Genomic DNA, 71,480 nt, shown 5'->3' with positions numbered 1-71,480 from the left:
GACCATCTTTCTCCCTCAGAGACTTCCACAATGGCACATGAAGAAGCGGCCTGACCCACCGTTTTGCCATCTGATTCAGGTGACAGGAACGAGGAGGGCAGGACAGGGGGCGGCCTGCTCAGAAGCGCCTGCGCAAGCCCCAGCCCCAGCCCCTCCCTGGCTCACCGGGGCCCTGCCGATGCGATGCAGAGGAAGCCATAAAGAAAGGGCGGCTGGTAGTTCCTGCTGGTGGTAATGGATATATCTGGAGGGTGAAAGTGAGTCATTAACCGAGATCCATGACAAATTTCTGCATGTTATTATTTTATATTTGTATTTAAAAGTCGTCGTCCTGGGCTGTGACAGAGGGGTATGCTCAATATAGAATTTCTGCTTTGCCTGGAAAACTAGCTTTTGGCTGTGAAAGTGGCACATTGTCAATTGTCTGTATTTTGGCCTTCACACTGCATTTCCTTCCCTGCTGTGAGGCAGTAACCAGGCACATACCTTCTCTCCGCCTGCCCCAGGCTCCTCAGAAATGCTCCTGTCTCTCGACCAGAGCTGTGACCATTCTGTTGAGGGTGAGCCCTAGCGCTCAAGCCCCTCTGCTTTCCGGGCCAGCCAGAGGCCCCACTGGCAGAATGAGGCCCCCAAACTTCCTGGAAGGAGAACAAAAGGGAGTTCTGATTTGTTGAGGATCTTAGAATCTCTGTGGCCCAAATAAATGCTTGTTGTCATGGTGACAAGCTTCAGCTGGGACCCTGTGGGCATGAGGTAGACAGAGTCCATAGGCGTGGCCTCTAGCCTTTAAGCTGACACTTAAAGCAATTAAGCTAGCGCAAGGTAGCAATTAAGATGACAGTTTTTGGAGTTAGGTTTTGGTTCATATCCGTGCCGCATAACTTACTAGCTGTGTGTCTTCAGGCAATTGGTTTAACCCCACCGAGCCTCAGTTCCCTCATTGGTAAAATGGGAAAATATTAATAGTAATAGTAATAAACAACTTCAGAGGGTTGCAGTGAGGATTAAAGGAGAAAACACAGGCAAAATGCTTCTGTTAGTGACTACGACCTAGTATTTATTTGAAAAGCATCAGCTTTATTGGTGCTATGTTTGCGTTCTGCCTGAGTTTTAAAGTCTGGTGTAGGCAGTGTATCAAGGCAGGAAAAGCTCACTGCATGCTTTAAGTAGCATCTGGGAAGAATCTGTCACGTTTTGGAGATGCCAGCCAAAGAACATCGTATTTCCAGCCAAGCACCTTGTTTGTCCAGCTACAGGGTGTCGCATATTTATCTGAGACAAAGTCACCCCAGCCCCATTTTTCATATTTACTTCTCAAGAAGTACAGCCAGAAGAGGAAATTAAGTTGTGGCTTGGTTGCAGCCCAAGATGCAGACATTTTCCTTTTTGATAGGCGCATCTGCCCTTCCAGAGGCCCCGCGAAACATTCAGGAACTGAGAATCACTTACGGTCATTGGAGAAATTGATATCATTTGAAAGAGGGCTGGGAATAATGCAAATGTCACGTGGTATCTGCTATGCACAGAATAGAAGGAACAAACCAATTAACTGATGGAATGTGGGGCATCTAGGGGAACCGCAGGGGCTCTGAAAGGCCAAAGAAGAAAAGCAGCAAAGCAGGCCCCAGGTGGACAGGAGTCAGCTGCTGGTGCTAAGTCTGGGCAGAACTAAAGCCAGTCTAGTGGTTTTGACTGGCACTGGGGCAATCTCCCAAATTCTCACTATCCTTATTTTCTTTCTAGGATGGGCACATCTCTCTTTGAACTGATAAGTTCCTACATCAGAGCCCAAACATCAAGCCCCGGTTCTGCCCTTTCTGGAATCTCCAGTTTCCCCTCACTTGTGGCTTTGCTTTCCTGCCGCTTTCTGTGGCAAGTGTGTCTGGATCTGCCTCTTCTGCTGACTTGCCAGCTCAGGCTGAAGACACCGAGTCATGCCCAGATTTGGATCTCTGCAGCAGGAGTAGGTTTTTAGTGGGTGCCTAGTGCACCAAGGGAAGGATCTTGGGAAAGTGTACAATCATCGATTAGCAATGTCTGCTGTGGACAAGGGCACACACAGCATAGGCTGATCAGGGACTAGTGCCCAGTACGTGATTTAGAAATGTTGGTACAGCGAGTAGCCAAATGAGGAATGAATAGAACGGACAGAGCAGGTGTCTTCCTAAAGCTCCCAGGCAATTCGTTGTCGAGTGTGGACTAGAAAGCTGTCTTCTGATGGGCAGCTCTGAACTCTTCTGTGGACCATTTGCTTTTGCCTGTGGCTCAGAGCTTGGGGGCTGTGAGAAATCACCAACAGAAGTGGGAGAGAGAATCTGGTCAAGGCCAAAGCACTCTCTCCAGCTCCTGTTTGTTCTGGTCAGGAACAGATACATCTGGAGTCAGCCTAGGGAAGAGACCTCAGCTGAAAAGAGATAGACCACACTAGGGGATACCTGGCTTCTGTATCACTCAAACAGAATTTGATGCAAGTTTCAGCTGGGGATTGCTAATTGCTAATTGCATTTCTCCATCTAGAAATCATTTGTTAATCAATGAATGCGCTTTTTTTTTTTTTGTATATTGAATCACATCTGGAAATGATCTGTCCCCATAAATGGATGTTCAGGAAGAGGATTAAAAAATTCTGATTGTGCTCAAATGAGTATGGAAACGTCTAATAAGGAGCTGGGGTCTGGGATCACTGTGAGGCACATTCTTGAATCCTCATGGCCTGGATTTCACTCAAGGCAAAGGGACCAAAGGGAGGGTTAGGGAGGTGCTGGTTTAGTTGGTTTGCCAGTCTAGGGTGGGTGAGCATTCCCCTGCTGCCCTGCTCGCCCTTCACCCTTCTGGAGCCCAAGTTCCCATTGCATCACCAGCCTTGTATCCCGGGGTGGAGGGAAGGCCAGGAAGAGTGTGGGGTTGTCACAGTGTTGGCATCTCACAGACAGACCATGAGAATTCTGGGACATGGGGATTACCATCCATTTTCACTCTCAAAGAGGCAGTGGTGGTCAAAAGTCTTTTTGAGCCTAAAATCCCATTTGACTCTCTCACGCATTAGAATGAGCTGCCTCAGGGCTGGTTGGCCGGCCCTCTGCCTGGTAGAAGCCTGCCTTGAGTGCGCTGGACCACGTCAACCAGTGCCCCTTCCTAAGGAGCACAATGCCCGCGTGCAGCTTGGGTTGCTGCCCTGGGGACTCTGCTGCATGCAGTGACTCAGGAAGCCTGCCGTGCACCCCGCAGTTGGGAGGGAGGGCCCTGAGGGGACCCTCCAACCTCACATCTCCCTGTTATCTTCTGTGTGAGTCTGAGATCCTGACTGCTTGCTTGGTTCCCAGGGCCGAGGAGAAGGGTTCTGGCCTCACCTGTCAGCCAGCACAGTAGCCTCGGCAATTAGCCCCTAATTGGGCTCCAGCTGCCTCAGCATCTTCTTCCAGGGAGGCAGTTCTCCAGGCCCCTCAGGAATTTTCTGCCTCTTGGCCTCCCTCTGAAGAAACTGAGGAAACTGAAGACTAAAAGGAGTTTCCCAAGATTTCATGGGAAGTTGGGGGCAGAACTAGGACTGGAAATAGAACTCCTGCCCATTTCCCAGTTCCATTATTTTCTGATACCCTTCTATTTGCCAGACAGGCATTTTTCTTAAGCTCCCCAGACATCTGATGAATTTGGTGGTGCCGTGACTTTTTCATCCTCCCAAAAGTTATTGCCCAGACACTGAAAGGCATAATTGAATAAAAAGCTAGAAGCTGGCAGAACCTGCTATACAGACAGCCAAGGCCACAGAAAGAGCCAGAGCCTACAGCCTCAGAAGAGAAAGGAAGCGATGCTCACGGCTCTTAGGAAATTGTGGAGCCCGAGGCCCTCAGCCCAGGTTTGCCTTTCGTCCTGCAGATTTCCTACGGGTCCACCTTCTTACTGGCCCCATGATGCCTGTCTTCATGGCTAAGGCTTTCTTTGTGTGGCACGAACATAACATGCTGAGAGGCTTAAGAGACAGACAAAAACCAAACCAAACCAAACCGTAACAACGTGGCTCTTGTCACTCATTAGAGAATAAGGAGCCAGTGACCACCTTGTTCTGGGCATTGAGATCACAGTACGAAGTTCAGGCCTCGATCTAGCTGTCATTTCAATGGGCGCACATGTTTTGCAAACTCTTGATGTTATTGAGCGGGCTGAAGGTTTTTATATGGGTTTTCTGGGGTTGGAAGGTCATCTAGGGAATGGGAAATATTATTACCAAGGTGAGTCAAAGCAACATTTTGTTCTTGTCTTTTCTATCCTTGTTCTGCTCCGGAAGCTTGCAGTGAGGCTTCCTCCTGCTGGTCGTGCCTGAGGCGCTCTCGGGCAAGGTTGGGTGGCGAGGCCAGGGTAGAAGACCCCCACTCGGGGAGGATTTGGGGGGTCTGAGAGTAGTTCCAGGTCTGGTCCATTCTCGTCCTGCATCCAGTGAGGAATATGCACAGTCAGCTTAACACCCACGACCCGGGCAGCTCTCTGTAAATCCCGGTCCTGGGCTGAGCATTTACGGCACATTTTGAGCTTTAAGTTAATTTTGAAAGTTGGCTTGGAGCCAACAGTGGGACTTACCCTGAACCTCGAGGCTGTGTGTGAAATATCAGTCTCCTTGGGTGAGGGACAGCCCACAGTGTGCTGATGTGACCTCCTCCGTCCGGAGGGGCACAGGTACACGGGGAGGATGGAGGTGAGCAGTGGGGATGATTCAAGCCAACTCCTTGGAGGCAGGAGCTGTGCAGAAAACTGGCTCCCTCCCCTGACCCCTTCAGCTGGTGTTGACCTGGAGCCAGATGGCACAAGAGGTGATGGTGGTGAGGGAGGACACATGGGCATCCAGGAAGGGGTTTGAAACAGAGACCTTGCCTTCGTTGAGCTGATTCTGCGGAAGGCAAACACAAGCAGTGTGTTTAGGGGGTCATTGCTCTGTGTCTGGTCTTGTGCTGGTGGTAAAGATGCTATGGGTGTGCTCCTTGCATGCAGGGAGGGGTGCAGGGCTCTTCCAGGCTATAGGCTGGGGGGTGGTCCCAATGGAGAGTGGCTTGGTCCAGTGGCAGCAGCTCTGGTGAGCGACTCCTCAAGCACAGAAATTTGGCGGAAAGTCTCTCCAAACAGTCCTGTTGGTCTTGGCAGTCAGGCTGTGTGCGTTCTATTCATCAGTGTCACCTCTGAAATTCCCAGGGGCCCCTCTACATGGAGTGAAACAGAGACCGCACGTGTGCAGCTGGAAGTGCATTTCCGCAGCAGTCAGGGCCCCAGGCAGCTCTTGGATGCAGTTCTTGAGGCAGGAGGGGGCTTATTTCTGGGACATCTTACTCAAATGAGAGACACTCCCCGGAGAAACGCAAGCCTGGGGCCGGTGCTGGGAGGGAGCGCTTTCTGCAGCAGAGATGCCTGCCTGCTCAGACACTCTAGGCCTTTCCTTGGAAGCTCAGCTGCTCTCCTGGCCATGAGAGATTAGACGTCTCTGGGAGCTACCCTGATAAAAGTCCGAGCTGGGAGGTTCTGAGACCCAAACAACTCATAGAACAGAAAGGGAGTTTGTGGCCCCAAGAGAAAGAGTCAGAGGCCAACAAGTGACATGTTACTGCAGGATAGGGGACGGCTTTGCAGGCAGAGCTACCCAGGCAGAGTGGAGAGATTTGCGTTTGTTTGCTCTCTCCTAGGAAAGCGGCAGGCACACGGCAGGTGCTCAGTAACTGTTGAATGAAAGAGCACAGCCCATCTCCACTTCTGCGCCCTTCTCCCCACCCTTCGATGCTGGCTGGAGTAGGAGGCAGGGAGGTGAGGGGTCCCAGACTTGTGCTCAGGCAGGGGGTGTGGGCTGACCTGCACAGGAGCTCATTTGAGAGCAAAGTGCTGCGACGTACTCTGGGGATTTCTACAACAGCTCCAGGAGCTGTACCCCATGGGGAGTAACAGTCCAAGCGAGGAACTCTCCTGCCCCTGCCTCGTGGCCGGTGCCCAGCTGGGGCTCACCCAGAGCTGGCTGTGGACTTAGCGGGAGCTCGGCGGCTGTGGGCAATCAGGCAATCAAACCTGCCTGCCTGTGATTGGGCTGTTTCTCTCCTAGTTGAGCTGGTGTCTAACAAGCAGAGCACTGGTGTGTGCCGGGGACGCCAGGCTGGGTTGACGGAGACCTTGCTCTCAGCCCCCTTTCTCAAGGACCAGCCATCTGACCATGGCTGTGGAGCCCCTCTCTGCTTCCAAGTACCAGATGGCATAACCCTGGCTTTCAAGGGAGCAGCTGAACGTACCGTGGAACAGGAAAGGGAGAATTTCAGAAGCAGAGGTGGGCAGCGGACCTGGGATGGTACGTCTCTAGCAGCTACAGGGAGGCACCAAGAGGGAGGATGCACTGGGGGGTATGTAAGTGCGGGGTGCATCTGTTCATTTGTGTGTGTATGGGTACGTGTGTACGGGCACGTGGGTACGTGTGTACGGGTACGTGTGTACGGTCATGCAGATGTGTGTAGCCACGTGTGTGCGTGCCTGGTGTCTATATACAGGTGTTAAAAGATAAATTGAGGCATACTAAACACCTTAAGAGTTTATGGGAGCAAAGTCGATTTGAACTGGGCAGTGCAAGAGGAGATGGGGCAAGACTTTTGTGGAGAAGGGGCAGAAGCAAAGCGAGGACATTACTTGATTGGCTACAGCTGAAGGGGTTGCCTATTTGGGAGCACCTATTATTTGATTGGCTACAGCTGAAGGGGTTGCTTTATTTGGGAGCACCTATTATTTGATTGGCTACAGCTGAAGGGGTTGCTTTATTTGGGAGCGCCTGTTATTTGATTGGCTACAGCTGAAGGGGTTGCTTTATTTGGGAGGGCCTGTTATTTGATTGGCTACAGCTGAAGGGGTTGCTTTATTTGGGAGCGCCTGTTATTTGATTGGCTACAGCTGAAGGGGTTGCCTATTTGGGAGCGCCTGTTATTTGATTGGCTACAGCTGAAGGGGTTGCCTTATTTGGGAGGGCCTAGTTGGCTGCTTGTGACTGGTGGTTCTTAGGTTTCCATTTTGGTTTGCTTACATAGGCTACTGAGGCATTAGAACAACCTCAGTATGTTTAATTTTTAACAGGTATTTCTGTTTCTGCGATCCTGTGTCCCACGTGCACAAATGCATACGGCCCTGGTCGATGTAACGTGTGTGCTCACATGCCTGTGTGTGTGCTTAGGTTACTGTCACCAAGGGCCCACACTCAGACTAGCACAGGCACTGACCAATCAGAATGACGCTGTCAGTAACAGGGCAGCAGCTGGAGTAGGGGTAGGGTGGCCCAGCAGATCCCGTAGGAGGGGCTAGGGTGACGGGGGCGGGGCAGGAGGCAGGCATGTGCAGAGGTACTGACTGGTTCAGATATATTTCAGTATTTTAATAGCTGGCATGGCCTTCCTAGTGCATCAGTTCTGCTGTCACAAAAAATAAACTTGGGTGAGTAACTAGGAAAATATATTTCAGCTCTGTTAGGTTTTCAACAAAGGGAGCCCATAGGATCAGATTTACATGTTAGAAAGGGTGCTCTGTCAATCCTCCTGTAAAACTGGGATGACCGTACCCACCTTTACGTAAGGATGAGGTAAAGATGAAATGAGATAAACCCATGCAGTGTGCATGGGCGGGAAAGTTGTTAAAATTATTGGTGTTATCATTTGTATTATACAAATGGCACAGTATATGCTTCCAGGTATGGTTTTGGAGATCACACAGATCTGAATTTTAAGGCCAGTTTTCTGTGTATAAGTTGTAAAATTGAAGCTACTCAACCTCTGTGAGCCTCAGTTTCCCTGTCTGTAAAATAAAGACCACAGTGTGCTGCAATGGGTTTGTTGTAATACTGTGAACACTGTCTCACACATAGGAAGTAATCTATAGATGAGTCCATTAATATTATTTCTGATGATGATGATGGTAAAAGAAGAGACACAGTCTATCAGAACCTGAAGGCCTTTAGACATTACCTGGTTCTGCTGTGGTCTGGAGAAATGTGACATGGGACTGACCTCCTGAGGGGCCCACTGAGGCATGAGAAGGCCAATGGGCCTTCAGCTGGGATGGCTTTCTTCACTTTGCTGAGTCCTGGGACTTAGTGACCTTGTGACCTGTGTGACCGCAGCTGACCTTGGGACTTTGCAAGACGTTGGTGCCACACACGCCTTTCATGACTTTTGATCAGCTTGTCAATTGTTGCTCATCGCTGACAACTCCCATTCTTCGTATGTGTGTTGTGTCAGCAGCCTCCCTGAAACCTGGGCTCCTAGTAACTTTGGAGCAAGGGGAGGAGCGGGGAGGGCATCGTGGAGCCTCTTCTCTGCTGGACACAGCAGTAGCCTGGCTGGCTTACCCAGGTCAGGGCTGCCCTGGCCCCGTCACCTGAGAAACATCCTCTCCATGTTGTGAGGTCTGTGTAGATGCTGCCTTAAAGTTAGAGGCAGAAACTGAGTCAAGACAAGGCCTCCTAGCTCCCCAGGTACCAAGGTTACAGGAACTTATTGCTCCTTTTGGGGCTGGTGAAGGAGGTGGAGGCTGATGGCCCACAAGGTGTTCAGGTGGTTCTCAGAGAATAGTGGGTTTCAGAAGTCAGATCATGAGATGCTAAAGATAGCAGGTACTTCTATGGCCTTCATATTGTGTCAGTCACCACTCTAAGCAACTGACATGTGTTAATGCCTATAATTTTCCCAAGAACCTCTGAGGTAGGTACTATTATAATCCCCATTTTACATTTGAGGAAACGCAGATACAGAATAGCCCAGGGATCTCAGAAGCCCACAGCCCGGGCACACGAGGGAACTGGAATTAGATCCAGGTGACCAGGCCCTGGAGTCTGCTCTGCGTCCTCTGTTGGAGGATCGGCTCGAAGGACAAGGCCCCTTCCTTCCCCAGAGTGAGATCTGGGCCGCGTGTTGGGAAACTGAAAGCATGGGCATTTCTTCGGCACAGGAAGCCCTGGAGCTCCGCGCGGGCCTGGGCGGCTTGAGAAGCGGCTTATTCTGCATTCCACGGCGGCCACGCGCGGTTGCCTGGAGAGCCTCTGGGGAGCATCATTAATCACGGCGTGGCCCCTCGTGGGGACTGGCCCCACCCGCCCTGCCCCTCCTCGCTCACTTGCCGAATTCTCACTGAGAAAGGGAGAGTGGCCTTCCCTTGAAGGGTGGGCTCCTGGCCTCCCACGGGTGTGTAGTTGGAACCAACTCTGCCCTAAAGTTGATCTTTAAGGTTTTTCTGTGTCCCTGCCAGGGGCTTGGGTCCACGAGGCCCAGTCGTGGGCTATGGATGGGATGAGATGTATGAAACCCAGGCCTGGCCCAGGGCACGCACAGGCCACACGGCCAGGAGCCAAGAGGGCAGGCTCACGGGAGCACCAGGGGCCCTGAGGGTTGGGGCACTGGGTCAGAGAAGGCTTCCCAGAGGAGGGGGAATCTGGGAGCTTTGTGGCAAAGGGGTGAGCAGACAGGTGTGGCCTGCTACTGGGAAAAGGGTGGGAGTGACAGGGGCTGCTGGCAAAGCCCTTGGGGCCACGTTTGTTGAGCCCTTTTCCTCCCGGGTCAGGAGGGCTGAGACCCCTCGTGGTGCTGGGCCACAGGGCCCCATCATGCAGGCTCCGGTATTCACCCCTGTGTACTGGCCTCACCCCTCTGTGCGCCCCACGGGGCAGGGCCCAGAGCACATGGGCAGCACTTAGAGGAACAAAGGAACTAAGGACAAGTAACCGGGTGATTCCCCAGCAGAGCCTGCCTGCAGCAGAAGCCCGGGCCAAGCCTGGAGGACATAAGCATGGTCTTCCTTCACCTTAGCTGTGTGCCTCTCCGGCCTGCCTGAGCCCAGGATTCGTGTATGGGGCAGCTGCCCCTGAGGGTGCTGCGTTCTTCTCCAGGGTACCACCCTCAGCCCAGGCACCTGGCCGGGGGCCCTGGGGAGCCGTCAGCGCCCTTCCCCCTTACACCCTGTCACCAGGCAGGACTGGGGGAGATGCCGGGCAGTGTCAGCAGGGGGCCTCAGCCCTGATCAGTTCCCCTTACTCATTGGTTTTGGGGGGCGGGGAACACCCTTGGCCCTACCTTGGTTTAGACTGACCTCAAAGCAAACGCAGTGGCGTTTCTTGGGAGCCAGGCCACGGAAGTAAGAAGGCTTCTCCCTCATCGCCAAGGGAACACCACGGAAAATTCAGGGCCGGCCTCTTGCCGTCCTCTCCACATCTCTAGCAGAGGGGTCATCAGGAATTACATACCCTGAAGACCTTTAAGTTTGATTTTCTGTCTGTGGGCAGCTGGGAAAGCCTGTGGAGAGTGTGCCCACGGGCGACAGGCTCCTTCCTCCCCGCCCTGAGTAGGTCTCAGTCAAGCCCAATGACCCCGCCCCTGCCAGGCTGGTGGCATGGGGAGCGGTGGCTTGGTTCTCAGGGGTCGGTGGGCCTTGAAACGTAACCTCTCCCGGGGCCGTTTTATATTCTCACCTCCAGCTTTATGTTTCGTTCAGAACTGTTCCCATTATACTTTAGCACTTAATTCAACAGCCACAGAAAATACGCTCTTTTTACTTTTTTCATCTTTTTGACCTAAGATCATGTTGGTGCCAATTTCCTTTAAAATAATTCATTACCTGTAGGCCGCTGGTGTGAAATCCCAGCGGTAGCACCCACTGACCCTCTCTCTGTAATTCCTTGGCCTCCCCTCGCTCACCCTCTCCTCGGGGAGCCTTGGCCTCTGTGTTTAGACACTAATGTTTTTTCTCACACATTCATTGTGCGGCTTTCCTTAATTTGGTGTCCCGCCGGGCAGCAGCGGGAGGCCACTCAAACATTATGTCAGTGATCTCAAAACTGAACCCCAGGGCTTTCTTCTGCCAGCGGCCCGAGCAGATGTGTGGCACACTTTATTAACTCAAGTACCCACGAGTTGAAAATTTCATTAGTTTGAGGGGAGGGCTAAGTCCCATCCAGAGACCTGGTCTGGACAGATTCTTTGTGTCAACCTGACCCCTAGCAAAACGGATTATTGTTCTAAGTGAGACAAGTGACCTAATGTTCTGCCTGTTACGCACACATGGTCTGTAACCTTTTAAAATATGAGTGTGGGAAAACAGCGCATTCTGCCACATCCCTGACTGCAAATTCCTGACAGGTGGCAGCCGGGCTCTTAGCAACGCCACCAGGAGCCTGGAATTATCCAGGCCCCACGGTGCTTCCCTTAGGGCAGGTACAGGCCGGGTCCAGAGAAAGGAAGGGGGAACCTTGGCCTCCAGTGCTCCTGAGACAGACCAGGGTGCGGCCTTAGCCTGGGGCACAGGACGGACCCCTCCTAAGCTCCCTCACCCTGTGTCCTGCTTTCCAGAAGCACTGGGGGAGCTCTGCCAGGGAGCACGGGAGACTAGCAGGGGAGCGCCGGTTGGTTTGCTGTGTAAGAGAGTTTCCTAAGGCTCCGTGCTGGGTGCTGGGCGCAGCCACGTCCCTGCACAAACCCATCTGCTCACCTGCGTCTCCCGCCCCCATCTAAGTGACCTCATGTTCTACCTGTGAGGTGTCCATGGTCTGTATCCTTCCAAAACCCGAGTGTGGGGGGCACAGCACCTCCTGCCTCCTCTCTGACCACAGATTCCTGCCCAGTGGCAGCCGGGCCCTGGGGAAGAAAGGGCATGGTGAGTTCAGCATCTCCTGAGGTTCCCTAGCAAGGCCATGAACTGGGGCCCACGTGGACGTGGTGACCCCGCCGTGGCCTGGTGTGGTGGAGGCAACGGTCTGTCGGTCCGGAGGAGAGGATGGATGAACAACCAGTCGGGCAGTGGGTACGGTCTGCATTTCATGATGTGGCTGGAGTGGGGAGGCAGATCTGACCACGGGGCCCGCAGAGAAGGAATTGAGCAAGGCTTGTACAGGCAGAGGAGTGGGCGAGGTGGGGGCCTGGGAAGGAAGGCCACAAGGTGTTGGTCTTGGTTGGAGTTTCGGAGGTTCTGAGAGGTGGCTGTGATCATCTACGGTGTGCTTGCCCTGGACTGTGTTTCCGGCTCAGAGACAGGGCAGTTCCTGGGCAGAGAGAGATATCCATGTGGAGTCCTCGGCAACCTTTCTGGTGGCACTGAGTTCTCCAGTGGGGCCCGTCGAGGGCGTCCACCTGTTGACAATTTCAGCTTTGGTGGCTGCATGCCTGGAGACCTAGGCCACAGCCCCTAGGCCTGGGCTTGTCCCTCCCCAGAGGCTCTGTGACCTGGCCTCCCAGGGAGCTGGGGAGAGGGCGGCCATGGCCCCTACCTTCTGACAGACACAAAGCAGAGCTGGTTGTAAAAACTTAATTAAATGAAATATTTTAACAAGAAATTCCAAGAACAGAATGCCCTGCTCGTAAGCAAGCCCTCACAGAAATAAAAGATGACGGGAAGCGTGTGTTCTGTCCGACAAGAGAAAGTTTCTGCGGGAATCAAGATGGTGCAGAGAAGCAGCCTTGCTGGGCGGGCCGGTGAGCCAGGCCCGTTCCTGGGTCAGAGCCGGCAGGGGAGGGCTCAGCCCTCCGGGAGAGCCTGCACCATCCTTCACCCCATCAACACACGTTACTCAGCATCTCCTTGTGTGCCAGGCCGTGGGCAGGCTGAGTGTGCCATGCCTTCAGCGGGCACCGGTGTTTCCGTGCTCCTGTGAGAGGGATTTTTATAAGATGCAGAAATGGAGGCTCAGGGAAGTTACGTGACCTCCCAGACTTAGGTCAGAGGTGCGAGTGAGGATGAGCTGGGACCAGAACCCAGACCACTTGACTCCCAAGTCCAGTCTGCTTTCCACCTGACCTGCCCTTTCCACCACAAAGAAATTGCTGGCTGGCTGGAAGCACGGCCACTTCCAGGGCTGGGGTGTGTCGTCATTCCTTCTCTTGGGGGAGTACAACCAAGCTCTGTGCCCTCAGTGAGCTGAGGGGAGTAGGGAACCTCGTCCGTACTCTGAGAAGAGGGCCCCAGGCCGGTACTGCTGAGGTGTCACAGCGAGACCAGCCTGTGTCAGGCCCAGAGGACGCATCATACGATGGAGACAGTGGGGCTGCATTGTGGGCAGACAGGTAGTCAAGACTTAGGGAACTCAGGAGAGGGGGCCGGCGGAGCCCGCGCTCTAGGTGAGAGAGGAGGCTGGATCCGCTGACGGACTCCCCAGGGTAACCTTGCCCTCATGTATGTGCCGGTGATGATGACGTGGCAGGAAACACCTCCTGCCTCCGTGTCAGACTGGGACCTCTGTGAGGAAAATGCACCATATGTACAAACCAAGTGACCGGCCTGATTTCTCAATTGGATTTTTCCTAGAATAGAAGTATTTCTGTAACAGTAGAAACAAATCCTCCCTGATGTAACCTGGTATATTTACTGCACACTGTCTTCCAGTGCCTTCCAGTGGCCTCAGTAGGACGTGGCTGGGTACCACCCTGATTGAAGAAAACTCCATAAAACTCTGAAAACTGCGAAGAACATTCATTTTAGGGAGAATGTTTCATAGGATAAGAGGAAACTGCTTTACGAGAATCTTCCCATCAGATTCTCTTATATTGTACATTTCAAACATTCTTTGGCAACATCAGCTACTGAAATGTTATTTTAAAGACACTTATTTCCCTTTATTTTCCCTTCATTATTTAATTTATTTATGTGGCCGCGCCATGCGGCGTGTGGGATCGAACCTGTGCCTCCTGAAGTGGAAATGCAGAGTCTTAACCACTGGATCGCCAGGGAAGTCCCTCAGATATTCTTTGATTTGTCAAAGTGAACGCTCACATTTTCTTGGACCTAGTAAATGTGTAAAGTGAGTCAGGGATGTGATTGGCTTAGAAATCACCTTCCAATGTAAGTGACTATTTTGCAGCAGAAAAATCGCCTGCAAATTCTATCCTCTGCTCTCTCCTACCTGTTTCCTTCCCTTAGACACCAAAAGGGAATGCAGAGAATATTCTTTTTTTTTTTTTAAATTTTTAAAAAATTATTTATTTTTTATTTATTAATTTTGGCTGCGCTGGGTCTTCATTTCTGCACGCGGGCGTTCTCTAGTTGTGGTGAGTGGGAGCTACTCTTCATTGCAGTGCGTGGGCCTCTCACTGCAGTGACCTCTCTTGTTGCGGAGCACGGGCTCCAGGTGCGTGGGCTTCAGTAGTTGCGGCATGCAGGCTCAGTATTTGTGGCATGCAGGCTCAGTAGTTGTGGCTCACGGACTGTAGAGTGCAGGCTCAGTAGTTGTGGCGCACAGGCTTAGCGGCTCCGCGGCATGTGGGATCTTCCCGGACCCGGGCTCGAACCTGTGTCCCCTGCATTGGCAGGCGGATTGTTACCCACTGCACAACCTGGGAAGCCCCTGCAGAGAATATTCTATCAGGAACCTGCATCCACAGGACCTACCCCTCACAACAAAACCAACGCCTTGACTAAGTTTCCCCGTGCAAGGTTTTCATCTCACCCTCTCGGGAGAAGGCAGAAACACGTGGGGGCCTCTCGTTACCTATCTACCTTGTCCCAGGAAAACTGCGTGAAGAATTTTCGATAAACAGATTCTTTTAAAAACATGGTAGGATGAATCACTGCCCCATTTTATTTGTGAAAGGTAGGAAAAAAGTATTTTAAAGCCAGCTGCAGTTGGAGCCTGTTGGCCTAAGAGGAAGGCAAAATGTTTCCTGGTAAGAAGGCTGCTTGTTTTGTCTTAAAGGAAAATAGGTCGATGGGCGTTTGTTGGAAAACGGGAGGCCCCACTGCCTCCCCAGGAAGAGTCAAATCCTCCTGCCGTCCACAGTGACTGGAGTCTTCCTCTGTTGGGTGGGCAGGCGGGGTTTGGGGACCTGGGGAGAGTTGAAGGGGGAGGAGAAGAGAGCCCTAGAGAGATGGGAGCAGTTGGCTCACAGGACAGCCATGGGTTAGGGGACCTCGGGGAGGGGGTGTATGTGGGCTGGAGCTCAGTGGGTTGATTCCGATGTTAAAGAGGAGGGAGACCTTGGAGGCTGCATAATGTGGGCACATCCAGGCAGCCAGCACTTGGTTGCATAATGAGTTTTAGGTTTGTGCTCTGTGTATATGGATTTGCTCAAAGTGGGGCACGCCGTGGTCATACTGGACCCACAGGCTGTCAGTCCTGGGGGGACCATAGGAGGCAGGGTGACCTGTGCAGCGTCACAGAGCCAGCCAGGTCTGCAGCAGAGATGGAGCCAGGCCTCTTGACTGCCGTGGAGGGACTCCTCCAAGTAGAGGCTCTGCTTGCAGATGGAGACTGCCCCACTGGCCAGATGGAGGACTCCCGGGAGGCCAGATTTCCACTGGGGTTTCCCAGGACACGGTGGCCCTGTGGGGAGCATGGAGAAGCTAAGCGGCCGTGAGAGGAGGAGTGAGGAGTTGGGGTTGGTGTGTCCCACGTTTGGATTATCCCCGCCTCCGGTGTCACTGGGGAGTTGAGGCTTTACGTGCCTTCTGTCCTAGCCCCATGGCTTTGCCCCATACACAGACCTGAGGAGAGTTTGCATCTGTACCTGATACAGAATAAGACTCAGTCCTGCATGGCCTAGGAGACCTGTGAATGGGGAGGTGGGGTGCCAGGGCCGGGGAGGATAAAGCTGAGGTAAAAACACAGAATCTGGCCTGGGAGCAAGCACCCAGAGGGAAGGGAAGAAGGCAGTCCAGAGTATCAGGCTGCAGTCAGTGAAGGTGGCCTTCTGTTATCCATCACCCGGGGCATTAAGAGCCCTGACCAGAGGTCAAGGTAATAAAGCAGGCAGACGAAGTGATCTAAGACATCAGAGAAACGACGTACAATGGGAAATGCCACTAAAAATGGACCAAATGAACTGGCCTGATTAATTAAAATGCACACCCAGTCATCTTGGAGCAGAGGAAGTAGTGGTGGCTGTGTGGAGGCTGGGAAGGCAGCAGGTAGGTTGGAAGGGGGTTGGAGTTAGGAGGAGGCCAGTTTTTACTGGGGGGAGTGGGTGTGTGGAGGGGCAGTTCCAGGGCGGGTGTGGAGGAAAGAAGAGACACTTCAGCTTCCCACCACCCTGAGCAGCCCCTGGCAGCTCAGCCTCCTTGGAAGACATGGATGGTCTCTCCCCAAAGAGCCAACATCAGCCTTGTGGGTTTTCAGCCCCCTCCTTCTTCCATTCAAACCCTTTCGTGAGAGAAAAAGTCTACAAGTACGACTTCAGTGCAATGGTCACTCAGGCAGTCAACAAACAGCCCACAGCAGGGCTGAGTGGGTTGTCTCAGAGGAGTTCACAGAAGGGAATTGTTGTTTCACCAAACTCAGGGGATCCTCAAAAGAGGCTGGGACCTTCAAGCACCCAGCCACAAGGTGGAACGTAGAAGAAAACTGACAAAGTCTTAGTGGAAGCCCATTGCAATAGCCTGGTTGATTTCAGAATTTGGTCTGGGGCAGCATAGAACATGGGTCAATGCCAGCATGTGGCCTGGGTGTGCATCATAGGTGACCAGAGGTTTCAAGGACTAAGACCTATTATTTTCACATATATATATATATATATATATATACACACACATATATATATATATATTTTAAATCAAGTATAGTTAATTTACAATGTTGTATTGTTGTATTAGTTTCTGGTATACAGCAAAGTGATTCAGATATATATATATACACATACACACACATATATATCCTTTTTCATATTCTTTTCCATTGTGGTTTATTACAGGATATGGAATATAGTTCCCTGTTCTATATAATAGGACTTTGTTGTTTATCCATTCTATATATAATAGTTTGCATCTGCTAGTCCCAACCTCCTAATCCATCCTTCCCCTGTCCCCCTTCCCCCTTGACAACCACAGGTCTGTTCTTTACATCTGTGAGTCTGTTTCTGCTTCATGGACAAGTTCATTTGTGTCATATTTTAGACTCCACATAAAGGTGATATCATATGGTATTTGTCTTTCTCTGTCTGACTTACTTTGCTTAGTGTGATAATCTCTAGGTCCATCCATGTTGCTGCAAATGGCATTTCATTCCTTTTTATGGCTGAGTAATATTCCATTGTATATATATATACATATATATAGTACATATACAATATATATACACATTGTACATTGTGTGTGTGTATATATATATATATATATATACATACCACATTTTCTTTATCTGTTCATCTGTCAATGGACTTTTAAGTTGTTTCCATGTCTTAGCTATTGTATATAGTGCTGCTGTGAACACAGAAGTGCATGTATCTTTTTGAATTATATTCTGGATATATGCCCAGGAGTGGGATTGCTGGATCATATGGTAACTCTGTTTTTAGTTTTTTGAGGAACCTCCATACTGTTCTCCATAGTGGCTGCACCAATTTACATGGCAAACCAACAGTGTAGGAGGGTTCCCTTTTCTCCACACCCTCTCCAGCATTTGTTATTTGTAGACTTTTTAATGATGGCCATTCTGACCGGTGCGAGGTGTAGCTCGTTGTGGTTTTGCTTTGCTTTTCTCTAATAATTAGCGATGTTGAGCATCTTTTCATGTGCCTACTGGCCACCTTTATGTAAGAGCCATTTTTTGCTGAGGCTTGAAGGATTTTCCTAGGGAGAATTAAAAAGGATCAGTCATGGAGATAAGAAATAAAGTTTAGATAGTGAAGAGGACCAAGACTAATTCACTTTATCTGGAGTGCATGACTTTTGTGTTCCCATTTCGCAGATGTAGAAACTGAGGACTGAGAGGCAGAGTGACTCTCCCAGGACCCCACAACTAGTTTCCCTCTCTCCCTCCCTGCCCCCACTGTCCCCTGGGACCCTAGGGTTCCTGTGAGTCCTTCCCATCTGGGCCTCCCCCAGCCTCCCACTGCAGAGCCTTGTGCATTTCTGTGTCCTGAATGCTTAGGACAGTGCCTGGCCTAGGGAAGGGGCTTAATGAACAGCTGCTGAAGATATGAAATAATTTTCTTTTCAAAGAGGAGTTTGTCCATCCAAAAATCCCAGGCTGATGCCATAAAGAAAGGGAACCACAAATTAAATTAAGTACTTAATATTTGTCAGGCCCTTGCAGGTTTTCTTTTCTCTCTTTACATTTTTGAATAAAGTAAAAAATAATAATATATTTAAATTAATTAATAACATAATAAATGCCCCCAAACTCATCCAGCATGAGAGTGAAAGCATGACATAACTCACACCTACCTTTGTGTCCTCACCCATTGTGACAGTTAATTTTATGTGTCACCTTGACTGAGCCAAGGGATACCCAGTAGCTGGTAAACATTATTTCTGGGTGTGTCTGTAAGGTCACTTCCAGAAGAGATTAGCCCTTGAATTGGTAGACTGAGTAAAACAGATAGCAGTCACAATACTGGTGAGCACCAACCAATCTGTTGAGGCCTGGATAGAACAAAAGGCAGAGGAAGGGTGAATTTGCTCTTTCCTGAGCTGGGACGTCCATCTCCTCCTGCTCTCGGACATTACTGCTCCTGGTTCTTGGGCCTTTGGACTCTGACCAGGGCTCACACAATTGGCCCCCAGATTCTCAGGCCTTCAAACCCAGACACTGCTGGCTTGCCTGGTTCTCCAGGTTGCAGATGGTAGATCATGGGACTTCTTGGCCTCCATTTTCTAGACAATTCCTATAATAAATTTCCTGTTAAATCTGTTTCTGTGTGTGTGTGTGTGTGTGTGTGTGTATATATATACACACACACACATATATATATACATATATATGTATACACACACACACACACACTATTAATTCTGTTTCTCTGGAGAAGTCTGACCAATACACCCATCCTTCCCCTGTCTCTCTCCACCATACGGAACCTATTTTGAATCTTGAGTCTACCATTCCTTTCCTTTAAAACTATAATTCCAGAAAATAAATTGTTTGGTTTTAGTTGATTTTAACTTTATTAAAAGGGTATCATGCTGTGTTTAGTCTTCTGGGACTTACCTTCTTGCTCCATTTATGTTGGTAAAATTCCTCCACATGGTTGTGTGTAATTGTAATTATACTTCATTCGCTTTAACTTCTGTCAATACGATACATTCAATTAATCCACTTTCTGTGTGCCAGGTACTTCAGATACATTATTTCCTTTCACCTTCATTACAAGCCTATAATGTAAGAGGGAACCACCCTCTATTCCTGCTCAGAGTGCTTCAACCTGTTCTTTCATTATTCCCATTTGAAAGGTGAAACTAGAAAAATCAAGTAACTTTCCTGAGGTTATATAACTCATGAATGGTGAAGCCTGAATTTGGCTCCAGAGCTTAGCCTTCTTTTGAGAAGAGGGAAGTAGTGGCTGCCCCAGCTCAGCAAAATTACAGGCAGGACTCCGCCATCTTTCTACTGTTCTCTCCGTGAACTTCCCAGGCATCATGTAATTCCAGGAGTGTTCTAATGACCTCAGCTCCGATCCCTCTAGCCCAGCCCAGGTACAAGGCTCCTGGAGCTGTCCTGGACCTCACTGCTCTATAGGGGCCTAGGTGCCGGTCTGAGTGGGACCTGCTTGATGGAAGGGAAGAGAAGGAGTGGAGAGCCCACCTGAGGGGCCAGGGAGAACTGGGGAGCTGGGCTGCTGACTGAACTGCCCTTTCCTCAGGCTACTCTCTAGCTTACAGTCTGAACTGTGGATGCCTCTGCTCTCTGTGTGGTACTCATGCTGCACAGCTATGGCCCAGACACAGCTTAGAAGCAAGGGTGGGGACACAGGTCTACAGCTCACGGACCAGGCTACCTCCAAGGCCTGCGTTGTGTCTCTCACTTAAAACTGGGCCTCGGTGGTGCCAGTGGAGGGATAAAGTTGACACAAAGGTCAGAGCTCAGTGCCTAGTGCCTGGGTATCACTGACCCAAAGCACTGCTCAGACTCGGAGAAGGCGTGAGCCAGTCTGTACAGGAGAAGGGCAGGGCCCTCTCCTCCTAAAACGTGTGCACCTCCTACTCCACCAGCTTTTACGAGGCCCTGGAATGTTATTTGTTAGTGACCACCCAACCATCGCACCAAAAAATGGAGTGCTTGAAGGGAGTGCAGCTGACCTCTTAATGTGAAACAGCAAGACAAGGAGATGAGCTAAGAGGTAGGGTCTGTTTCTGCACATTTATCTCTGGTTTTTGGACACTTTTAGAGGGAACATCTGTTTGTCCACTCTGGCTCCCATGTTACAGGCCCCATTTGAGGGCCAGCTTGGCCCCTTCTCTGACTGAATGGGGACTAAGTCATAAATTAGAGCCAGAAGAGGGACCTAGAATGAGAAGTCAGAGGGGGTTTTGCTCATCTCACCAATAAAGTGCAATTGGGTTCCCCAACTGACCAGCCGCCAGGTGAAAAGCAAAGAGAACTGAGGGGGCTCCAAATGCACCTGGTGGTGCCCACTCTCAGTGGACCCAACGATCACAAGGTTTCTTCTGGGGACAGCACCACTGTCGAAGGCAGGACCTGGGAGTCAAACCAAAGCACAGCTTGATCACGCTTCCAGAGTTCCAGGGACCTGGGCTGGGCGCCATTATCTTATTTCTCCTTTGGTTTTAAACTTTGGATATTTGTTTTACGGGAGGAATAGCTGTGTTTATAGTAGTGCTTTCCGAGTCATCTCACAGTATGTTCTCAGGACACGTACATGTTGGCTCACTCTCAGGTCAATAGGCCAATTAATTGTACAAGAGGACAAACTTTGTTTTCTTGTTATGTTTCTAAAGGTACATATAAAGACATAAAATCAATACAATTGGTTAAAATTCCCCTTAGTCCCCATTCCTTTGGATGTTGTTCCTCTAGCCCACATTTCCAATTTAATATTGGAGATACTTCTGCTTGGACATACCACTGCAACTTGAAACTCACCATGCGATCCCACACTCCCTTTCCAGCTGTCACTGATCATCTGTGAGTCCATGCCTTACATTAATAGTCTACCCTCAACACGTTTCTCCTATTTCTAGTGATGCCCCATAGGTCTTCAAGTTACGCAGGTTCAAAATTTCGTAACTCTGAAGTCTGCTTTAGTCGTTCTTCCTTGTTTTCAGGTCACTCCAGCAACCCCTCCAATTTTTGGTTCCAGTGAATTTTCAAGGCAGCTCAGTTCTAATAGCTTTTGTACCCATCCCTTCTGTCCTAAACAGTCAGCCCCCTGGCTCTGTCTTATGTCCTCATGATGCTTCTTGTATCCAACCGGTCCTCACCATCTGCAGCACCTATGACTTGGCTCAGATGCTCAGCATCTTTTACTTGGACCTTGGAACAGCCTCATACCCAGATTCATCTCATTACAATTCATCCTGCAAGAGCTGCCATTATCAGTTTTCTTAAGTCACAACCCATAACACCCTCCTGTTCAAATACTTTCATTGGATGTCCTCTCCAGCCAAGAGAGTACCACCTTTCACTCCAGCTTTCAAGACCTCTGCTGCCTTTCCAGTCCTGTCTCCCCTTGACTTTTCTGTGCTTTGGCCACCTTCAAACACACCCATCTATCTTTATTTGCTATTTTCTTCTTCTAGAATGTCATTTCTCCCTTATCTCTTATTAAAGTCTATGTAACTTCAAGATCCATTTCAATGGTCTCCATGAAAACTTCTTGATTCTTATCCTTTCCTGTTATAAAGCCTTCATAGTACTTTGTTTATACCCATCACGCGACAACACATTCCACCTTTGATAAACAGATGGACAGACAGACATCCAGGAACTGTGTCTTGCTGATTTTTGTCTCCTCTGTAGAGCTTTTGTGCTTAGGACATAGAAGCATTTAATAAATGTTCACTAAACTGGCCAGTTCTCCTTGTCTCCATTCTCTCTCCTTGCCATAAACTTGTTTAAATAATCATCTAATAATAATAACACTTCGTTTCTACACAACATTAAAGGTTACAAAACGCTTTCACATTATTATTTCAACTGATTTTCATGGGACAGCCTTTCAAGGCAGGTAGGATAGATATTATCCTCATTTTGTAGATAAGAAAACTGAAGCTCACAGAGGGGAAATAAGATGCTCAAAGCTCCAAACAAGTAAGGAATGTAGCCACTAACTGAACCCAGAGAAGTATCCTGATATGTAGTGGAAGACCAAGGTAGAGGACAAGCAAAGTCCAAGCCCTGCCAAAGATCCCTTCTTCCAACTTTACTGAGCATGATAAAGATACTCTAAGCCAGCCAGGGGCACCTCGTATAAGGGATACCAGTCAGGGAACTGAACAGGTGGCACTGTGTGATTCTATGATCATTTTGAATTTGTGTCTATTTTTTCCTCCTCTCATGCCCCAGACACAGATATGGCCACGTGAGCACCAGAAAGCTTGGACTCCTCCTTTCCCTCCAAATTAAGCCATAATCCCAGGCCTCCTTTCAGTTTGAACACTCAGTAGATCCTTGCTACTCACAGCTCATCAGGGAAAGTCTCAGAGTTATGTCTGGAACCGCTCACATGCTGCTGTGGGACCTGGGCCTAATTTCTCCCCTTATCTCGCGCTTGGAACTGACCCCTTATCTACCCTCTCATTCATTCACTCAACTATCTGTCCATCCATCTACCCATCCACTCATCCATCCATCCATCCATCTATTGATTCATTAGCCAAAAGACTTTCTTTGAGCACCAGATCCATACATGTTCCACCTCCCTATGACTCTTTCTGGCTCCTCGGTTCTAGACAGGAGAATCCTGCTAAGGTACCAAGAGGCTATGTGTTTTCTTTTCCAGGTAATGCTTGTCCATTTTAAGAGTGGCCTTTACCAAGGGAATCTGAAGGCTTTATGAAAGAATGCTGCAGCTTGAAGGTATCTGGGGATAAAAAGGGCCTTTTCCAAACAGGTCTCATGTAGGACTTGGGGTGGTCTCCAATTTCCTATTCCCCAAAGGTCACACCCTTCCTTTGTCCTCCAGTGCCGCTGAAATGCAAGTTACCGCTGACCTTCCCGATGACATTAGGGACAGCTGGGCTGCACGGCTTCTCTGCAGCCTTCCCTCACCAGAGCTCATCCTGGATGCTCTGACTGGATGTTGCCAGTGTTTAAAATCAGAGTTTGAGGTGAGTGGATGTAGTAGGGGAAACGCTTGGGTTTTGATTACACTTAGGATTACTGGATATTAAGCTTGGAGAAATAAAGAAATTCAAGAGCATTAATGTATGCTTGGTCCCAGAAATGTTAGGAACCCATGTCCCAAGTCTCCTCTCCCACCCTTACTTCCCCTGCCACGAATGGATCCTGGCCGAGCCGCAGGGAGCCTTCTGGGATCCCTACTGCCATGAAGCCCTTGCCGTTAGGACTTCTTTCTTAGCCACTCCTTTTCCACTGCTGGCAGGTGAGTCAAATAAAGGGCCTGATGGTTCATCTCAGAGCCTAGCAGAGAGCCTTACCTGGCAAAAGCAGACTGGTTGGTGAGGAAGGTTGTGTGGCACATACTGAGATGCTCCTGTGGGTCAAATTATGTGAAAGCCTTTGCAAATAGTTGTTCATTCTCACTTGGCAAATACAGTCTCTGAGATCAGTTACTTTCTTCAAGGTGGCAAAGTGTTTCCCTCCCTAAATTCTCCTTTTCCCCTATCACTCAAAACAGTGTGTGTTCTAGAGGTTTTGAAATGCCAGACATTTGAATAAATTACCTCATTTCTCTATCTTTCAATATGAATGAGTCACATTGAGTGGTATGAGACACAGTAAAGAATTTATTTATTTGTTCTCGCTCTCCCAAAGTTTAGCAAAATAACTCAGATCCTGGTTTTCTTTAACTTGCAAAAAATGTCATTTCCCAGAGTTCAGAGACCCTCAGAGATCTGATGCCAGCTTCGATGCAGGTCCAGTTCATATGTGTTTCTGCTTGTAGTCAGCTCCCTGCTACAGGGCTGGCTGGTGGATGATTATATTAATACATACAGTTTGAATTTTTTCCCTACTATGTGGAAGTTTAATTGGAGCAGAAGAATAAATGAGAATTGCTATAAAAAATTAGAAGGTGATAGTAAACTCTCCTGGAGCAACCTTTATGTAGGGGCTCATGCCATTGACTGTGGCCAATTGTAGCTCTTTCAGTAACTCCATGATATATCTCAGAAACATGTGGTAGTTTTGAATGGACAGGTCAATCAATCTTTTGGACTCAGCAATGAATTTTTCATAGTAATCAGAGAGTTGGTCTGCAAAATCCTGTAGTTTATATGTGAACTGCTGGCGGTAATCAGAGATGATTTCCTTCACTGCAACAGCCCAGCTTTTAATTATTTCCTGAGCACTGGTAGAAAGCTCTGCAATCTTCTCTTTCCCTTTTCCATCTGCATCGGCAAGGATGCTCAGATATTCCTGGAAATCTTTCTGCACCAGTTGCTCAACCTGACTTGAGAGTTGGGAAGCAAAGCCAGCAGCACTGACAGTGTATTTGGAATGGAAGTCCTTAAGGACATCTACTAGCTTCTTGATCAGGTTGATGAACTTTTCTTCAAGTTCATAATATTTCACTGTCCAGCCAACCATACTTGGATCAAAATATTCTTTGCGAAGAGCCTGCACATACTGATGGAGCTGCTGTAACTCTTGAGAGGCTTCCTGAAGTTTGTTTTGAACAAGTTCATTAAACTCACCAAAGTTAGGACCTAGGTTTTCTTTCAGGAGTCTAAAAACAAATGAAATGAATGTGTCGAAGGTTGTGCTGATGTCGTGTTGGGTATCATTAATGAGATCAGTAAATTTCTTCTCCTTCAAGCGTTTAAGATCTTCTTCTATCTCTTGGAAAATGCGTTGTAGAAACCTCTTAAGATTACTTAGCATCTCTGTAGTCTTGACAGACTGGAGGTCACTAAGTGCCTTTTGGATCTCTTGTGATAAAGATTTCAACAGTTTTCCATACTCTGAGCCTATACCTATTAGTTGATAGTACACTGAATCAAAGGGAAATTTATTCTTTAGGTCCTTGATTAATTCAGATTTCTCCATCAGGTCTTGGAAATAGGAAAACAGTATTTCTAACCCACTATGGATCTTTGAATGTACCTGGGACAGTAGCTTACCTACTTTCTTCAGGACCGTAGTGTAGAGTTCGTCTTCAGTGTAGTTCCCGGCTCCTCCTGGGAGCTGGAATCTGGTGGACTTCAGGAAATCAATGAACGAGTCAATCACACGGTTCACTGTCACATTGTATTCCTGAGTAACTCCTATTAAGCTGTCAAACACCTTCTTCTGGAGTCTCTGGAAACCACTGTGGTCCTCCTGAGCCAACAGTTCCTGGTACAGACTCTTGGCCGTGTCCTTCCACTGCTGGTAGGTTCTAGTGGTGCCTCTGGCTATCCTTTGGAGCCCCACGTCCACCTCATCAATCTGCCTCACGGCCCCTTGATACACCTGCTCAGCGCTGTTCTGCAAACCTCTTCTCAGTTTTAAAGAAGCATCTCTCAGATCGAGTCCCGTGTACTCCTGGTGGTACTTGTTGACATAGTCATAAGAGGCCCCCATGGCCTTGGGCATATTGTCTTTGAGAGAGCTTAGCAATTCAGACACTGCTTCTTCTTCCCAGTTAGCTTTAATCTGAACTTCATCATCCGATTCCGGGGCTCTCATCTCAATTTTGACTATGTTGAGTGTTTTATCTGGAGAGGACTAAAACCAGCAAAAAAGGATGAAAAGAACATGTTTTCAATTATCTTGATTTCATAGTATACTACACTAAAACTTCATTAGCAGTTAAAAGTAAAGATCAGAGGATCTTTCATATTCTGATGGGGATTTATCTTTCATATGTCAGTTCATGTGTTTGTCTTACGGTTAAACAAATACACTCTTGTTAATTCCTCTTTAACACATGCCCCAGAAAGGACAAAATTATGTAAGGCATTTACACAGTAACATTTAACATTCAGGCCTTTCTAGGCCTGAAGATCAGAAGAGGACAAGGAGGAAAAGAACGGGGAGAGAAACACAGGGAAAGACTAATTCAGAGAAAGGAGAAGTAACAAAAAAGAAAAAAGTCCAGGGCCCACCGAGCAGAGACCTAGAAGCCCAATATCAGGGGCCATCCATCCTCTAAGCCTGTGATAAACTTTAGTGACAGAACCCGATTATTTTCTCTCCTCTACTGATGGCATCTTTGATTGGGCCCTGGCAGAGCCCAATGAGAGAAACCTGGCATATCTAACAATCCTACTGTGGGGAAGAATTGTGAAGCCTCAAATACTCCAAGAAGCCCCAGTCTGAAAAATGTACTCAGCATATGGCAGGGTTTTTCCATGATTTAGGTGATGAGGCAAAACTCTCATCTTTCTAGAACTGCCCAAATGTAATAAAATAATAGTGGTAATATGAGGTCATGTGTGCATCAAATACAATCAATAAAAGACTCCTAATACGTTCTGGAGAATAGCTCCTCAGAAGAGAAGTTCAACCTGCTCATTGCTTGTGTTTCACCTAGTTTGGGAAAGCCCCTAGGTAATACTTTGTATTACCTGCCCATATTCTCTGTTTGCTCTTGGGGTGTGTAACCTACTAGATGGGACTCACCTGAGGGCGGTAGTAGAGGTTCCATCTCCATAAGGTATCGTTAATGTTCTTCATGTCGATGACCACAGTGCCTATGGCTGGGGAGGCTACTGAGGAGGAGTGGTGGTTCTCGCTTTCCTGGTAGCGCAGATGGACATCAGTTAATGTCGGGCTGGTGATGTTAAGGTCGACCTTTCCATTCCAGTACCTGAAAGCAAAAGAAAGCAGATGGGCTGTCACGAAAGGGATGTGGAGATGGCAAACATCACAATGACTGGAAAAGAGATGAAAATAGAAGTTCCATACCCAAGTCCTTGATATCTGCCAACTTCTTCATACTCTGCACTGAAGTCGTGGTGTGCAAATGATCCGTTAGTTTTACAAACTAACATGCCACCTTCAATTTTGTGTGTTCCCACAACTGTATGGGAAAGATTTTATATTTCATTAGATTAGTAACTGCAGGATATAAACATTTTCATTGTGAAAGCAGAGAATTCTATCTTAACAGTTAAGATAGATAGAATTTATATGTTTGAAACACGCGGTCCTCACTTAAAAAAACAGGAGACCTTTTTAGTCCTAAAATGATTACAGAAAAATCTATTTTCTCTGAACCTATTCTTCAGCAATGTCGGTAGGTTTTCAACAGGATGGTTTTCACATGTGGGGTATACATGTGTCTCCTTCCCGCCTCTTTTCAATTTTGCTATAGAGAGCAATTTTGCTTCAAGTCATATCTAAACACATAATTATTTATTCACAACTCGCACTGAAGAAATAAAGCGTGTAGGGGAGGCAGGAAATTTCCTTACCGTTTAGGTCATATTCCAGGAACTGAATGGTGGAGCTGCATGTGGAATCCAGGAATGTTTCAACGTGATCTTCTTTATTTTTCAAACCAGCACTCCAAGTGGCATTATACAAGGGAGAGGCCACCTCGAAACGTGCAGTCAGTGTTCCAAAGGAAGGAATGAAAATTCCAGCAGGTACAGAGAACTTCATGGAAGGAATCTCAATAGTCTGCTCAGGCATGGTGACTGTTGGCAACTCGAAGTCTGCAGTGTTGTTGGCCACCACATTTAGATCCAAAACAGCACTGCCAACTGAAATACTTTTTGGAAGGGTGAAGTGGGACACAGTTAACTGAGATGCAGGCACAGTTATCTCAAAAAAGGGAACCGAGGAGACTTCTGGTTTAGAATATTGTGCTAACACATCAACTTTGGGGAATTTCACTTTGGGTAGTGTTGATATGTTGAGGGCAAATGGCAAAGTACTTAGCTTGTAGATTTTTATTTCACTGAAGTCAAGTATGTAGGATGGAACCTGAAGATCTGTAAAGGGGACGTGGAATGTAGGTGTGACATGAACGGAATTTAGGTTATTTAGTTTCAGTCCAGGAATAATGAATTTATCAGCCAATTCTTGCACGGGGATAGAAACAGGATAGCCATTGGGGTTTTTGGTATATACAAGGGCAGTTGAAGCACGGAGATACTGTTTCCTATCGTTGGTGGTGGTTACATCCAGCTTTAGGAGGTCCCACATGCTCTTGTCATAAACTGGTAAGACAGCATCTTTGAGGAACCATAGGTACCCTTCTAAGGAGCCTGCCATGTCAAGGCGTGCCTCTTCTTGGCCATTGGAAAGCTGTATGTTGTTCTGGAGAGACCCAGAATGAACCTGGACCTGACTTTTCCAGCTCATTTTCTGGTTCTCAGTGTTAGCATTCAGGGACACTTCCTGGCCAAGGTAATTGATATTAAGGAGGGAATTGGGCTGACGTGCACGGACCTGAACAAGGGCTGATATTTCCCACAGGGAAAGTTCCAGGGTGGCTTTGCTTGTATGCTCTCCAGATGTTAAAAAGAGGCCCCCTAGCTGTAAATGGTTTTTCGTATTTTGTTCCCAGATGGCATATATGCGTTGGAGAGTGGTTTCTCCAGCAAAATTTTCTTTTACTTCAAGGTTCCAGATACCATCTACTTTGGAAGCTCCTAGCAGCTTCACAGAAGATCGAGTACCCTTGGAATTCAAGTAAGTGCTGGCCTCACTGGCAAGAGTTCCTGAATATTCCCTTGAAAGGATAAAAGCCTTGACATCTCCTTTGGTAGATGACTCAATGGAAAAGTAAGAGGTGAGACATTCTAAGCTGAGCTTGTGGTCAAACGCCCCTGTAGCAGTAGTGTACACATGGGGCCAACTGAAATCATACTTCAGTTCAATGGATGAAGAGACAGTAGGTTTTGACTTGGTATTTCCATTAAGTTCTTGCTTGAAATTCATTCTCAAAAGTGGAATTTGGACTCTTGCAGTTGTCATGGATGCATCCATGTTTTTCTTGGTGAAGCTAATAGTATTGTCATGATTGCCCTCCACGAGTTTGTTACTCAGAGACAAAGCTGTGGCTAACTTCAACCCTCTTTTCCTTGTCAAACTTGAGGTGCCCTCTAATTTGTACTGCAGTGCATCAATGACAGAAGAAGAGGAAGTAAGAAAATGAGCCACAATATCTGATTGGTTATAAAGACCAACATTGGTATTCAGTGTGATGACACTTGATTTAAAGGAAAAATCATAGGTAATATTGCCCATGGCTGGAATTAGAATTTTGTTTGTGGTACTCAATACCTTGAACTCTGGAAGAGAAAGCTCAAGAAGATTCCTAGGGACATGAAGGGTTGGCAGCTCTAGGAATGGCGGGACTAATGTGTATGAGGGCACGTAGGCGCCAGAACCCGGGATGGTGATGCTGGGGGTACTGATCTCTTTGGGGATCACATACCCGAATGTCAACATCTTCACTGTGAATGGAGACACTTCAATGTTGGTAACTGGAATAGTGTATCCAGGAATTTTATAGAACCTGGGTTGCTGGTTGAGGGATTTTTCAACCTTGTACTTATCAAATGTAATTTTTGCTTCATTGTAGGATTTGATAAAAAAATCTAATGCCTTGTTTTTGACTGTCTCGAAATGCCTGTTGAAGGAATTGATGTTACGATTGATAAATGCATAAAATCCAGCCAGAGGAACTGGGATGGAATGCTTGTCTTTGTTTTTCTTATACTGAGCCTTTACACTTAAATCGAATGATTGCTTTGTTGTTTTCAAGAATTCCTTCAAGCCTGTCTTTTCCCATAAGGAGATATCTTTCACCTGGGGTGTTGTGAGGTTTGTATAAGGTAGAGTCATTTCAGGGATTGTTAAAGGAATGTTTAAAAAATCCAGGTTGGCTTCTCCATTTATCCCTATGTGGGCCTTGATGCTTTTCTCATTGTTTCCAGCAGAGAAATTCTGATTGTACTTATACTGATTGAACCTGGCACTTGATTGCCAACTTGCTTGCTGGGCACCAGGACTCAGAAACAGTGCATAATTATTCAAAAAGTCTATCTTCCCTGTCAATTTTAATGGAAAACTAACTCTCAAGTTCCCTTCATTGTTTGTGGATGCGGTAAGCGCATGTGGCTGTGCTGAAAAGAAAAGAGAATTTTTCAGAGTTCCAATAACCTTTCCATTTAAATGCGCATCGTGGTTGCCAGTTATCTCTGCCTTCCCTTCTCTAAGCAGCGCCATACCTTTAGCAGTTAGAACACTGCGGCCCAAGTACTGGCATTCAGCTTGTGACTGGATTTCAAATTTAGAAAAGTTGAGGAAGCGAGATTCATAAACTATATTTTGGTTTACTCTTAGGTGTTTGCTATTGATCTTATTAGATAATCCAAAGGACGTGATGGGTCCTTCCACAGTAAAGTTACTTTGGGATTCCTGTGTTCCCTCATCTGAGAATTTGTGGCAGGCCAATTTCCAGGACCCTGTTCCAGAAGAAGTCCATGCTAGGTGTCCAGCTTCCAACAGGGTCTTGATTTCACTGCGCAGGTCAGCCTGGCTGGAGAAGTCCAGTTTGGGGATGTTCAATTTGTGGAAGTACTTTGTGTTGCTGTCCAGGGTAAGCTGATGATTTATCTTGACAAGCACACCGTTACTAAGCTCCAGTGTATTTTTTTCTGTGTGTAAACCTGCCACTGTGTTTGATTTTCCCTCAATAGCATTTCCAACAAATAGCACTTCACTCTCATGCTCCATTTTCAGGTACTTGCTGGAGAACCTCATAGATTCCTTCAGAACCAGTGGATTAATCTTAGGGTCTGAGAGTTGTGCGTTTGCTTGAAAATCAAAATTGAGAACTTCTAATTTGGATTCTCCTTTGGCAGTGACAGAAGCCTCAATCTCTGCCTGGTTTGCTGAAGCAGTTACATTCTGAATGTCAGCATTTGCATCTAGTATGAGAAGGGGAGATTGGATTTTCAAAATGCCATATAGCTTGCCAAAAGTAGGTACTTCAGTTGTGTGTGAGATGTGGGGAAGCTGGAATTCTGGTATGTGAAGGTCAGAAACTTGAAAATCTGTAACATTGAGATGTGGGATGACAAATTCTGGAATTGTGATTTCTGGTAAATGGAAGTCTGGCACAGGGATTCTAGCAAGAACCGTGTCCACCCCGCTCAGATCCCTCAGGTACACTTCTGGGACTGGCCACTGCAGCTCACTGTTCAGCATTTGGTCAATGGTTCTGATGATCTTTGTTTTTATTTCTACCAAGTCAACTGTAAAGGAAGGGATGTGGAAGGTATTGAGGACAGTAAATTCTGGCGTGGAAAACCTGGATGGGATTTTTATATCTTTCAACTTTTTGAAGTTGATCTGAACGGATGGAATCTTCAGATCTGTCAGGGGGACAATGAAGTCAGGAGTCTGATATGTAGCCTCCTGAAGGGCACGGAGACTGACTTCAAAGGCAGGTATGGTCCCAAAGGTGGTCTGGATTTTGGGAACAGTGAACCCTTGTTCTACTAATGTTTTCAGGTTTTTGGCCCAGTCTTGGAGAGAATACTGTTCTGCAAAGTCAGTAAGGTTCTTAGCAGCAAGATTCCACCAATCAGAAATGTAGGTGACAAGTGTGCTGTAAACCTGGCCAACTAGGAACAGGTATTGCTGGACTTCCTGCTGCATATCCATTTGATACACTCGGTCTCGTATATCTTCCAGGGTGTCTTGGAATTTGGCTTTCATGTGAACTACAGAAACCCGTAACCAATCAAGGAACCAGGTTACTTTGGTGGCCTTTAGGTTTTCCAGATGGACTGAGACTGTGGCCTTGACGTCCTCTGTGAACAGCTGTAGTGCTTTAGCTTTCTGTGGAAGTCCCAGAGCCCGAATTTCACCATTGATTCTCTGAGTCACCTCACGAATTTTATTATTGGCTTCACCTACAAACTGGTGGTAATCAAATGACCTTAACTTCTTTACCAGCAAGTCAAGGAATCTGTTTATTTCCTCAATGAATTGTTTAAAAGACAATGCTTCAAGCTGCCTGAGAGCATGGTCGGTAAACCCAATCAATTCCTCAACAAGATCTGCCATCTTGACTTGCTGTAGGACACTGCTTAGCTTCTGAACAGTCTCCTGCAGCTTGTATTGGTGGGCCAACTGCACTGACTTATCCATTAAAACCTGGATGTGGTGGTCTATTTTATATGTCTCAATGAACTCATGGACCATGACTCTGAAAGCATTGATTTCCTCAATTACTTCAAAATCTTCAAAAAGATGTGTAACACAGTATTTGACATGCTCAATAATTTCCTTTATTCTTTGAAATGAGATTGTGGTTCTCAACTGATCTAAGAGCACTCTGACATCAACAGCTTCAACCTGTTGTCTGACCTTGTCCGCAAGGTGCTGGATGTCTACATTCTGAATCTGCACATGGAGCTGCTGCAATTTTTCTTGTATCTGGATTCTGATTTGATACTTAGTATCCATATTTTGAATCCAAGACGCAGTACTACTTCCAATTTTGTTAAAATCAATATTTTCAATAAAAAAACACAGATCACGGATTTCTTTTAGTACAGTTACACGGATATGATAATGTTCATCAAGAGTTTTCAATTTTTCAATGATTCGATCAATAATCTTAGCAATAGCTGCCTTAAAATCATGTAAATCATAATTATCTTTAATATACTGATCAAATTGTATCACATATGTTTGTAGCTGAGATAGTTTTCCATTAAGGTTGATTTTGGCATTGTCTAATACGATCTGCAGATCATTTTCTGTAATTCTATAATTTTCTGTGAAAGCAGTTAGTTTCTCCTTGGCACTCAAAACTTGTTTCTCCCAGTTGAATGCATTCAGATAATCATTAACTTGCTGTGGGAGTCTGTCCAAGGCTGCTGTGTATTTCCTCATGCGTTCATCAATATTGATGTGTTTCAATTCTTTCTGTATAGCTTCCAGTGCACCTATAACTACCTCTCGAGTCTTCTCAAAATATTCTGGCAGGATTTTAAAGAATGGGAGGTTGATGGTGTGAACCTCTTGGTTCTTATCATATTTTACAGAAGCAACAAGAGTGAATTCTTGGGGCTGGTCAACAGCATCCCTCAGCTCTAAAGCGTCAATTACACTGATGGGCTCACTGAGTAAAAGTGGCACTGTAATAGGGGAGTCCAGCACAGTGAGGTCAGCCAGGGCTCGTCCACTGAGCTCAACACCAACTTTGTCTTTAGTGTTGTAAGCACTGAAGTCCTGGCTGTATTCATTTTGGTTCAACTGGGTCTTGAGTTTCCAGGTGCTTGTCTGCTCGGCCAGAGTGAGCAGGGCACTGATTTTGTGATCAAGAGCAGTCCTGATGCTCCTCCTGGACACGAGATGGTGACTTGTGGATCCTCTGTAATCATGAGAAAAAGTAAAGGCCAGAGGTTCTGCTTTCAACAGGAATTTGCTATACAGCTGCCCAGTGTGTTGTCCCCAGAGAACCAGTTTCCCATTGCCATTTGTATGCGTGTCGACGGTCATTGTAAATGGGGCCACTGCAGAGTGGAAAACGTTGTTGAAATGCAGGGAGTCCGAATTGTAGTTTGTACTGATGTCAACGGTTGAAGCGAGCCCAGCGATGTTAGTGTTGAGCCGATGGCTAAACTCTGCGCCCTGCACCTTAGCTACAGTGTCTGCTTTATAACTTGCTGATAAGTCAGCATAAGAAAGAGTGTAGATGTGTTTTAGTTCATTATTTTGGTAGGCTCCTTTTATGGTCCCACCCACACTCAGCTTCAGAGGTTCAAGCCGTAATTTTCCATTGTTGGTCATATCCAGAGCACTGAATTTCAAGTCGTTGTTTAAAGTAGTTACCAGGGAATAGGGCTGTAACTGTAGATTAAAATTTTGCTTATAAAACTTGTCAGAGCTATAAATGTTGTCAAGTTTGGAAGAGAAGTCCAGTGATAACCCTGCAATGTTCAGATTGTTTGTGTAGTCAAGTTTCATTTCAGCGTATGAGCCCATCATGTCGTTTGAAAGCTTGAGTCCTTCCTGGTTGATTCTGAAGTTGAAAATGTTTTTGCTGTCGACCCCCAGAATCATGGCCTGATAAGCACTTCCCAGTGACACCTCTGTGAGGGTAGCTCTTCCATCTAGACTGAATTTTGCATGGTGTTCCCGGAAGCGGCCATTTGTTGTTAATTTCAGGGATGCCCCAGAGAGGCCGAGCGCGGCATTGAGTTCATTCTCCAGCATTAGGGGACTACACTTCAAGTTGGTCGTTGCACTGGTAGACATTCCATCTTGGGCAATCCTTAGTGTTGCCTTGTGAGCACCACTATTAATTCTGTCAGTGCCCAAGATGTCAGCATTTAACTCAAGACCACGGGAGTTTAGTGATCCGGAAAGCAGGGTGAAGAACTTCAGTGACTTGTAATCAGCCTGATACTCAGAACGTAGCAATGCACTTTGCTTAGAGAAGGTCAGATCCATCTTGTTCGAAGTGGCAAAGTCCTCATACTTCCCATTGGTGTCAGATTTCAGAGTCAGCTCGTAGTTCTCGTACTTCAGGGAAGCGGTATTTTTCATGAGGCCACCTTGCAGATCCAAGGTGGAGGTAACAGAGACTGTTCCATCTTCATATCTTCCTGTTATCTGGTTGGTGCCCTGGAGGTAGGAGGAGTTAAACCTCATGTTGGATTCTCCACTTAGCTGGCCAGTGGTAGGATCCCTCTGATAAGACAGGCCATATACACCTTTAGCGTAGAACGAAGAGGCTCTGAGCTGCCCATCAATCGTGACCTCTTTGACATACAAATGCTGTTTCTTTTTTGAGTCTAAATGGACTGAAGCAGATATCTGTGGTCCCCAGGCACTCGATGCATCAAATGTCAGAAAACCTTTTGAGGCTGGATTGTTTCCAGTTTTCTCCACGTGACTGAATTTGACGTGTGAATCCAGGAATTTGTGGTGTAGAGACCCATCACCCGAAAACGTGAGTGTATTCCTGTGGTCATACGTTGTTTTTGCAGATCCTAGCATAAAAATCAAAACACATTGGTTAAATGAAGTCATGCACTTCCACAACAATTTCTATGTTGAAAGTCTTTCAATAAGGAAGTCCCATTGGTCTTGGTCAGTTGTGCAACAGTCTCCTCCATTTATAACATGAGCACAAAATCTGATAGCAAAAGGCATTCCTCCTGGAGGCCTTCCCTGACCACCACAGACCTTGCTGGGTTCCCTTGTCCTCCACTGTACCTTACACATTATACCCTATCACAGCAGCTCTCACACTGAATTCTAATTGCCAGTGTATCTGTTTTCTCTGTTACTGCCTAGTAGAATGCTTGATACATAAGTGTTTAATACATATTTCCGAAGGAAGGAAGGGAGGGAGGAAGGAAGGGAGGAAGGAAAAAGAATAGGGTTCCAAGTAGCAAGAACAATGTCTGCAAGAACGCCCAAGTTTTTCCCTTCCCAGAGGAGGCTAGCCCATTGGAACCTGCAGCAAGTTCGCTCTGTGAACCTCCCCTTGGGCAGGGCTCACCTTGCACATGGTAGGAGAGCAGGTCGACCACGGCGTCTGCCTTCACATGGCACTGAGCCTGGAGGCTCAAGGAGTCTGTGCTGGTGTTGCCGCCAGTATAGGAGGCGGACCAGTTATACAAGTTACTGTAGGTATTTGTGGAGAGGTCTAGAACACCCAAGAGAGGCACCCGCAGTTGATACAACTTGGGGATTGTAAAAGTGGGGACTTGGAACTCTTGAGATGGCAGGTGGAATCCCACAGGCTGGAAGTTGAGGGCTGGTGTCCGAATAGTCTCTAACATCTTTAGATCTTTGGAGGATTTGCCACCAAAAGGCAAAGGGATCTCAATGTTCACACTGTTCTTGTTCAGGGTGTATTTGATCCGACCGTCACTGAAATGAAGAGCAAAGACAATGTCCCCACAGTAAGACAGCAAGCCCTCGAAGTTCTCTGCCACCTGAGCTTCTGAGCGATAGTGCATGTGTCTCATTTCCAATCCTGCACTGCACTGTTCCTCCTGCTGCTCCCAGGGCCTGGCGTCCCTTGGCTTTAACCTCTACCTACAAACACTCACATCCGTTCAAATACCTCCCAAGAGCTGTGTCCTTATTTCTACCATCCCATCTAAGTCACAGTCAATTTCTCTTGTTCTTATAGTGACACAGTCGCTTCCACCTATCTCAAAGATCTTTTCATAATCTGCTTATATAACTAGCACTTATTTGTTCTGTTGTCAGTGTCTACACAGTGTCTTCCTGTGGGGGGAAGGATTACACCTTATCCAGTTTTTATTTTCTCACTGCACCTAGTCTAATCTAGTACTGCACACGGGATACTTGATACATATCTGCTCAACTGAATTGAGGCATCTTGACATGTGGAAAGAGCACAGGCATGGGCATCAGTAATCTTGAGTTATAACGTTAGTATCAGCAATCAGTGGGAGCTGTGCTAGTGAATTCGCCTTTCTGAGTCTCAGTGATGTTATCTGTGTGGTGAGGATGACAGTACCGTTTCTGCTGATCTCACAGAGCTGGTCTTGGATATGAAATGAGAAAAAATACCTAAAATACCAATCTTTTCAGTACTATGCACATACAATGGACTATTTTGACAACTCACAAGAGGAAAGTAGGATGGCAGAGTGTAAGTGTAGTAAACAAACAACTATTCATTGCATTACTCCGTCAAGGACTGGATGCTGCCTATGCAGATCCCAACATTCATGATGAGATCCCATGCTTGATAAGGCCCCATCCACTTCTAAGGTCCTGTGGTCCTGCCTTTTCAGCACAGCACAGACAAGACTGTTGGTTGGAAACACTAGGAGTGAAGGAAGAGGTTCCTGGGTCCTCTGAAGCTGCCACTTTTTTTCTCTTATCTTCATATTTTGTCCATATGACTGTTTTGGTGGATTTTAGCCCTTTCACACACTTATCTGGCCTATTAAACTTTGCTGCCCAGACACAGACTATGGAAAGGCCCATGTGACACAGGCCACTTGTTTTCTAAACCCTGAAGATAACACAGAGAACAGTCAATCCAGAACAGACTGTAGTCTTTTCAGCTCATGCTCTGAGTTTTAAATTTTCATGACAGAAATCAAAGCATCACATGTATTTCTGTAAGTACAGAAGGGGACCGAGCATTTTCCAATCTGACTTCCCCATAAGGATGATGCCATTTTGCTAAAGTGACATATGCTCTCAGAATGTGCCTTCATTCCATGCCCAATGGCTGTTCTGACCCTCTGAGCTGAACAGCAAGCCTGTAGCCAACAAGTCTGCCAGCCACTCTTGAATTCTTCACGATTATGAGTATATTCCTGATCCTGAGCATAAGGCGAGTTCACTTACAGTAGAGGAAAAGTGAATGGCTTTCAAATTCAGTTTAAAACTAAGTGAATAAAACATCTTAGGGTGGAAGTACCAGCATCTCCTAATTACTTTCTTAGGTTTTTTTTTTTTTTCCCCGACTGGGTTGGCATTCACATTCTGACCTCATATTTAAAAATGCGAAAATGCCACAATGTTTATGTGACAGTTACTAATCTCCTTAAAATGTTTACCTTGTTTCCCTTAAAAATGTAAATTTAAAAGAAGTCTAGATCATGCTAAGTAAAATCTTCCATTTACTTTTCATGGTTCAAGAAATTTTTCTGGTTCCTCTTTTTACCTTTTTAAGAAGAGGTTTTCTGGGATGTGGAAGTCTGGCAATTCCATTTTCTGGAGGTACAACTCTTGTAGGCCACTGAGATGATCTTGTAAATTCTGGGCATAAGGAAGATTCCTCGATGCCTCCTGAAGCCATGTACTTGTTGCCTACAAAATAACAGAAGTTTTGAAAGCAATGGGCATGGGTGGGCATCAAACACAGTTAACATCAGGTAAGAATCCGTATTTGGCAGCTCGATCACTAAGCAGGATGGTATACTCAAAGTTAAAAAATAAATCATAAAAATTATGAATTTTGGTTGTCAGTAATTAATCTCTTCCTGTATTTTATAAAAGGAATACGTAGCATAGTCAAACCCCTAGTCAGTGTCCTGAAGCTCCCTGTGATATCTTAGGTAACTCTTCTGCTTAGTAGTATTCATCTGGTATTTAAAAACATAGCCTTGTGTAACTGGGTAACTATGCATACGTGAGTGCTTCTTTTTCTCCCCAGGAATTCCCTGGGGGTAGGAAGCATGCCTTATCCATCTCTGGATACTCTTTCACCTAACTCAGAGCTGACTATGTAATTAGCACTTATAACCGTGTATTTATTGACTGGCTGATGTGTACTTACAACTGCTAATTTGGAACCCATGTGCCGGAAAGTCATGTTTGTTTGAGGAACTCTGTGATCCAGGAGACTACTGGCATACATTTGCAAACTTTTAGGATAATCAGAGAGATCCACAGGGAAACTGGAAGCTGCTTTTTTGGTATCCACGTTGGTGCCTGTGTTCCATTCAAATTCAATCTTCTCTTCATCTGAAAACACACACGTGAAATAGTTGTCAGTAGTGCCAGGTCAGCTCCCACCTGTGGCTGTCAACACGCACTGCTGTCGAGTACACCGTGCTCTTGGAAGTGCTCACGTGGGGACGACGTGCTTACCATAACGCCATGCCACCTTCTTGGAAACTGTTGAGCCGTAAGCTGTAGCAGATGAGTCCATCTGCAGGAGCAGTTTTGAGGGAGACCACTGGGTGAGGATCTCACTTCTGGCTTCTGCTTGCAAACGGGGTATGGAGATAACACCTTTGATTTTGCCTTCTTCCTTCCTGTCATAACTATTGAAAAAGAAAAAGTTGACATCAGTGACTCCATTCATTCCAAAGAGATAGGTAGGGTTCAATGCAAGTTCCACTTGTGGCGATGAAAACAAGATACGTGAATGGCTCAGAGAAATGACCAGAGATTGAACTCCTTAACTTCTAAAGCTAACTCACTACAAATTCAGGACACTCCAGGGAGGTATGGGAGAGAGAAGGTTTTCGAAAACTGTTTGAATCCTGCTCTACCATTTACTAGCTCTACTGCCTTGGCCGAATTATTTAACCCCTCCGAGCTACCATTTCCTTATCTATAAAACAGGGAAACTCATACCTATCTGCAGTTTATTATGAGGGCTGAGATAATTTCTTTAAAGTACCCAGTATAGTGCCTGATGAATAGTAAGTACCCAATGAACGGTAGGCAGATCCAACTGGACACGTGCAGAGGGTCACAGTGTTGAGGGCTCTGTCTGCCCCTTAAAGTGCAGACCCCTTGGTCAGCTTTCAAGCTGAAAAGGAAGAAAGGAAAGAGCCACGAAGGCCCACAGCTCAGGTCAGACCCTGCCTTGAGCCTTCCTTACCTCATATGGCCGGTGAGGGTGACCTCAGTGATTTTCTTATTCTGAATGTCAAGGGTGAGCTTGTAAGACTTTTCTTCCTCAGCAGATTCATCACGAACTCTGAGGACTGTCCCAAGGTCAACATCAAAATCTGGAATCTGGATTTCACTGGACAAAGTCTTACTCTGCCGGTTATATGTGAACATCATAGTAGCCTCGGTCTGCTTCACACCTGGAAGAGTGTACAAGAGAATCAAGATGTCTATTCAGAAGATATGTTTAGGAAGGAAAGAGAGAGAAAAAGGCAGAGAAACCTCAAGTACTTAATGTGCTCAAATGAGGACACAGTTTAGGATTTTACCTTAAATTTTTAACTCAGTGGTACTTGCACATTTGTTCAATCTGTAAGTATTTACTGATTGCTTATCGCGTGCTAGGCACTGCTCTTGGCACTGGAAGCCCCTGCCCTCATGGAACTGACATTCTAATGGGAGGGGTACAGACAATAAGCAAGTACATTATTTATGTCAGGTGGCAATACATGTTTGTTCAGAAGAAAAGTAAAACCGGATAAGGTGATAAAGGAGAGAAAGGGATAGAACAGGTGCTATTTCACGTGTGGTGGTCAGAGAAGTTCTGACAAGAGGATATGTGGGCAGAGACCTGAATGAAGAGAGAGGCTGAGCTGCGCTGCATTCTGCAGGGAGAGCCTTCCAGGCAGAGGGAATCAGAAAGGCAAACGTTCGGATATGAGAAAAACTCAGCGTGTTCAGGGACCAGTAAGGGCTCGGGGTCCTTCTGTGTCAGGCACACGTGACATCTCTGTATGATCGTCTGCCTACGACACCCTTCCTGGTTCGCTGCCACCCTGCCCTGCCTTCCCCTCTCCCCGGCTCCTCCTTTCTTTGCCACAAGATTTCCAGGCTTCCTTGAATTCACAGGTCAATACCCATTTTACATCTCTTGTAAAATCGTTACTTGACACTTTTTTTCAGTATGTGCCCCCTGCGTGCCCCCCCGCTTTCCTGCGGGTTTTGTTTTCCTTGTTGAATTTTGTGACATATTATTCCTACATAAAAAATCTTCCAAAGTGAACATTTAAAACCTGTGCCCCCATCTCAGGATGTGGCAGCCCTGTTCTTCAGCTGTTCAGGCCAAAAACTTCGAGTCGTCCTGATTGCCTTTTTTCTCTCACCCTGAACACCTACTGTATCAGCAGATTGTTGTCTGCCCAGTCTTTAAAACATGGCCGAGTCCAACCGCCTTTGCCATCACCACTCCAACCCAAAGCACCACTGTCTCTGGCCTGGATTACTCTGACGGCCTACATACTAGTTTCTCTGCTCTTGTCCCCACCTCAAGTCTTTCTTCAACATAAACATAAATCAAACAGTAGCTTCTTCAAAAATAAATAGGACATAATCAAACTTATAACCACAGCAAAGGAAACCATGAACAAGATGAAAAGACAACCTACAGACTGGGAGAAAATATTTGCAAACGATGCTGCCAACAACAGCTTAATTAATTTCCAAGCATACAAACAGCTTTATACGGCTCAATATCAAAAAAAACAACCCAATCAAAAAATGGGCAGAAGAACTAAACAGACATACAGATGGCAAACAAGCACGTGAAAAGATGCTCAGCACTGCTAATTATTAGAGAAACACGAATCAAAACTACAATGAGGTGTCACCTCACACCAGTCAGAATGGCCGTGATCAAAAAGTCTAAAAGTAACAAATGCTGGAGAGGGTGTGGAGAAAAGGGAACCCTCCTGCACTGTTGATGGGAATGTAAATTGGTGCAGCCACTATGGAGAACAGTATGGAGGTTTCCTAAAAAACTAAAAAGAGACTTACCATACGATGTAGCAATCCCACTCCTGGGCATATATCCAAATTAGACAAAAACTCTAATTTGAAAAGATACATGAACCCTAATGTTCACAGCAACACTATCTGTAATAGTCAAGACATGGAAGAAACGTTAAGTGTCCATCAACAGATGAATGGGTAAAGAAGACCTGGTATATACATACAACGAAATACTACTCAGCCATAAAAAAAGAATGAAACACTGCTATTTGTAGCAACATGGATGGACCTAGAGGTTATTGTACTAAGTGAAGTAAGTCAGAGAAAGACAAATATCATATGCTATCACTTACATGTGGAATCTAAAAAAAAATGATACAAATGAACTTATTTACAAAACAGACTCACAGACATAGAAAACAAACTTATGGTTACTAAAGGGGAAAGGGGGTGGATGGGTATACTAGAAGTTTGAGATGAACAGATACACAGTACTATATATAAAAGAGATAAACAAGGATCTACTGTATAGCACAGGAAACTATAGTCAGTATCTTGTAATAATCTATAATGGAAAAGAATCTGAAAAAGAATATATGTACAACTGAATCACTTTGCTGTACACCTGAAAGTAACACACCATTTTAAATCAAGCATACTTCAATTAAAAAAAAATAGTAGCTTCTTACTTCACTCATCGTAAAAACTAACATCCGTACACAGCCTAGAAGACTGTCCTTCCCTCACAACCCCCTACCTCTCTGACTTCATCTACCATTTTCCTCCCTGATCTTCCTGCTTCAGCCACACTGGCTTCCTTCCTTTTCCTCAAACACAGTAGCCATGCACCTGCCTCAGGGCCTCTGCACCAGCTCGCCCCTCAGCCTGTAACGCTCTTTCCACATGGCTTATCCCCTTCCCTCCTTCACGTCTTTTTTTTATGCTCCCTTTACCAGTGAGGGTTTCACTTATCATTCTAAATGGCACTGGCTTCCCCCATCCTTCCTCCTTGCTGCCACTCCTGACATTCCCTAGACCCCTCTGTGCTCTATTCTTCTCCCCAGCACTAATCTGACTTTCTGAATATTTACTTGGTTGTTTACTGTAACTCCACAAGGATGGGGACTTTATCTCCATTGTTTACTATTCTAGCCTCAGCTCTCAGAACAGGCCTGACGCTTATCTGGCACTCAGTAAATATTTGTTAAATACATTAAATTAAATATATTCTGCTTGTGAGTCCTGGACCTGAGACCGAGGGCAGAGAGAGAGAGGGACCCTTTTCTGGGCACTTGCCTTTTGCCTGAGTTACAAATTTCAGCATGTCCACCAAAGCTTCACCGTCTCTCTGGAGTTCGTAGAATGCCCTGGCAGAATACTGCTCTACTTCTCCTGTTGGCTTCAGTTCCAGTTCAAATCTAAAGATGTTACGATGCGTGTGATGCATAATGTTAGAGCTTTCATGACGGTGACAACGTCCCCAAAACAAGTCAGCCTCAACTGCAACAAAAATCTGGTCCTTATTTAACATTGTCTCTTGTCCTTAACTAATGATGATCTTTACGATCCCTTTCAGTCCCTCTGAAAGCCCAAGGCAAGGGCAGATCCCAGGGTGCCTGGGGTTTTGGACAAGCAGGAGTTGGTTGGTTGTGTCAGCAAAGCTGAGAACGAGGATAAGACTTGTCCTGTAACTCTTATTTTATTTTATTTTATATTTTGGCTGCACTGTGCTGCATGTGGGATCTTAGTTCCCCGACCTGGGATCGAACCTGTGACCCCTGCAGTGGAAGCGTGGAGTCTTAACCACTGGACCACCAGGGAAGTCCCTTGTTGTTTATTTTTTGAGCAAAGACCTCCCTTAGGGGTCATGACGCCTCACCTTCCAGCACCGCCCCACTCCTACCCACCTATGAAGACGCCCACCCTAGACTCAAAGGTTAGGTAGGTACCCTTCAGGTGTGTTGGGCAAAGGACAACTGTTCTAAATAATCAAAGGACGGTGCAAATTCCTGAGGCTGGTGACGTGACATCTACAACACACAGCGTTTTTTCTTGGCCCTGCTCGGTTGCCATAAGGTAGGAGGTAAGCATGTGCTGGGTGGGGACACTGAGACATCTCTGACCTGCTGTCCCCAGTCAGCGGGTAGTAGGAAGAAGAGTCTGTGGAGCTGGCGTTGGAATAAGCAACCGTGGTGCAGTAGTTCAGGCCAATAAAGAAAGGCTTGCAAGTTGACCAGGACTGCCTGTTCTCAACGAGAGGTGGGATCACTTCCGTTTTGGTGGTAGACACCAGATGCAATGTGTTACTGGTGAAGGAAGAAAAAATCTGAGTTATCTTCAAGTCACGGACCGAAATGAACATCACTGATTCTCGCAGCACAAACGCCCCCTTATCCTGCCCTCTGTCTCCCCTCTGTCCACACCCACCTCAGATTCTTTGATTTACTCAGAAACAAAGAAAAGTAAGAACATTAACAAGGCTAACAATCACGGTGACTCTTACGTTTCCTGAAACAACTTGCACTAAGATATTGCACTAAGTTCGTCACATTTGTTATCTGTAATTTCCACAACAGTGGGCATTAAGAGTCTCCTTTTACAGAGGAAAGAGGCTCAGAGGGGTCAGTAATCATCGCTGGGATCTGACCTCAGGGCTGCCCCTTCCTCCCTAAAGTGTGGATAAGAGGTGTCCTGCTTCTCTTTCCTCTGAAATCTCTCTCTACTAGCTTCTTTCCACCAGCATTAAACATGCTCAAGTTTCTTCTCCCACTGTGTGTGTACACACGCACGCACACACACACACACACACACGCGCACGCGCACGCACCCCCCCCACACACACACACACCTTTCCTTCCCTTCTAGCCCCCTCTTGTCTCCCTCACAGTCAAGAAATTTGTCTGCCTTTGCAGTCTCCACTTTCTTTCAACACCCATCTCACTGGACAGGGATCTGACTTTCACCCCCATGGTGCTTCTGGAATTGCTTTCATCAGCAGCTCCAGTCAGCTCCAAAGGACATTTTGAGGCTTTGCCTTCCTTGATCTCTTGGAAGCATTCAGTAGAGTTGCTCACTTATGGCCAGATTAAGACTTTTGAACCCGAACCCCCTGAAAAGATTACGGTATCCTCCTCCCAAGTACGTACTTAAAAAATTAGTAAGTGCCAGAAAGTTCAACAATGTCCTGATTTCATCCAAGGACGAAAGGATCTTTGATATATCGTGTTCTTTTCTCAGTATTGTTTCCTCATCTTGGGGTGCCCTAAGACCAACGTTTGCTGGTGGGCTGGGACCCTATGTGCCAGCGTTGGCCTGTCTATGGGGTGATCCACCCCGTGGCCACTCCTGGGCTTCTGGGCCCCTTTCCGGCTTTGGTCACCCCTTCTCACTCGTTGCTGCTTATTCCTCTCCCCTTCTCGTGTGTCTGTTCTGCCTGTTTCTGCCCTAGTCCCTCATGCCTTACTCTATACTAATCACTGTTGGACTTCAACCGCTGCTATGTGCCAGTGATGCCCAGATCTGTATTCAGAGCTCAGACCTTTTCACTGAGCTCAGACCCACTGGTCCGCTGACGCCTGGGTGTTCTCGTCGGCTGGCTCACAGGACTTCCAGTGCAGCGTGTTGAAAATAGACTTCGTCATTGTCCCCCACGCCAGCTGCTCTTCCTCTTTAGTCCTTATTTCAAAGAAGGGCACCCCTGACTCCTCCTGCCTCTTTCTCCGCCCCCCACGACCACCATATTCAGTCAGTCAATCACCAAGTACTCGTGTTTCTACCTCCTAAGGATTTCTGGGGTTGGCTCACTCATCTGTCAACCTGGCCCTTGTCGGGTGTGGCCACTATCGTCTCCCTCCTGTATGTGATTGGAACAGGCTCCTGACTGGTCTCCCTGTTGCCAGTCATGCCTCCTTTCCACCCATTTCCCGCTCTGGAGTCAGAGTTTTCTAAAGCACCGACCTTATTTTACTTATGCTCCCACTTGAAACCCTTTTGCCTTCAGAAGAGCCCAATCTCCCTTAGACGGCTCACAGGCTGACCCTTGCCAGCCTCTCACTTCCTCTCTCACCATGCTCCCCATGTACTTGACCTCATGGAATTTCTTGTAGTTCCCAAACCGTATCATTTTTCCTTCAGGCCATTTCATGTGCTTTTCTCTCTGCCTGGGAACAGTCATTCCTTTCTCTTCTGTCTGCATAACTCCGACACAGCTTCCAGGGATCAGCTCAAGTGTGGCTTTCTTCAGAAGGTTTTCCCTAACTGCCACAGGCTCCGTGATATGTCATTTCATGGTCCTCTCCTGCTTCCTCTAACCGAGCCCTCACTCGATAGTCACTGCTGCCTCACTATATCTGAATGGACAAATTAATGTGTCCAAAATATGGAAACTAAGGTAAATCAACGTTTGAAGATTTCATTGAAAATGGAGCTCTCGATAGGAGGCAGCATCCCATAATCAGGAGAGTAGGACTTCCATGCTTCATGCACTGAACTAGCCACTGCAAATCAGTATGTCCTTTGGTGGTTTTCCTGGGAAAAATACCCATTTCCCAAAGATGACTTCTCTATAGCTAGTGCTTCTTCATTCTCAAAACAAACAACAAGAAAACACAACCTAACAGCAACTAATTAATCAGTAGGTCTTAAGTCTCATCTTAGTAAAATGTGAAAAGTCGAGGAAACTGTAATTACATACTGAGTCTAGGCCAGGTTAAAAATAGGTAATCCAGTACCTTCTCTCTCTCCAGCCACCACCGCCCCCAGATCCACTGGGGCCTGAATTATCTCAATCAGCTGTCTAGCCTGGCCAAACCCTGTAGTCATAATTCCTTCTTTCAGACTGGCTCATCAGATCTAACTGAAAGAATTACCTGCCACTGAACAGCCTGACTGGCCTCTTAGGAGAAGGAACGATGAACTCCAGCTGCCCAGCTTTCAGGGCTACTCTCGCCTCCAGGCCTGTCTCATGGAAGAAGTTGGTGTTCATCTGGACCCCACTCCTAGCAAAGTCCGGAATGATGATGCCCATACTTGTCACAAACTCCACAGACACAGACGGCTTTGTCACCAGTTCTGCCTGTATCTGTAAGTCACAAAACAACCTATTCAGCTTTGTTAAATAATCTCAGTCCCCTGCAGTCAGATCAGCCATCCTTCCCACCCCTGGGCAAATATCTCTGAATGGCTCACACCAGAGGAAACGTTACTGCGATTCGTTTGTAGGAGGAAAAGCCAAGTTCTCAGTCGTCCAGGGCCAGACTGATACCCAGGAATAGCAAGTGCCCAAGTTAACTTGAAGCATAACAAGACACAAGGACGACAGAAACAGCTGAGTTCTCATGCTACTGCCGTGCCCCAGCAGGACTAGCAAGGTGGGGCATCCTAGTGGAAGCCTGACGTTTGTCGTAACAGTTAACGAGGTGATTCCAATGGTGACGCACTTCATCTTGAACTGGAAACACATTTTTTAACTTGCACAAGACACCCACCCTGGAGGAAAAGAACAACCTACGGAAGGAAAAAGTGGACGGAGTCTTACACTGGCTACTTCCAGTTTCACTCCAGCCTTGATTCCAGGAGTGATGACTCCAGAGGAGGACACCTGCAGTTGTAATCCAAGTCCGGTGGGGAGTTCAAAGGCATTGTCCATGAAGATGTAGTGAAGAAACAAGTCACCCTTTGAACCTTTCCTTACGAGCTCTTTAATCTGTAGATCCGACAGGGGAGAGGAAAAGTACGCCTCATCAAAGTGGGCTTTGTGAAATGCGACCTCCCCCCCCATTAGACAATGGTTATTCTTCTTTATCCAGAAAGGAAGGGACCAGCATATTTTAATTAGCTGAATAGTTTAATAAGATGAATGATGATTGATTTCAACAAATTGGGATACAGAAAATTGCCCTGTGTAAATACCACATTGTTTTCAACTGGTGATTTAGAAGGCATTTCAGAATATTTCTGGGCCTCTGAGATTTATGAACTTTAAATATCACTGCATAGCATGGCTTAATTCTGATTTTCTGGAGTCTAAATGTAAATGAGGGTTTAACTTGCAGCACAATATATTATGGTAAAACCGATTTTTAAAAACTGATGAGCTGGGACTTCCCTGGTGGTCCAGTGGCTAAGACTCCGTGCTCCCAATTCCAGGGGCCTGGGTTCGATCCCTGGTCAGGGAACTAGATCCACATGCTGCAACTAAAAGATCCTGCACACCACAATGACGATCCCGCAGGCCGCAACTAAGACCCAGCACAGCCAAATAAATAAATAAATATTTTAAAAAATAATAAAAAAACCAAAACTGATGAGCTATTTAGATGATGTACATACAAGTATGTATTGTTCTTTGTTCTTTATAACACACCTGCAAAATAACTTGAGATCTCTTTTATTAAAGCCACATTATTATTCATTATATCCTAGGGAGTATACTTGGATATTTTCTCCCTTTTTAATAAATTAATAATTATAAAACACTATAGGGACTTCCCTGGTGGTCCAGTGGTAGAGAATCTACCTTACAATGCAGGGGACGTGGGTTCAATCCCTGGTCAGGGAACTAAGACCCCATATGCTGCGGGGCAACTAAGCCCGCGCACCACAACTACTGAGCTCACGCACCTCAACTAGAGAGCCTGCGTGCCGCAAACTACAGAGCCCATGCGCTCTGGGACCCACACGCCACAACTACAGAGCCCACGTGCTCTGGAGCCTACACGCCACAACTAGAGAGAAGCCCATGTGCCACAATGAAGAGAGAAGCCCGCGCGCAGCAACGAAGAGCCCGCGTGCCACAACTAACACCTGACGCAGCCAAAAAAAAAAAAAAACTTAAAAAAAAAAAACCCTATAGTTCATATTTAGATAGTGGATTACAGTTTTCTACATATGTTGTTTCATAATCACTGCATCATTTCAATATTAAAAGGAACCTGTAGCATAGGTAGAGGGAGACACACTTAACATTGTTTTCCAGATGAACAAATGAACGCTGTTAAAAGATACATCTAACATGATGAACAGCTTAATTTCCAAATGTTATCAATCCTTAGGATCCAAGAATCTTCTTCACTGAAATTCAAGACAAACCTGCCTCTCTGAAGGATGTACAAGCACTTTCTCTGGTTTGTGTGGCTGGGGTCTTAAGGGAGCCTGGGAGACCTAAAAGGAGCCCAGGCTAATCCCGTCACCCACTCACCATCTGAGGGACCCCCTGCAGGGTACGGGCACCGCTGAGCAGCAGCCTCCCCAGGAGCTGGAGGTCCTGGAGCTTGACAAAGCCAAGCTCTTCGCCCAAGATGTGGAGGTAGGCTCTGGCTTCTGGGAAGTCTTCGGATTTCAAATCTTTGATCAGCTTCTCAGCGTTGAGCATAATTCCGTTGACCATGTCCTGGGATTTTAACAACAAAACGTCTAGTGAGGTGTGAGTGTTGTCAAACAAACACCCATAGATTTAGATGTGGGACCTACCTGCTGCAGCTGGGATGGGCCTAAACACAAATGCTCAAGGCGGGGGCACAGGGCAGACACTGAAATCAGGCTCCCACCTTTTATCAGAAGGTAGATACTAGCTCCTCCAGACTGAGACGAAGACGCTCAGGGACAACGGCGCTTCCACTCTGCTCTTAACTTGAATGATGTAGCCATGGTAAGGGACGCTTTCCAGGATGCCAGGATCCCAACGGCTCCCCAAGATTAGAAGACCCTCTGTCTACCAACCCCTCCCCTGCTTACTCCCTCTCTCCTTTGACGAGGCAAAAACACTAGGGGTTTCTTGGGAAAGCATAGCTGCTACATACATTGGCCAAAAGCTTGAAAAACACCTGGTCTAGGTAAGTTCTTATCTAGGTAAGTTCTTAGAGATTAGGATTCCATAGACTGATGCTTGGGCATTGAGGAAGAAAAGAGTGATTGACTGAAAGGCTCCAAACAGATCAAAGACCCTCAGCCTCAAGTGGAGGTAAGTAAATTAGGAGACAGAGGTGGGACCATTTGCGAGCATGGAGGAGTAAATTATGGCCCTGCTTCTCAAACTGAAATGTGCACACCAGTTCCTTGGGGGTCTCGTTAGAGTGCAGGTTCTGATTCAGCAGAGCCCAGTGGGGCCTGAGAACCTGCATTTCTAACAAGCTCTCATGTGATGCCAATGATGACCACACTTTGGGTAGCAAAAAGCTAAAGCATAAGAAGCTCCAGATCATACAATCTATTTTCTACTCCTTAAGTGGAGGCTCATGCTAGCTTCTCATAAGCTAGTGCAGTGGTGTGGGTGAGAGCCAAAGAAGGTAGTTAGTAATAATGAAAACATGAAAATAAAGAGTATAATACTATCTGCTTCCTGAGTAATCAATTTAAGAGTCAGGCACTTGGCTTCGCTTTTTACATACTTCAGTTCATTTAGTCTTTAAATATCCTCGTGAAGGGTACGGATTATTATTAGCAATCTGGGGATGTGGAAACAGACATAACATCAGGCAACTTGTCCAGGTATGCAGAGCTTGAAGAGAGTGAGGTTAGATTTCAAACCCATGCCCCAGAGTTCATACTATTATGAACTCTATGTTAGAGAGCCTCTAATTATGTTAGGCCTCTAATGAGTCTGGATGTGGGTAGACTGAATCTCCAGGAGGCCCACACCCACAGAGGATACTGGCTCTTATCCTCACTGGACTGGTTAATAATAGCCATAGTTGTCACTTCAGTTAGATAGTACCTTGGTGACTTCCAGGCTTAGACAAGAACGTTTTCGCATTGAAACCCAAAGCTTTCATTGAGAGGATACTTAACAGAAACATACCTGCTCACGTTTATCCTCTTTGTTGTAGCCAAAGTGATCCACCAAGACCTTGGAGACATGATCAGGAACTTGACCATCAACCCAGTACAAAGCCTTGTTGACACTGTCTGGGAAAAACCCTTGCTTGCCAAAAAGAGCTTCCAGTGTTGGCTCAAAGCCTTTTCCTTGCAGACCAATCTGAGAAAGAAAATCAGGCAAGAAAATGCCATCATGTTTCTCTGTTGTCTGTCAGCCTTCCATTCCCCTCTTTATGCCCAATTCATTAAACAAGTATTCGGTGACAACTACAGGGCAGGAGCTGAGCTTAGCACTCCACGTGAGTTGTCTTATCTAAATCTCAGCAGAATCTTGACAGGCAGAACTTATCGCTTGCCTGTTTTCTGGAAGAGGCAGCTAAGGTTCAGAGAGCATAAATAGTTACACCAAAGATTCAGAGTTGGGAGTGGACTTGGGGTTTGAACCAGAGCCGTCTGACTGTGCAGCCCATGCACTTCCTTGGATTTGGGGTCTAAGGGCTTCTCTGAGACATCTGCATTTCCATTCATATAAGGAGTCATGCTTCAGATGGCCCCTAGTGGGGAGGCAGGAAGGCAAGGGAGGAGGGAAAGAAGTGATGGTACCACTGCCTGATGATTCCTGTTCCTCTGTAGCTGGCTCACGGCTCCCTTGATTTGACTTTATGATGTAGAACAGAATGGCCTAGAAAACATAAGGCTCTGCTTCAATCTCACACATACCTCAAAGAGGTCAGCTGGAGCAAATCCAAAGGCTGAGAGGGTCATTTTCAGCATGCTTTCTTTAGGAAGGTAATTACTTGGATCAAATATAAGATTCCCTTCGATTCTGCCCGAGACTGGGTCAAGTGATGGAAGAGAAATAGATTTGGAAAGGTGATAGTTCCGGGAAAACTTTCTGAAGTCCATGACAGTCGGAAGTTGAGATGTTTTCAGAGCTTCTTCCACTAACTTTTTCAACCTAGATGAAGAGGAGGATATTGTGAGCCGACACACATCACGTTACTCTTCCACCCCCAAGTAAATATGGATTTCCAATCGCTACCAAGCTATTTGGGTTTCATTTGCCCCAAGAGCTTGGCTCAGATCTGGCACCCTTTCACCCAGATGTTTGTTCCAGAAGAAAGAACAATGTATGAAGGGCAGGCAGCGGCTAAATCAGAATTGAGGTTTGGAATTTCAGGCCCCTGTGGCAGATGGGGACGACTTCACTCACTCCTGGACATACAGCTCTTCTGAGTTTAAGATGTTGGCGATGTGGGAAGCCACAAAGTTCTTCACTTGCTCATTCTTTTCCCGTGTGAGGAGTTGGGTGATTTTGTTAATATCTGACTGGGAAGGGCCGCCCATCAGCATGAGATAGGCAGCCAGTCGCTTATCCCCCGGAGAGGTGTCATCGAGGAAAGTCTGAAGTAGGACTTCCCGGACCTGTAGCCAAAAGAGGAGACTGTTATCACTGTCAGAACACAGAACATGCCTGGCAAACGTGCCTGGTCTTATTATGCGCAAGTTGAATTTCTCTCTAAGAATCCTTCAAACGCTGGTACTGAACCTTCTTGCCTGTGTTCCCCCCCAGAGCAACCAGCTGAAGGAAGTGTTCTCAGAAGACACCTATCAGATGCATGTTGAATTCAACTGCATTAAAATATACAAGTTATGGCCAAGTTACAACTTGTCGGAGATCTGCCACTAACTGAAGATAAAGTTGTTTTAACATAGATTATCTCAATATGAGGATAAAGGCGGGAAGGGACAGTGAGAATTTGGTACTAATAAGTCAGGTTGTCTGCAAAGCTCTGGAGCCACTGCCACTTTCTGGGGCCAGTTTGACTATCCTAGTCTAGGGAAACTGGGGAAAAATCAGACATGTTTTCCCAAGATGGGAACGATGGTCCATCTGGTGGGAGGACAGCATATAGTGAACAGCTCACACTCCGCCTGCTGGAGTAGCAACAAGCTCAAATATTTCTCTCACGTCCACCTTACTGCTAGGCAGTCACCAGGTGTGTTGAAAGTTGCAATTAAAAAGCAGTAGAATAAAGTCACTAGAATGATGAGATTTAGAATCTCATTCCAAATCCTTGTTAGTCTGAATAAACTTTTCACTTTCAGTCCTCTTCTGTGGACTTTACCTCGTCTCTAAGCTCCATTTTCCGCAGGGCCTGGATGGCAGCCTTCTGAATCAGCAGTGATGGCTGTCTACTTTTGATACATTTCAGGACTGAAGATTGGAGTTTTGGGGTTAGTTGCTCCATGGTTCTACCAATATTTCCAATGACCTGCATTGAAAAGAAACAAGAGGGAATCAGGGCACAGAAGAAGTGAGCGGTGTACAGGAAAACTGCATTTCATACAAAAAACTGAAAATACCCTCAGAATCAAGTAGATGTGATCTTCGTTCCCAGTGCAGTCATTGCGAATCTGTTCCAACAGGTAATCAGCAATTTCCAGCAGGTCCTGTGTCCCCGTAGGGTTTGTCTTATGATAGCTACAGAATAAGAGGTAGGATTCAGCGAGCATAGCCAGATTTATCTTAAAATATACACTTATATTTGCTGATTTCTTATTTCAAATCATTACTCTCAAAATGAGCAGTAGAAAAACAAAAGAGTAAGCATCATAATTTGAAAGTGGAGGGAGGGTACAAACTTAATACAGAGAAGCGGGGTCTTCCTTAGCTCCTACGAGGAGAACCAGTGTAGAACTCACTTGTTGATCACGTGACTCAGAGCATAAAATGTGGCCCGGCTCTGCTGCTCCTTTGCCATGTTAAAGATTGTTTGCAGCCTCTCGGCAGAGGGCTTTGGGATCAAGGCCACCAGGTAGGTCACAACATCTATCAGAAGGGGGTTGGCTTTCTCACTTTTCAGCCACTGGAGGATGTGAGTGTAACACTGGGGCTGTCCGCATTGAATCAAGGCTTGTAAAGTGATGGGGCTGAGAAGAAAAGGGCAGAGAGAGTTATAAACAAACATCACCTTCTAGGCAGCTAAAATATCCTTGGCCCGTGGTGTTCCCTCTGTCAGGAATGCCCTTATTCCTCTTATTCACAATCCAAATCCAACCATCTTCCAAAATCTAACTCAGATCCCTAGAACCAGAAAGGCTTCCCTATAAGCAGCATCCACCGGAGAAGCACCACGGAGCAAAGCCTGAAGAAGGACCCCCTGGATTCAACATCCAGAAAGGTCTGTCATCCTTTGGTCAGAACACAGAACATGCCAGGCAAACACTCATCCAGCCTTCAGTCCCTTCTCTGGTCTTCATGGCGCTAACAGTGAGTGCATTGGAGTAAAGAGAAGGCACGGTATTATTTTGTTTGCCTGAGTTCTCCTCCTCTAGCCTATAGGCTTCCAGAGAGCACAGACTTCTTTTTCTCTCAAACCCTCCAGGGTACCCATTATAGAACTAGGAATTAGAAGATACACATCAAAATGTGGGAAATATTTTCCTCCTGTCTTAATACACAAATACGTATCTACCTTGGATGCAATGTGTGTATGTGTGTTTTGCCCACGGAACTCTAGACACCTTAGCCGATACTTCTCTATCCAGTAAACGTTAACTGACTGACTAATTGATTAACTGGGTTGAAATTTCAGTGGTCCCTGAGATTCTCTGTTTGGCCGAGGTCTCAGCCAGCTACCACAGGTGTATAATCTATGAAAGATTGAGCTGCGACCATTCAAGAAATACCTGGACACCTCGATCAGCTTTGGCAAGAGGGATGTGACTGCCTCATTGCTGAGGGCTCGCAGCTCAGTCACCAGTTTATGGAAGAGGTTAGCTCTCTGGGCGTTCTGCTCGGAGACATCCAGTTTCTGCAGCTCCTGGAGGGTCTTCACGATGGCCTCGGCCTGCTTTGGAGGTGATGTGGACTTGGTGCTCTCAAAGGCAAGACCCACCGCCTCGGCACCTGGAAGGAGGAATGTGTCAGAGGGATTCTTGCTTACCTCTGCTGCTCACCCTCATCTTTGTACTGGAAACTGGAGATCAAGGAGGGGTCAGCAGAGGGGAAAAGAAAAGAAAACTATCCAGTACTCTACTTGATGCCCATTACGTATCTATCTGGCTCTGTGCTAGGGGTCTGACTTCAGTGTTTTCATTGACTCATCACACTCTCCCTGAGGGTATTAGTATTTCTCAATTTAAAGATAAGGGGGGACTTCCCTGGTGGCGCAGTGGTTAAGAATCCACCCGCCAGTGCAGGGGGCAGGGGTTCGAGCCCTGGTCCGGGAAGATCCCACGTGCCGCGGAGCAACTAAGCCCGTGCGCCACAACTACTGAAGCCCGCGCGCCTAGAGCCCGCGAGCCACAACTACTGAGCCTGCGTGCTGCAACCACTGAAGCCCGTGCGCCTACAGCCCGAGCTCCACAACAAGAGAAGCAGCCACCTCAGTGAGAAGCCCGTGCACCGCAACAAAGACCCAATGCAGCCAAAAATAAATAAATAGAATAAATAAACTTATAAAAAATAAAAAAATAAAGATAAGGGAACTAAGACCCAGAAGCGAGCCACTCACCTTGCCCAAGACCTTTCTGGGTGTGAGAGGCAGAGCTGGAACTGAATCCAGGCTTTTGTGACTCTGGTATTGGATAACCCTTCTGCCTAAAAGACCTGGTGAGGAGGCGCTGCTGCTGATGTGGCAACAGCTGAAGCTGACTCACTGCTGCTCGCCCACCCTTTCTTCCAGGGGGATCTAATGGCAGTTTGTGGGGGAGGGGAAGACGCTTTTGTGTCCCCTTCATCACCCTGCTCTCACCTGTGCCAGGGAGGCAGGTGAATCAGCACGGAAATACGGTGCAGTGGAAGGAGTCCACTTAGGTTAGAGTAGACCTGGAGGCCTATTTTTCACCACCTCTAATAGTCTGTGACTGTGAACACATCACTAAGCCTCTCTCTGGGTCCCTCTCCCCTTTGATGGGTATAAAAGCACACGTTACTACCACCTGACATCACAGGTTGCTGAGAACAACGAGGTAAGACATACGACAGCTTCACGTACAAGACATGCAGGGCTGGGGTTGGACTAGAGGTCTCTATAGTTCCTGTCAGCTCTAAAGACTGATCCCTGACCCTGAGGGTCTCTCTCACTTGCCCCACCCTGTCCAGGCCCCAGGCCTTATCATGGGGTGTATGAGGTTGTCAGATCTACCAAAGGTTGACTTAGGAAACCAGTTTCCTACTTACAAAAACCCAGGTAGCTTTGGGGAACTCCCTTTCCTTTATCCCATTGCCACCTGACATTCTGAGGCGAATATGCTTTCTCAGTAGAACGGCCCACAGCCAGAACACTGGAGCCCATGACCTCATCACCAGCAGACATTTCATCGGGCCCAGCAAGGAGCTAAGCCATGGCTGGTACATCGTGGGCAGATTTCCCAGCCCTGGCAATCAGGTGCACATAAAGTCTTACCTTCATCAAAGAAGCGGCCGTTGATCTTAGGTGTGTCTTCAAGTTTCAAAGTCTGTGTAACCTGTGCCGTCATCCCATACTTATTCCTGGTAACAAAGGAGGCACGTCATGTCGTCAATGGCCGGCTCCCCAGACCATTCTGTTCTTTTCACGTTGAATGTTTCCCCCACCTCTGCTTCTACCCAAATTCTGCTCACCTTTCAACCCATAGTTATAGCCAACTGTCCTTCACAGGTGTAGAGAACAAACAGCTAGATACCAAGGGGGGAGGGGGGGTGGGATGAACTGGGGCATTGGGATTGACATATATACACTACTACGTATAAAATAGATAACTAATGAGAACCTACTGTATAGCACAGGGAACTCTACTCAGTGCCCTGTGGTGACCTAAATGGAAAGGAAATCCAAAAAAGAGGGGATATATGTATATGCATAGCTGATTCACTTTGCTGTACGACAGAAACTAACACAACATTGTAAAGCAACTATACTCCAGTTAAAAAAAAAAAAGCCAACTGTCCTTGATCCCCCTGGTGAACAGTACCACCTCCTTCTGGTCATGTTGGCTGTCCTTCCACCAGAAGGACATATGTACCTTACACCCTCCACCATTCTGGAGTGCCCAGAGGGAATGGACTAACATTGTGCTTTGAAATTCCTTTGCACCTCCCACAGCACAGTGCCAAGACTATAGCAGTTACTCAATATACATTAGTTGACTGATCAGTTTTCAGAATGGATTTGGATACACAAGTCTCTATGCCAATTACCAAATCTTCTGCAAAGCCTTTATAACCAGGGCAGGCTGTAATGATCCCCAGTTTTTCCTGACCTATAGCCCTTAAAGTCTGGGTCTCAGCTATCTTTTGTTGGTTCCAAATTATTCTGCATGCCTAAGACTTTCCTACCAAATTGCCTGTTAGCTTGAGACAGGAGGACAGGGATAGGGATGGGCTCTGCTTTGTACCTCTTCACAACCCCCTCCCAGGCACAGCCTAGCTTGCAAGAGGGCACCTGAGAAGCATTCAGCTCCTACTGGCTCCATAAGTAATGAATCAAGGCTGCAGAGGGTGACCTACTTATAGGAGAAAGGCAGGAACAGGTGTTGCTCCTTGCAGGTGGCTTCTGACACGTGCTTCCTCTTAGGGTCCAGGGTGTAGTGGCAGGACTGGCTGCTGCCAATCAGCGTTGACAAGGGGCGGGTCTGTGAATGAGATCAGGGGAGAAGCATCTTCATCAGTCCCTGGGGCTTGAACCTGAGTCTCCTGCCATAGGTATTTACCTTCAGGGAAGAAGGTGGGGGAATAGGGGTTCTGTACCACTAGATAAATTCAGTTAGAGAAGAGAGCTTGGTACTTGACATTTTGACAAGGGGATGCAACAACTTGGCAGATCCAAGGCTGAGTCGAGCTACAGACTCTTCTTATTCTACCCCAGTGGACCTATGATCCTGCACGAAGTACATATGACCTGGTATCCTACACACGCCTGTCCATCCCACCAAACACAAACACTTCACAGCTGCTACTGCTCCTTATGTTTTCTTTGCCTAGAAGTTTTTCTTTGAGATCCCTTATAGCACTAACATTCCATCATTTTAATAATAAAGAGGCTGCTGCCAGTGTGAATAGCAATGCTGGTGTGAAACTCACCAAGCCTTTGATCAAAGCAAGGGGGCTAACTGCCGTGCTAATGGGCTGGAAGTGATCACAATTCTCCAGGTTCCTTTCAATGGATATTTCTGTTGCCACATTTCCCTTCCTTGTTTTAACGGTAACGTCACTGGAGCAGTTTCCATACACGGTGTCCTATGGGAGCAAAAGATACAATTGGTGTATTCAACACGGGGAAACATCTTTAGGTTCTTGGGGTGGGGCTGGGAAAGGAGCCAGGGAGAAAAGGCGGATGCAAAGTGGCTTTGGGAGAAAGCTTCATCCTCTTTGACAGAGCGTGGGCTTGCTGGTTCCAAGGGCGGCCAGAGCTGGAGTGAGAAAACCACTTACAGGTGATCCTGGTTCTGAGGCATCCCTGCCTGCCCTCCTAGGACCTAGCCAGTGCTGGTTTTATATTCTGTGCTCGCAGAGCATTTTCTCTGCTGTTCATTTATGGCTCGTATTCCAATCTGCCTTGTGTTATATGTGTCTTGGTTCTCATCCCAGGTCCTGAGAACTCCCTGAGGAGAGGCCCCTGCAGGATGCGGCCGTGAGTTCTCTGCGAGTAGCACAGGATGGAACTCAGAACATAGTAAGGGCTCAAAAGTGTTAGCGGGACTGAAGTAAATTGAATTCTCTCTCCGATCAAAACCTGAAATTCTTAAAAGAGGCTGGCAAGTAGATTCAATTATTTTCTGTGTTTAAAACACACAGAGGCTATACCTTGTGGAAACAGAACAAAATCAAACAAAGGAGTAGGGTGGTTGGGACTCCCCAGAAACTGCTATAAAATTAGACCCAACCTGCTCAGGCTGCGTGGGCTGAGCCCTCAGTGAGCCCAGAGGCTGGGGCAAGCCCTGGGCACTGTGCTTCACACCAATATCGGGCCTCCCATGTAACTAGCCATGCAGCTGAGTCAATGATCCACCTGATGTATAAGTGGGACCCGGCTCCAATATGTGAAGATGCGTTCAAAGGGCCACTGTTATCAGCTTTCTAAATTCTCACCAGAAACAACACTTGTTTAGCCTCTTCTGTATCCGGGGGAAGCAGGAGGGCAGAGATGATGCCCCTCTTGATGTTCAGGATGTGTTTAGGCTCTTCTTTCTCTGGGTAAAGTAAAACTTGCTTCCCTTCAGGAACAGCCAGCCTGAGATCGTACCTGTCCCAGAGAGAGTGTGGTCACTCAGTGTCCTTTCTCCACCATGAACCTGATGGGCATAAGCTGGGTGGCTTTGTAGCCTCCTTTTTACTTATTTTCTTTTTACATTTTTTCTTCATACATATCAACATATATATATTTTTTCAAGAGCATACAAATATGTATATGCTTTTGGTATTCTTTCATTTCTTTTCCTTCTTTGATTGGCTCACTCATCCTCTCTCTCTTTTCTACCCACATCGGGTCTCTGCGGTCACACTCCCCCACAGAACAACCTACTGGGCATCCCCCATTTGTATCTCCACACTCAGACAATCCCGTATAGAAGCGTGGGAGTGAAAACACCTGCATAGAAAGAGTTTGTCGTTCCTTGTTTTATCCAAATGGGATGCTATTATGCATGCTTGTCTTTATCTTGCTTTTCTCATTTAATTATACTCCATGAAAATCCTTGAGTCATTTGGTAGCGCTCTAACAGATTCTTTTTAAAAAGCTGTATAACGTTCCATTCTGTGGTTATATATACTTTATTCATAGTCCCCTGTTTGATGGCATTCACTTTCTCTTCCTAGATTTTTTAGTTTTTTTTTTCCACACGAACAACACTGAAATAAACATTTTTATGCATCTATTGTCACACATTACTACTTTTCTTTTCATGGGCTAGAGTCCCAGCATTTGAAATTGCTGTGTCAAATGCTACAAGTATTTTTAATTATAGTAGATATTGACTAACGGCACTCATTCTCACCAACAGTGCACGAGGGTACACTTTTCCTCATAGGCTTGTTAGCAACAAGTGCTATAGCTGTTGTCAATTTCTGTAGTCTTAATGGGTATAAGGTGATAAGTATCTCATTGTTACATTAATTGCATTTCCCGACCACTGGCGATTGGAGCTTCTTTCCATACATTTGTTGGACATTCATTCACTCTTTTATATGATCTCAGGCCATGTCTAAAGCCTGGGTCAACTCTGATCTAAGGGACCTTTCTTTGGGGACTTCCTTAGGGGGTTTCACATGGCCTGGCAGCACCTGCTCTAGTTAAGTCAGAGTAAAGAAAAGAAGACCAGGCATGTTTCCCACAGCTGTCCATCCTCTCAGAAAATTGCAGACACTGATGCAGGCTCACAGGAAAGCCTTGAGGTGGCCAAAAGCAGGAGTCCTTTTTTGCAGGAGGGTAAGGACCACAAAGGAACTGTGACTCCCTTCTGTCGCTGCACCCCACTCCCTCAGATACATCTAAGTCTTGGATAAAATAAGATGTATTGGTAAGAGACAGAAGCATCAAGGCCCACTCTGGCTTCCGAGTCTGATGTTTAACAAACTGAAAGAAGGGCACGGAGGGGGGGGAGTTTCCGATGTTACCAAATCAACAAATCCATGACTGTCTGTATTTGCACACACTCAGGACACTACAAACTGTGATCTGGAGATGAGGCAGGGATGATCAAAAAATCTAACAGGGCTTCCCTGGTGGCGCAGTGGTTGAGAGTCCGCCTGCCGATGCAGGGGACATGGGTTCGTGCCCCGGTGCGCGAAGATCCCACATGCCGCGGAGCGGCTGGGCCCGTGAACCATGGCTGCTGAGCCTGCGCGTCTGGAGCCTGTGCTCCGCAACGGGAGAGGCTACAACCGCGTACCGCAAAAAAAAAAAAAAAATCTAACAACCAATACAACGTGAACACTGATCAGTCAGAAGTGATGCCAGTCATAAACAAGAGGAATGGCCTGGTCCGTGTGCACTGGCAAAATGCCAGCCCTGGAGGGAGATCAGCTCAGGCCTCAGCTCTCCCTGGACCCCTTGAAGCTGGTGTCCTCTGCTGAGCAGGCCCTGCACTGCCATGTTTGGCCACAGCAAGTCCTGCCGGGACCCTGTCTGAAGACTACGAGGCATAGTCTTGTTTCATTCTTTAACCGTGAGTTCACTTGTTTAAACAAACCATCTCAGCTTTACTGTCTCAAGGAGTTTTAAAACGTGAGATCTTTTAGAACCACATTTAAATGATAATTAGGGGAACTTCAGTAGGGGAGGGTACATACTGCTTCTCTCTTTTGATTGTTGTGAAAACTCAGCAATTCCCTGATCCATGGTGAACAGAGAATACCAATACTTACACTCACATACGTGCCCAACATAAACACACACACTCATGCCTCAGTGGACACACACCCACACGCTCATGTGCGACACGTGCAGCGGTACTCAGAGCTCCGAAGTGTGAATGCACAGGCCCACGTCTTACTTGGACATGGCGGCAGTAAACTCCTCAGAGTTCTTGGCCTTCTTCAGCAAGGCCTTGCCCTCAGGGTTGAAGCCATACACCTCTTTCAGGGTGCAGAGGCTCGTCTTCAGGATGAAGTTGCAGAGTTGGGGGACCTCCAGCTCAACCTGACAACAGAGGGGAACAGCACATTAAGACTCTCCACCAAGAACACCAGATCCCCCCTCAGCCCAGGGCTTTCTGGCCTTTTCCATGTCCTAGGGTACCATGCTTCTGAAGTTTTCCCCTATGCATGCAAAGGATGATATCTTTATTGGTTCTAAATGTACGCGCTTTAAAGATGTACAACTGGCTAGAAGAAAGGCAGCCTAGGAGTGAGGGTTTGGAAGAAAACCAGGAGGCAGGAGGAGGGCTATCATTGCTTTCAACAGCGAATGTTTCCTTAACATAAATAGAAAAACCAAAAATCCAAGACCACTGTACCTATCAGGGCCTATTCAGAGCTTTGCATGCAGCTGTAGTTTAAACAGATCCCTAGTTGTTATCCAGCACTGTTTAAAGAACTTTCTGCAGTGCTGGAAATGTTCTATATTCTCACTATCCAACACGGGGGCTGCTAGGCATAGGTGCCTATTGGGCATGTGAAATGTGGCTAGTGTGACTAAGAATCTGAATTTTTACTTTCATTCAATTTAAATAGCCACACGTGGCTAATGGCTACCTTATCTGACAGCCAGACGCTGGGACCCTAGAAAGAAGAGGGTGGCCCAGCCTGACTTCTCTTTCCCACACGAACCCCAATAGTGGCCCTTAGATCTGTTCCACAGGAACATGGATAGGAGTACAGTCATTCTCAACAATAAGTAGTAGCAGATACTATTTGACTTAGATGATAAAAATCGCTCTCCAGAATGCTTTCCTGGGATGCTCACCTCCCTTGGCTCACCTGCTGGACATCTCTCAACATATTAAATCTTCTGGTCTGCAATCCTGATATTCTAGATCACATATTCTAATTACATCTTGGAAGCTAATGGGAAAATACACCTGGTGGGTAAAATTTTTTTTTCTGTGGCAGAAAACTTCTCAGCAAAGTGGCTGACTTTCAAACTGAGGGCCAGTCCAGCACTTGGAGATTACGACAGTCCTGGCACAAGCTGGTTTGCTCAGCCCCGGGCTCCAGGGCCCTCCATCTCCCCTCATACCTTGCAGTTGATCTTGGTGGAACTTCTTGAATCAGCAGTCCCGGGGACTCCACTGGAACTCTCAGCCTCATAGTTGTACACATATTTCCTGAGGTGCTTGAATCGCGTTGCATCTTCTGCAATGAGGAGAAGTCAGTCAGCTACACAGCAGGAATAACTCGCCCGAGGACAGTCAGTCCTGGGCAGGGAGGGGTAGTGGCAAAGATAATAAAAAATGGTAATTAAACTCAAATTATTTTTTATTAATTTTCCTTTATAGATTTAGCTTCTGCATTATGATTTTGCTGAGCCTAATATTTAAATTAGCTGGTAATCCTTGAATATATAATCTGAGACACAAGGCAGGGAGTGTCAAGTAATGAGGCTCAGAAAGTCTATAGGAAAGACTTCCTGGAAAATTAAGAGTTGATAGCATAGAAGCAAATCTCTCTCATTGCCTTTTCAGCTTGAAAATACCATAATTCTGTGGCTCTTTTTTGATTCTACCAAACATCTGAGGCTAAGTTCACTAAGCGTTAAGAGTATCCGGCTGATTTAAGAAACCCCCAAGAAGGAATTTCCGGAGGTTTCCACAGGGCGTGAGAGGCATTTTCTGAACAATTTGAGAAAAAGAACATTTGGGTTCTGAGCCCAGATGCAGTGATGCCAGACGCCCACGAGATGGCAGTGCTGCTCCATCAGAGGGCAGCCTCCGGCTCTTGGGAGAACACAGGGTACCACTGCAAGGCCAGCTCCTTTGACCCCTAGGGGTCAGGTAAATACAAAGGGGTGGGCATCTGGATTTCTGCACAAAGGTTAAAGTCAGCATTTCCTCACCTTCCTGCGCTTCAAATTAATGATTAGCCCCTGACAAACAGGACAGATGTCTCTTTAAATTGTCTATGGACCAACAGTTGGCGGTCCCTTCCCCACCCTACTCCCAGGCTGAACTTTTAGGACCGATGGGAAGGGTGGGTAGAAGAGAGCGGAGACCCCTTGGAGGGGGTCAGAGGCTCAAGGAACTGGCTTCTTGGGCTCAGAGCAGGGTACGCCAATCACAGCATCACAGCACTTAAGTGGCCTGAGGTGCAGGGGGATGGGTGCGGGATGGGTGGGTGGGCCCTTCCTTGCCCCTGCGGGAAATGCCTTACTTGGGCAGCTCGGGCTGACATTTTCCAGCACGGTGTCTCCTGTAAGAAAGGGAGAACGACAACTGTGGGTGTTCCCGTCCTTTCAGATGGGTCCTAGCGTCTGACGGGGACGACAACTGCAGAGGACTTTGAGTGTCTTGGAGGGAAGCAGGTTTTGAGGAACCCAATCCCCAGCCCCACCCATTACCTGAGTCTGGAGAAGCCACCCAGCTGGTCCTGTGCCCCTGCCCCCCGACCCTGTGGCCGTCCTCCCTCTGACCCAGGCCCAAGCTGCCCCAGCCCCCGCCCGTGCCCTGGCTTCCGCCCCCCACCCCCGGCCTGGCGCCCCAGCGGCCGGGGGGGCCTCACTCACGGGCCCGGGCGCTGGCGGCAAGCAGCAGCAGCAGCAGCGGCAGCAGCGCAGGCCTCGGGGGGCCCATGGCCGACCTGACCGGCGGCTCCCTCCCGTCCGCTGGCTGGGCCTGGCCTCCGCGCTGCTCGCTGGCTCCTTAGGGACCGGCGCCCACTGGCAGCAGCTCCGCACCCGCACCCGCCTTGGGAATGCGGGGCCGGCGCCCGGGCCCTATTTATATGACGCCGCCCGCGCAGGGCTGCAGCTGAAAGAGCGCTGGGCAAATTGCAAAAGGTCCAAAGGGCAGCGTCCCGGGCCTGTTTGCTTTTCCGCCCCAGGCCCTGCTCTGAGCCCCGAGGAGGGGGCTCAGCCTGGACTCAGCCAGGGCCACTGGGGCCTTGCCTCTCGCCTCTCCTGTCCCCGGGGTCTCAGGGCCCCGGGCCAGTGGGCTCAGCACCCGAAGCGCCTGCCCTGAGCTAGGGGTGCCTCCGGGAGATGCAAGCACAGGAACCAATCTCGCCCCTGCTCCCTGAGCTTTGTAACCACTGGGGAGCCAGTCCTTCACAGCGTCTTGGTGGAGACATTTTCCTACCCCTTCCTCCCCCTTTAGTGGACTCTGAGTTTGCATGGGGGCCTGTAACCCAGGTCAGTACCCGTGGCTCTGGGTCACATGCCCTGGATTCAGCCCATCTGGAGGGAGCAAACAGCAAGGGGAAGGAGGGAGGTCTGGTGAGGGACTGACCCCCACTCGACCTGAGGGACCACGTCTCAGTCAAAGCAGAAATCCAGCAGCCTAAATCTTCTAGAAACCCCAGTAAGGTGGGGCCTTTGGAAAAGACTAGCCTCCCCCGTCTTCCCCCCAGCAGGCCAATTTCTTCTTCAGAAATTGAGGAGAGGAGGCTTTTCCCTACATGAACAGCTTCTGGGTTTCCTCACGGATGGGGGAGGCCAGCGAGGAGAAGTAGAGTAGTGGGTGGATGCATAATGTTCCTCCTAAACATCCCGGAAACGTCTCCATGAATCCTCCCCTCCTTTTCTAGGTACTGTCCATTCCCCACAGGAAACTTGTGCCAAGGCACAGTATAGATATTTCAGCAACACTGACTTACTGACCCAGAAGCGATGATAAAGGGTGAATGATGGGATGGTGCTGTGATGGGATGGACAAATGTCTGGGACTGGCCATGTCCACAAGGCACCTCCAATCCGGTTGGGGAGACAAAGTGTGTAGACGGGAAACTGCTGGTGAGCAGTGAAGGCAGGCTGAAAGCAATGCTGAACTGTGTGGGGTATAACTGCTGGAGGAGAGCAAAGGGAGGCGTGGGAGACGGGGGTCCTGGAGCAATGAAGAGGGGCTGTGGACTGACGGGGACATGAAGCACCGGAGGCAGAAGTCAGTATTTGTTGTTACGATTTGTTATTTATGAGATGTATCCAGGTGTAACAAACTAACTGTGAAGTCATTTAAATCTTCTGGTGCCAAACATGATGGTCAGAAGGGTCAGTTCTGAGACAGTAACAGTGTATAAACCCCCCATTACCTTAGCCGAGACTTGCAGGAGGATGTTTGTCTTGTTACTGGCACTTGGGTTGCCACACTTCTCCTCAATTCATGTATTTTCCTTAGCCAGGAGCTCCCTGTGGGCAGCTAAACTCCCTTCAGTGATGAGCTGCTTTGCATCCAGGGTATATTAATATTGTTAAAAGTGGATATTACAGAGGTTTCAACCCAAGGCTGCTCACACCCACACCACTGAATTCAGAAAGGTCTGGAAGAAGTAACTGCCCCCGAACCCCATTTCTCTGAACACTTTATTTGAACTATTTTCCGTGGATTGTCCTTCCACAGGAGGAGCTGCTGTTAGTAGATCAGGAAACGGTCATGCTCCCATGCACGTGGGTAAAAATATTTAGGTATAAAGAAACTGAAATGAGATGGTTAACTTCAATTTATAAGCACAAGGCCAGGATTTCTCTGTTGGATGACAAATGAAGCCACTGTCCTATAGTCTGTCAGCAGAGAACATTACATAAGACTTGGGGATGTAATGAACAGCATGATGAACATAGTTCATAGCACTATTTTGTGTATTTGAAAGTTGCTAAGAGAGTAGATCGTAGAAGTCTTTATCACAAGAAAAGAAAAAATTGTGCGGGGGCATGTATAGTGTCAGATGTTGGCATTGTGATCATTTCACAACATACAGAAATACTGAATTATGATGATTTAAAAAAGTAGAGGACATCATTTTTATGATTTGGGAATCAGAAAATGAATCTGCTAACTTGGATGCAGGGAAAACTTGTGGGTTGCTTAGATGCCCCTGAGGTGACTGTCACCATCTCTAAATGGAGACTTGGAAGCATTGGGCTCAGCTTCTCTTTCTTCCCCTGATTTCCTCTGAAAGGTCACCCTAGTGCTGGGTAGCAGCCAGCAGTACTCATCCTCTGACAAGGTCAGGTACAGAAGCACCACAGAGGAAGTGTTGGATCGTTGAGTTGACTTGGGTACACTTACAGAAATACTGTAAGGATTACTGCGTAGACTATTCTTACATTACTAAATCCACTTAGATCTTTTGTCAAAAGCTATTTTAAAATATAGCATTATTTGTGAACACAGATATCACCCTTCATCTCTTTGCCTTTAAGAAGAACATTTCTCAGTTCCCTCTACTAAACACATTCAAAGTTTCAAAGGACAGTGACCTGTCTTCACAGAGACATCAAATGGTGTCAGGAGTCAGGAAATCTACTAGTATAAGGTATTCATTGAACAGAGAAAACCCAGGTCGAGCGAGGTCAGCTGATGTAAAGGAAAGCAGTATGAGTGTTAGACTCAAGAAGACCTGGGATTGTGTCCTAGATGGGTTTCTTGTGTGGCTTGTAACCTTGGGTGACTTCACTTTCCTAAACCTCTGTTTAGCCATCCCTAAAACCGGATTAAAAATAGCAACCTTCCTCATAGGAATTTTTGTGAGAATTAAGTGAAACAATTATGTAAATAATTGCATTGATAGCACGATGCCTGGCAAAAAAGACAATGAATGCTAAATTATCATTTATTATGTGTGTGTGTTGGCGTGGAAGTATATTTAGAGGGTAGCTATTGAGCTAGCTAACCACAATGGATATAGAGACAGAGATTGACAGAACAAAAACAGGAAATCGCATTAGGGAAAGAGAGCAGAAACAAGACAGGGCATCCTTGAGGGCTGCGCGTAGGGGAGACAGAACATCCATTTGTCTCTGATGATTCCTAACTTTTCTGGGGATGTGAAATCACTGTCCTTTCTGGGGGTGAATGGAGGCCTTCCTACAGCAAGCAGACTAGTGACTCTAGCAGAGACACGTTCTGATATCACAAAGATTAATCTCAGCTAGTGGCTATGACCTGACAGTCTGTGAATGCAAAGTCCCATAAGGTGAACCATCAGTCTGAGTAATCACAAAGCTCTGCGTACCCATCAGAAAGTCACCTGATGAATGGAACTTCAAGGAATTAGATAATGCCAGGGACTCCAGTTAACAGCCTTGAGAATCGAAACTACACATTGTTTATGTGCAGGTGACCAGAAGGGCCCTGGTCAAGTTCAGGGACCTATGGAGACTATTAAAAGCCCCTCAGCAGCCCAATATCCTGAGTTAGTGTAGTTCATATACTGAAATAGGTGTTCAGTATATATTTGCCGAATACAAACGAATCTACGCCATTCAGTTACACCCCACGGCTTCCAGGATATTTATGTACAGTGACCATGACGCTAAATAAATCTTTACAGTGACATAAAACAAGGAGATACAATCTGATGCAAATTATTCCCAGCTGTACTGTTCAAATAACTCATCGGGCAAGTAGGGACCAGTGCTGACAATGACTAATTAGCCTATCTCTTTTCTGCCTCTGACAGCATTATAATTGCACATGATGCCCAGAAGCTGGAAAGTAAACTTCAAGAATTGTAGATGGAGCCATGCCCAGCGTGGTCTGTGCATGCTAATAACAAGTGCACACACACACATATACAAACACAGACACAAATGATAAACGTCAGGGAAAAAAAGTGCATTGAGGTGACTGGTACAAGTGAAAGATGGTGGGATGGGCCCAGTGTCGACCAGATGAAGACATTACTGATGGATGATTAACCTCCGGTGAGGAAGCAGAAAGAAACTTTCTTACTTTGTTATTCTGCTGTCCAAGAGATAAGCTCAGAATGTTGAGCAGCGGTTCTTACTGGGGAGAAAAGTCCGAAGTCAGCACCGTTTAGCGTGCAGTCAGGTTCTATGTGTGTGCAGCTATCACTTCCTTGACCATGAAGGTCTCATCCCTCCACCCTGCCAGGGCCTGCTCCAGCCCCACCTCCTTCGAGGAGCCTTCCTCTGGCTCCAGTCCAGTAAGACCTCATGGCGTCTGACCCTGGTCTCTTATCAGGCAGTTTCTTCACAGGGCAAGTGAAGGGCCTTCATACAGACCTGCTGTTGCCCTGAACTTACATTTGTCTCGGGTGATATTATCTAACTTTTCATGTGTTTACATGTTAACTTGCCAACCAGAGAGAGAAGCTTGGAGGATGAGAACTGAGCGTCGTTTTCACCTTTGTATTCGCCTTCCCTCTCCCTCACCAGCACCTCGCACTAGGCAAGGCAGATGGTAGCAAAGGGGTAAACGCTGTGATTATAATGTGAGATGGTCCTTGTGAGACAGGTGTTTTTCATACCTGCAACTCAGTTTTACTCTCAGGTGCCGCTGTGTATGCTTATATCTTAATTTAGACTGCATGGTGAATCTGAATCAGCACGAGAGAGGCAGGATCTCGGAGCCGGGATCACGGGACAGTCTCAGACTCTGAGTATGGTCCCTCACCTGTGTGATGAGTGGACAGGACTAGGTGACCTTTTTTTTTTTTTTTGCGGTACGCGGGCCTCTCACTGTTGTGGCCTCTCCCGTTGCGGAGCACAGGCTCCGGACGCGCAGGCTCAGCGGCCATGGCTTACGGGCCCAGCCACTCCGCGGCACGTGGGATCTTCCCGGACCTGGGCATGAACCCGTGTCCCCTGCATCGGCAGGCGGACTCCCAACCACTGCGCCACCAGGGAAGCCGAACGTGACCTTTTAAACCCATTGCAGGTCTGACTACTTTGATTCTGTGAAGACTTTGGAGATTAAATAAAACAGTACATAAATTATCCTGTGCTGGGACCTCACTGTGATGAGGAGCTGTGGCTAAGGATTTGGAATCACTGAGCGGGATGGATTTCTGGAAGGCCACCGACCTCATAGACCTGCAGTCATAGTACTGTGCAAGGAATAACCCTTCACCCATTTTAAACAGATTTCCAAATAAAGAGAGGCCATGCCCTCCTGGGGATACTGGGGACTCTCGGGAAGTTCTTCCTCATGTCTAAATTCAGGCGTCATCCTTGCCTTGCCTTCCTTAGGTATACCTTAGCTTTTCCTTTGAAAGACTTTTTGCTGGTTTTGGTCGGCTGCTCTTCGCTGATTTTTGTTTTTCTAAGTTTCCTTTGTCTTCTCATGGACTGAGGCTCAGAATGCGCTAGCCTCGAAGGGCTGACTGGCGCTGATGATACACAGACGGCTGGCTGGCTAGATGAGCCTCGCCATCCCCACGTGACTGCTGATTCTCTTCAGGTATTTAGGAAGCCTCTGAGCACTTTGTCTCCTGAGAGCTTACAGGGGAGGAGAAGGGCCTGAATACACATCACAGCTAATAAAAAAATGAAAAGATAAAGCGTCCAGAGTGGGGTCTGCACAGCCAGACTTCAGTGATCTGATGTGGGTCTCAGAGGTCCTGGAGGAGGTGGGACTTGAGTGGATCTTGGGTGGGTGATGGGCAGGATTTGGGTAACTGGACTGGGTGGCACCACTGAAAGGGCAACGGCAGGGAGCTGACAATGTTTGACACGCCTGACAGTCTGTAACCCAGCCAGCCAGCTGAGTCCGTGGAAGAGGCTGGGGAAAAGCAGGATGGGGATCGGCAGGGAGCACACCTTGCTGTGCTCAGGACAGAGAGCGTGCTGGTTAATTCAGTCTTTGATTTAACTGTGAGTTACTGTGTAAACTGCACATTAGACATTTGGCATTAAATATGGAACATATGGCACTGAAACTCTAGCTAGTAGAGAAGGCTATGATTATTGGGCTGGATTCTCCTTGTCCAGAGCTGTGAAGGGAAATGGAGGAACAGGGATTCCCAGAGTGTCAGACAAACAGAAGGTCTTTTAAAAAATAATTAATTAGGGCTTCCCTGGTGGCGCAGTGGCTGAGAGTCCGCCTGCCAATGCAGGGGACACGGGTTCGTGCCCCGGTCCGGGAAGATCCCACATGCCACGGAGTGGCTGGGCCCGTGAGCCATGCATGGCCGCTGAGCCTGTGCGTCCGGAGCCTGTGCTCTGCAACGGGAGAGGCCACAACAGTGAGAGGCCCGTGTACCACACACACACACACACACAAATTAATTAATTGGCTGCATTGGGTCTTTGTTGCTGCAAGCAGGCTTTCTCGGTAGCCTTTCTTGTTGCAGAGCACAAGCTCTAGAGTGCAGCCTCAGTAGTTGTGGCTCACGGGCTTAGTTGTTCCGCGGCATGTGGGATCTTCCCGGACCAGGGATCGAACCCATATCCCATGCATTGGCAGGTGGATTCTCAACCACTGTGCTACCAGGGAAGTCCCATATTGAAGGTCTTAGAGGCAGACTCTAGACAATATTCTTACTTTACAGACAGAGAAACTGAGGTCTCGACAGCCTGAGGTTCTTTCTTGTTCTTGTTGTTTTTCCCAAACAAGGGCAAATGCAGGGCAAGAACTTGGGTCCCCTAGTTTATAATTTAGAATATTCATTATACTCCAATTGCACTAAATCTATGTTGACTACATAAAATTGCTTGGAGATTGCTTTACTGAAAATGAATCTTTGATATCAGTGTATTTCCTTATAATCTACTGCTCATTAAAAGTGAAAAACTTAATTGATTTTTTTGTGGGTTTGTATTCAGAATAAACATTGTTATGTTACTAATTACATAGAATCACAGAGATTCAGGGTTTCAAAGGGCCATTAAAGTCACTGCATCCAACTCATCTCCTAATACGGGGATCTCATCAGACTGAGAATAGCTGGGCATCCATTAGCAAACTGCCTAAATGGTGGGATTTTGTGAAATTACATGATGCTCTAGTCAGCACAGCAATTAAAAGTCCCTAAAAGGGACATTCCTCCAGCCTGTTTATCTGCAGAGGACCAGATGGATCCTGTGTATGGACAGCAATGCCTTGTGGTCGTATCTCAGGTTTATTCTATTTCTGTCCTCTGTCCAGGTCAGACCATCCATCACAGTGAAAGCTAAGAAAGGTGCCAGTTTGGGGACGGAAGTTTCTGATTCTGTCTTTATCTGTATTTTGAAGTCAAGAGCAAATAACTGCCCGATTGGCTGATGTTATTTTCATCTGTACATCCTTTCTTTCCTATTAGCATGGGGGGAGGAGTCAGGCCATCCCCAGAACCCAATCTGGTTTGGTGTCTTGGTATTCGAAGCAGAAAGTGGGTAGAAACGTGCTGTTTAGTATCTCTGTCTTCTTTTTAATAGTGGCACTTAGCTTTTAATAGTTATTTTAAAAAATAATGGCCACGTTCAGCTGTTTTGAGACCTACCTTGGAAAAGGACTTCTTTTTTATCAGCTTTACTGAGATAAAATTCATACCATAAAATACACCCATTTCAAGTATATAATTCAATGTTTTTTCGTGTATTCAGAGACTTGTACAACCATTACCACAACTGATTTTTAGAAAAATTTTAACACCTCAAAAAGAAATTCTGTGCCGATTAGCCAGCACCCCCTAAATTCCCCATTCCCTCATCCCTAGGCAGCCACAAATTGCCTGTTCTAGACATTTCATATAACGGGATCATACAATGTGTGGTCTTTTGTGACAGGTTTTTTTACCTAGCATAACATTTTCAAGGGTCACCCAGGCTGTAGCATTTCATTCTTTTTTATTGCCAAATAATATTCCATTGTTTGGATTTACCAGCTTATTTTATCTGTTCATCAACTGACGGACATTTGTGTTGCTTCCACTTAGTGGCTATTATACATAATGCTGCTATGAACATTTGAGTACAAGTTCTTGTGAGGACATATGTTTTCATTTCTCCTAAGTATATGCCCTAAGAGTGAAATTGCTGGGTCATATGGTAATTCTATGTTTAATCATTTGGGGAACAGCTAGACTTTTCCAAAGTGCCTGCACCATCTTATGTTCCCATCAGTAGTGCACTCTCCCTGTATCCTGGCCAACACTTGTTATTGAATGTTTTTTTGATTACAGCCATCCTAGTGGGTGTGAAGCAGTATCTCACTGTGGTTTTGATCGGCACTTCCATGACGGCTAGGATATCGAGCATATTTTTGTGCTCTTACTGGAAATTTGTATATCTCCTTTGGAGAAATGTCTATTCAAATCCTTGGGTTTTTAATTGAGTTATTTGGACTTTTTATTATTAAGTTGTAAGAGTTCTTCACATATTCTAGATACAAGCCTTTTATTAGATATAGGATTTGCAAATATTTTCTCTTATTCTGTGGGTTGGCTTTT

At 46.7% G+C, this 71,480-nt stretch overlaps 1 protein-coding gene across 1 annotated transcript; it reads right to left on the bottom strand.

Annotated features, from left to right (window-relative positions):
* Window positions 1-23,893: 23,893 nt before the first annotated feature.
* On the bottom strand, window positions 23,894-62,947 carry APOB (apolipoprotein B). Its single transcript, XM_030858310.2, has 29 exons — window positions 62,881-62,947; window positions 62,529-62,567; window positions 61,399-61,514; window positions 60,215-60,360; window positions 57,813-57,966; window positions 56,805-56,960; window positions 56,232-56,356; window positions 55,150-55,235; window positions 53,429-53,648; window positions 52,442-52,669; window positions 52,103-52,220; window positions 51,865-52,011; window positions 50,949-51,160; window positions 50,456-50,693; window positions 49,719-49,895; window positions 48,120-48,311; window positions 46,458-46,625; window positions 45,790-46,001; window positions 43,045-43,227; window positions 42,218-42,339; window positions 39,123-39,333; window positions 38,381-38,556; window positions 38,067-38,254; window positions 37,452-37,597; window positions 35,295-35,668; window positions 27,226-34,779; window positions 26,717-26,831; window positions 26,432-26,618; window positions 23,894-25,534 (listed from the first exon to the last, which is right to left on the bottom strand). Exons 1-29 carry the CDS (start codon window positions 62,945-62,947, stop codon window positions 23,894-23,896), a joined length of 13,698 nt encoding a protein of 4,565 aa, XP_030714170.1.
* Between the last annotated feature and the right edge of the window lie 8,533 nt (window positions 62,948-71,480).

The sequence above is a fragment of the Globicephala melas genome, chromosome 12 (assembly GCF_963455315.2).
Source record: "Globicephala melas chromosome 12, mGloMel1.2, whole genome shotgun sequence".
In the NCBI taxonomy this organism is placed as follows: domain Eukaryota; kingdom Metazoa; phylum Chordata; class Mammalia; order Artiodactyla; family Delphinidae; genus Globicephala; species Globicephala melas.
The sequence above is the reverse complement of the archived record's forward strand: the minus strand, read 5'-3'. Positions and strand labels throughout refer to the sequence as shown.

Bases quoted from the DNA above. Each gene is read 5' to 3' on its own strand.
- APOB (XM_030858310.2), bottom strand. From the start codon at position 62,947: ATGGGCCCCCCGAGGCCTGCGCTGCTGCCGCTGCTGCTGCTGCTGCTT. The intron at 46,626-48,119 runs GTGAGTGGGTGA...TCGGATCTACAG, and splicing joins TGCAGGGGGTCCCTCAGATG to ATTAAAGAGCTCGTAAGGAA. The intron at 34,780-35,294 runs GTGAGCCCTGCC...TTTTTATGCTAG, and splicing joins GCTCTCCTACCATGTGCAAG to GATCTGCAAAAACAACGTAT.